General features: G+C 40.9%; 2 protein-coding genes and 1 pseudogene across 3 annotated transcripts in view; 2 read left to right on the forward strand and 1 right to left on the reverse strand.

Moving 5' to 3' along the window:
* The first annotated feature begins 14,257 nt into the window (after positions 1 to 14,257).
* Positions 14,258 to 37,966, forward strand: LOC127680048 (cytochrome P450 4A12B). Of its 2 annotated transcripts, none has more exons than XM_052175622.1 (12): positions 14,258 to 14,453; positions 15,793 to 15,934; positions 16,269 to 16,313; positions 16,746 to 16,873; positions 31,426 to 31,550; positions 31,866 to 32,020; positions 32,441 to 32,547; positions 32,642 to 32,832; positions 32,933 to 33,066; positions 33,937 to 34,001; positions 34,149 to 34,225; positions 37,473 to 37,966. In XM_052175622.1, the coding sequence occupies exons 1-12, from the start codon at positions 14,265 to 14,267 to the stop codon at positions 37,639 to 37,641; spliced, it is 1,527 nt and encodes a 508-aa protein (XP_052031582.1). In that variant the 5' UTR covers positions 14,258 to 14,264; the 3' UTR covers positions 37,642 to 37,966. The 2 variants fall into 2 exon arrangements, with proteins under 2 accessions (XP_052031582.1, XP_052031583.1); XM_052175623.1 differs by having other exon boundaries at positions 31,962 to 32,020.
* A 5,498-nt stretch (positions 37,967 to 43,464) lies between these two features.
* Positions 43,465 to 55,930, forward strand: LOC127680347 (cytochrome P450 4A11-like; annotated as a pseudogene).
* A 9,794-nt stretch (positions 55,931 to 65,724) lies between these two features.
* LOC127680049 (cytochrome P450 4A14) overlaps positions 65,725 to 72,089 on the reverse strand; it is a 10,052-nt gene continuing 3,687 nt past the window's right edge. The window contains exons 6-12 of the mRNA XM_052175624.1: positions 71,600 to 71,754; positions 71,080 to 71,186; positions 70,806 to 70,996; positions 70,588 to 70,721; positions 69,713 to 69,777; positions 69,519 to 69,595; positions 65,725 to 66,453 (exon numbers count right to left, since the gene is read on the reverse strand). Coding sequence (XP_052031584.1) covers positions 66,285 to 66,453; positions 69,519 to 69,595; positions 69,713 to 69,777; positions 70,588 to 70,721; positions 70,806 to 70,996; positions 71,080 to 71,186; positions 71,600 to 71,754 — 898 coding nt within the window. The 3' untranslated portion in view covers positions 65,725 to 66,284. The remainder of the gene's footprint in view (positions 66,454 to 69,518; positions 69,596 to 69,712; positions 69,778 to 70,587; positions 70,722 to 70,805; positions 70,997 to 71,079; positions 71,187 to 71,599; positions 71,755 to 72,089) is intronic.

Below are 72,089 nucleotides of genomic sequence, written 5' to 3' on the forward strand. Positions count from 1 at the left end.
TTCCAGCTATCTCCTGCCTGCTTGTGTGTCAACGTCCTCCTCATTTCTGACCACCTTTCTCCCCACCACCTGCCTACCCTACTCCCTTGTCTTTCTTTCTCTGTTGTTATGTGGATGTCCAGTTTGCTATTATGAGCTAACACCATTTTCATTGATTAAACATCACATACTTAGTCTTCCATATTTGCAGGTCTGTTGTCTGCATTAACTTTCCCTGAATAAAAAGTACATTTTTCTTCATGAGTTCTCAGGTTACATCACTTTCTCTCATCTTCTAGTTTCTAGAGCTTTGTGTTCAAGGCAAAGTAGATTAGGCCCACCAAGAATCATCTCTTGTAACTGAAGTCAACTAATTATAGCCATTATTCACAGCAGAACTAAACTAGTTTTTAATTGAATGGCTGGGTAATTCTCCACAGTCATGGTGAACTTAAAAGCCAACCATGACATTTCACGCTTATTAACTTGGTATGATTCATCCCTTTGAAACTACTTAATCTGCAAACATAGATTTGGTGGACATCCAACTACCCTGAGGTTATTTTTGACCATCAGAAATACAACAGACTGAGTAGTACTTGTTGAAATGCGTGCAAAAAAAAATAGAGTAAGCAACCATTATGTGTGAGAAACAGTCTCAAATGTCCTGGATATTTGAAAACAAGTTACTGCCCTTATCGTCTAGAATCTAGCAACTCTAATAAAGTTAGACCTTTATAAAATTTCATATACCAGAAATGAAAAAGATAGCAAGCTACATCAGAGCATCAGTAGAGGGCTACCTGACCTATAAGGAGGAGGCTATTTTCTGAACGGTCCTACCTGATATGCTAACCTGAAACCCATTCTTTCTGAAACCTTCCAGCCGTCATAAGTCAGTTGCCCATTGTATTCCTTAGCCATGTCCAAATGATCCCCCAACTTTTAATACTTACACAGTCATACCAGCTAGCAATTGCTCATAATAAATAAAGGCCTAGCAATGTACATGTATGCAATAAAAAAGGAAGAAATACAACAGACACACTTCTTCCAACTGTGTAAAAATACACTAACTTTACCCCCAAAATAGTGTAAAAGTCATGGCATGGTCCCTCTTCTCCTTGGTGTTCTGTGACTTTCATATTGTGACATGAGAGAACTTAACATATCTTAATTTATATACAAATGATGTTGGAAGGAAGAACAAATGTTAATATACATGACCATATTTTCAAGAATGTGAAATGACTGACCTTTACATACTTCTGTTTTCTCTATGGTCACAAGGTTACAGTAGTATATACAACCATTGACTTCACTATCTTCTTCACACTCCCTTTGCTTTTAGAAGGTCCCTTGATAGGTTGTCTTGTCTTTGCATAATGGAGCAACCCAACCCTTTATCCTCTGAAGTTCTGGGGTGCCAAAAATCCTGCTTGAATTGGGTTGTTGTCTTTTTCAACTTTCTTTAGTGAAAGTATGTTAAGGGTTAGAAGATGTTCAACGATAGTTCTGTGTTCCAGACACTTTTTCCCTTCCTTCTTTGATATGGACTATACCAAGGTCATTCTGAAAATCAAGATCAATTTTCAAACAATATAGTAGTTCTCTTTGACTCAGGGGCACAAGCACCCCAAATGCCAGGTACTGGTCTTAAGTTCAAGGTCAATAAATAAATGGTTGGATTTGAGTGGAAGTTTTTTTTCCCATTTGATCCTTTAGGTTATTTTTGTTCAGCCACTAAGGATAGCATGGAATATGTGCCATTATTATTTCTATTCCTTGATTTCTGGGCCCAGCATGCCTGGTTGTGGGGAAAATAGTGGCATCCTGGACATTGATATTTTATTTTTCATACAACTTCAGCTCCAAAGAACATTGTGCTCCAGCTAGTACTGCATATTAAAAGCTGTTCAAAAGTTGTTTCTCTGGTTCTGGGACTCACAGCTGAGAAGGATATACTCAATAATAAGCAAAGGAGAAAAGACTCAACATACTTTAAAGGATTAATATCAACAGTCATCGTCATTGAATCTGCCCCTACAGAGGAGAAGACTCATTTGAACTCAGTCCAAGTTCAAGCTTCATTACTTCCCAGTCAGTTTTCTCAGTTTAGTAGAGGACACCCTATGAGTTTAGGAGATGAATTGGTATTATAATTAAGATATAGGGGACAGGTGTTCTTGTCTCAGCACAGTACAGAAGGCAACAGTTGGTTTGCTGTGGTGGGAGAACTGGGTTCTGATGGTGCCAAGTGGCATTGGTTTCTGTTGCTTATGTTCTTACACATGCCTCTTGCCATATGGTTATCTCTGGTGTTAACTGGCTTTGCCATCTTTGACTGGAGCCTGCCCCTCCTGTGAGCCTGTGAGCCTGATTGTGACTGGCAGGGGGCGCGGGTGGTGTGGTTGTAACACAAGATCTGCCCTGGGGTTTAGTTGCAGACTGAAAGCTTATTTTAGGTTTTATACCCAAAGCTAAAGATCAGAGCCATTAGCAACAAACAAGAAAGAACATACTGGCTGGGTGTAGAGATGCCCACCTTTGATCGCAGCACTGAGGAGCCAGAGCCAGAAGGATCTCTTTGAGTCTGAGCCCAACCTGGTCTGCAGAGTGATTCCTAGGATACTCAGGGCTACACAGTGAGACCCAGTCTCAAACAAACAAACAAGCAAACAACAACAACAACACAACATGCACACCAAATAGTGTTCTTTCATTTCATTATGTAACTCTTTTCTTTAAAAATATCCATTTTAGCAAAAAGAATGGAACTAGGCAACCTTAGGAGGTAGGTGGTGGGGAACCCTCTAGAATGTACCAGAGACCTGGGAGGTGAGAGACTCTCAGGACTCAAGATGAGGGATCTTAGAGGAAGTGCTTTACACTGGGGAGGGGGAACTTATAGAGTCCATCTCCAGTAGAGGGACAGAACATCAAGCAGAGGGATGGTGTTGCCATCCCATAGTCAAAAGCTCTGACTCAGAACTGTTCCTGTCTGAAGGAACTTCAGGGACAGAATGGAGAAGAGCATGAGGAAAAGGAGGTCCAGTCCAGACAGGGGCAGGGTGGGGGGTACAACACCCTTTACAATAGTCACAAATAATGTAAAATACCTTAAGGTGTGACTCTAACTAAGCAAGTGAAAGATCTGTATGACAAGAACTTCCAGTCTCTGATGAAAGAAATTGAAAAAGATCTCAGAAGATGGAAAGATCTCCCATGCTCATGGATTAGTAGGATTAATACATTAAAAAAAAATGGCCATCTTGCTGAAAGCAATCTACAGATTCAATGCAATCCCCATAAAAATTCCAACTCGGGACTCGGGCGGCGGCGCCGGTGTTGGCAGTGCAGCAGTGGCTGGTCCAGCTGAAGGGCCATCAGCAGTGGAACCAAGGCGACACAGGGTCCAGTTAGGCCCTGCGCCCATGACCACTGACCTTCGCTGGCCAGCCGGGTTGCAAGCAGCTGCGGATTTGCGGTGCCTTTTGCTGCACGGAAGCCACTTCAGAATTCGGCCTCCCGCCAGTCAGGAGAGGCTCACCTCCATCTTGGTTTCGGACTCCAGAGAGATCGGACAGACTGAGGTACACAAACATAACCCGAGGCCAACATCGCAGGGGTCTGAGCCCGACGGGTGTTAGCCTGCACCCAGGCCCTGGGCTGTTCGGGGGGCCATCGGGGTGCCAACCCAGCCAGGAGGTTTTTTTCCCGGGCCGGCACGCATGCCGCCATTTTGCCTACAGGATGCCAGAGAGCTCTGGCGGGCAGAGCTGGCTAACAAGCATAGCCAGAGGCTAACAAAGCGGGGGTCTAGGCTCCAACAGGCCCTGGACTGACCCCAAGAACTGGGCGGCTTGGTGGGCCATCTGTGTGTCAACCCACCCAGGAGGTTGTTAGCCCAGCAGACTCTCCCGGCACTTTCGAGGAGCGCGAGCACGCCCACCTGCCATCCTGGTCACCTGGCAGACCCTGTTGACGGTCAAAGAGGGGAACTTTGCTCGGACCTTGGCCTCCCAGGCTTTTGCCTGGACCCAGGGCCCGGGCGGCCAGGCTAACCTTGTGTGCACCAGCCCGGTTGGGGGATCAGCTGCCCAGCAGAGTGATCAGCACGCAGGGAAGGTGCCAGCAGCATACACCGTCTGCGCTCCCTGGGGGTGTACACGGGCTCCATCTGGTTCACAGACACAATCTGGGGCAAAGCACACTAGAGCTGCAAGGGCACCCAAGAGGAGGACAGCACATCAGCAATCTGCTACAGGGGAAACCCAGCCATATAGTGTTGCAGTAATAGCCCCAGAGCCCCTCAGGAGACCCAAACACCAGCCAGGGACAAGACCAACTAACTCCAGAGAACAAGATGGCAAAGGGCAAACGCAGGAACGCTACTAACAGAAATCTAGGCAATATGGCAGCATCTGAACCAAACTCTCCAACATCAGCAAGTCCTGGTTATACCAACACACCAGAGAAACAAGATTTGGATTTAAAATCACTGATCATGATGCTGCTAGAAGAACACAAAAAGGACATAAATGAATCTCTTAAAGAAATACAGGGGAACATGAATAAGCTAGAAACCCATATAATGGAAACAGAAAAATCACTTAAAGAAATGCAGGAGAATAAGGCTCAAGAGATAGAAGCCAATAAAGAAGAAAGGCAAAAAAAAAAAAAAAAAAAAAAAAAAAAAAAAAAAAAAAAAACTTAAAGAAATGCAGGAGAACTTGAGTCAAGAGGCAGAAGTCATGAAAGAGGAAACACAAAAATCTCTTAAAGAATTACAGGAAAACACAAACAAACAAATGATGGAACTGAGCAAAACCATCCTGGATCTAAAAACAGAAGTAGAAACAACTAAGAAATCACAAAGGAAGACAACTTTGAAGATAGAAAACCTTGAGAAGAAATCAGGGGCCATAGATGCAAATATAAACAAGAGAATACAAGAGATGGAAGAGAGAGTTTCAGATGCCGAAGATACCATAGAAACCATTGACTCAACAGTCAAAGAAAATGCAAAATGCAAAAAGCTTGTATCCCAGAACATCCAGGAAATCCAGGATACAATGAGAAGACCAAACCTAAGGATTATAGGTATAGATGAGAGTGAAGATTTACAACTGAAAGGGCCAGCAAATATCTTTAACAAAATTATGGAAGAAAACTTTCCCAACTTAAAGAGAGAGAGATGCCTATGAATATACAAGAAGCCTACAGAACTCCAAACAGACTGGATCTGAGCAGAAATACCTCTTGCCACATAATAATTAAAACCCCAAATGCACTAAACAAAGAAAGAATATTAAAGGCAGTAAGAGAAAAAGGCCAAGTAACATATAAAGTAAGACCTATCAGAATCACACCAGACTTCTCACCAGAGACCATGAAAGCTAGAAGATCCTGGGCAGATCTCATGCAGACTCTAAGAGAACACAAATGTCAGCCAAGACTACTATACCCAGCAAAACTCTCAATCACAATAGATGGAGAAACCAAGACATTCCATGACAAAACCAAATTTATACAATATCTTTCCACAAGCCCAGCTCTACAAAGAATAATAGGAGGAAAACTCCAATACAAGGAGGGAAACTACACCCTGGAAAAAGTAAGATAGTAACCTTCCTTCATCAAACCCAAAAGAAGATAATCACTCAAATATAAAAATAACATCAAAAATGACAGGAAGTAATAATCTCTATTCCTTAATATCTCTTAACATCAACGGACTCAATTCCCCAATAAAAAGACATAGACTAACAGACTGGATAAGGAAACAGGACCCTACATTTTGCTGCATACAGGAAACACACCTAAATGTCAAAGACAAAAACTACCTTAGAGTAAAAGGCTGGAAGACAATTTTACAAGCCAATGGTCTCGGGAAACGAGCCGGAGTAGCCATTCTAATATCAGATAAAATTGACTTTCAACCTAAAGTCATCAAAAGAGATACTGAGGGACACTTTTTGCTGGTCAAAGGAAAAATCTACCAAGAAGAACTTTCAATTCTGAACATCTATGTGCCAAATGCAAGGGCACCCTCATTCGTAAAAGAAACTTTACTAAAGCTCAAAGCACACATTGCACACAATAATTGTGGGGGACTTCAACACTCCACGCTCCTCAATGGACCGATCAGGAAAACAGAAACTAAACAGGGACACAGTAAAACTAATTGAAGCTTTGGACCAATTGGATTTGACTGATATTTATAGAACATTTCACCCTAAAGCAAAAGAATATACCTTTTTCTCATCACCTCATGGTACCTTCTCCAAAATTGACCATATAATTGGTCACAAGACAGACCTCAACAAATACAAGAAGATCGAACTAATCCCATGCCTCCTATCAGATCACTATGGTGTAAGAGTGGTTTTCAATAGCAATAAAAACAACAGAAAGCCCACATACACATGGAGGCTGAACAATACTCTACTCAATGACACCTTGGCCAAAGAAGAAATAAAGAAAGAAATCAGAGACTTTTTAGAATTTAATGAAAATGAAGGCACAACATACCCAAATCTTTGGGACACAATGAAAGCAGTGCTAAGAGGAAAACTCATAACCCTGAGTGCCTCCAAAAAGAAAATGGAGAGAGCATATACCAGCAGCTTAATGACACACCTGAAAGCCCTGGAACAAAAAGAAGCTATTTCAACCAGGAGGAGTAGAAGACAGGAAATCATCAAACTCAGGGCTGAAATCAATCAAGTGGAAACAAAGAGAACCATACAAAGAATCAAGGAGTCCAGGAGCTGGTTCTTTGAGAAAATCAACAAGATAGATAAACCCTTAGCCAGACTGACCAAAGGGCACAGATAAAGTATCCAAATTAACAAAATTAGAAATGAAAAGGGAGATATTACAACAGAAACTGAGGAAATCCAAAAAATCATCAGATCCTACTACAAAAGCCTATACTCAACACAACTGGAGAATCTGGAGGAAATGGACAATTTCCTAGACAGATACCAAATACCAAAATTAAATCAGGACCAAATAGATCATCTAAACAGTCCCATAACCCCTAAAGAAATAGAAGGAGTCATAGAAAGTCTTCCAACCAAAAAAAGCACAGGACCAGATGGTTTCAGTGAAGAATTCTATCAGACCTTCAAAGAAGGCCTAACACCAATACTCTTCAAACTATTCCACAAAATAGAAACAGAAGGAACCCTACCCAATTCCTTCTACGAAGCCAAAATTACGCTGATACCAAAACCACACAAAGACCCAACAAAGAGCGAAAACTTCAGACCAATCTCCCTTATGAACATCGATGCAAAAATACTCAATAAAATTCTTGCCAACCAAATCCAAGAACACATCAAAACGATCATCCACCATGATCAAGTAGGCTTTATCCCAGGGATGCAGGGTTGGTTCAATATACGGAAATCCATCAATGCAATCCACTACATAAACAAACTCAAAGAAAAAAAACACATGGTCATTTCATTGGATGCTGAAAAAGTATTTGACAAAATTCAGCATCCTTTCATGCTTAAAGTCTTGGAAAGAACAGGAATTCAAGGCCCATACCTAAACATCGTTAAAGCAATATACAGCAAACCGGTAGCCAGCATCAAACTAAATGGAGAGAAACTTGAGGCAATCCCACTAAAATCAGGGACTAGACAGGGCTGCCCCCTTTCTCCTTATCTTTTCAATATTGTACTTGAGGTACTAGCTCGGGCAATTAGACAACATAAGGAGGTCAAAGGGATACAAATTGGAAAGGAAGAAGTCAAACTATCATTATTTGCAGATGACATGATAGTCTATCTAAGTGACCCAAAAAACTCCACTAGAGAACTCCTACAGCTGATAAACAACTTCAGCAAAGTAGCAGGTTATAAAATCAACTCAAGCAAATCAGTGGCCTTCCTATACTCAAAGGATAAGCAGGCTGAGAAAGAAATTAGTGAAATGACCCCCTTCACAATAGCCACAAACAGTATAAAGTACCTTGGGGTGACTCTTACCAAACATGTGAAAGATCTGTATGACAAGAACTTCAAGACTCTGAAGAAGGAAATGGAAGAAGACCTCAAAAAAATGGGAAAACCTCCCATGCTCATGGATCGGCAGGATCAATATAGCTAAAATGGCCATTTTGCCAAAAGCAATATACAGATTCAATGCAATACCCATCAAAATCCCAACTCAATTCTTCACAGAGTTAGAAAGAGCAATTCTCAAATTCATCTGGAATAACAAAAAACCTAGGATAGCTAAAACTATTCTCAGCAACAAAAGAAATTCTGGGGAAATCAGTATCCCTGACCTCAAGCAATACTACAGAGCAATAGTGTTAAAAAACTGCATGGTATTAGTACAGTGACCGGCAGGCAGATCATTGGAACAGGTTTGAAGATCCAGAAATGAACCCACACACCTATGGCCACTTGATCCTCGACAAAGGGGCTGAAAACATCCAATGGAAAAAAGATAGCCTTTTCAACAAATGTTGCTGGTTCAACTGGAGGTCAGCATGCAGAAGAATGGGAATTGATCCATCCTTGTCTCCTTGTACTAAGCTCAAATCCAAATGGATCAAGGACCTCCACATAAAGCCAGACACTCTGAAGCTAATAGAAAAGAAACTGGGGAAGACCCTTGAGGACATCGGTATAGGGAGAAAGTTTCTGAACAGAACACCAATAGCATATGCTCTAAGATCAAGAATTGACAAATGGGACCTCATAAAATTACAAAGTTTCTGTACGGCAAAGGACACCATCAAAAGGGCCAATCGGCAACCAACAAATTGGGAAAAGATCTTCACCAATCCTACATCAGATGGAGGGCTAATATCCAATATATATAAAGAACTCAAGAAGTTAGACTCCAGAAAACCAAACAACCCTATTAAAAAATGGGGTACAGAGTTAAACAAAGAATTCTCACCTGAAGAACTTCGGATGGCAGAGAAACACCTTAAAAAATGCTCAACTTCATTAGTCATTAGGGAAATGCAAATCAAAACAACCCTGAGATTTCACCTTACACCAGTCAGAATGGCTAAGATTAAAAATTCAGGAGACAGCAGGTGTTGGAGAGGATGTGGAGAAAGAGGAACACTCCTCCACTGCTGGTGGGGTTGCAAATTGGTACAACCACTCTGGAAATCAGTTTGGTGGTTCCTCCGAAAACTGGGCACCTCACTTCCAGAAGATCCTGCTATACCACTCCTGGGCATATACCCAAAAGATTCCCCATCATGTAATAAGGATACATGTTCCACTATGTTCATAGCAGCCCTACTTATAATTGCCAGAAGTTGGAAAGAACCCAGGTATCCCTCAACAGAAGAGTGGATGCAAAAAATGTAGTATATATACACAATGGAGTACTATTCATCCATTAGAAACAATGAATTCATGAAATTCTTAGGCAAATGAATGGAGCTGGAGAATATCATACTAAGTGAGGTAACCCAGACTCAAAAGATGAATCATGGTATGCACTCACTAATAAGTGGATATTAACCTAGAAAACTGGAATACCCAAAACATAATCCACACATCAAATGAGGTACAAGAAGAACGGAGGAGTGGCCACTTGTTCTGAAAAGACTCAGTGAAGCAGTATAGAGCACAATCAGAACAGGGAAGTGGGAAGGGTTGGGTGGGAAAACAGGGGGAGGGAAGGGGACTGATGGGACTTTCAGGGAGTGGGGGTCCAGAAAAGGGGAAATCATTTGAAATGTAAATAAATATATCAATAAATTAAAAAAAATAGAAAAAAAAGAAACAATGAATTCATGAAATTCTTAGGCAAATGGATGGAGCTGGAGAACATCATACTAAGTGAGGTAACCCAGACTCAAAAGATAAATCATGGTATGCACTCACTAATAAGTGGTTATTAACCTAGAAAACTGGAATACCCAAAACATAATCCACACATCAAATGAGGTACAAGAAAAACGGAGGAGTGGCCCCTTGTTCTGGAAAGACTAAGTGAAGAAGTATAGAACAAAATCAGAACAGGGAAGTGGGAAGGGTTGGGTGGGAAAACAGGGGGAGGGAAGGGGACTGATGGGACTTTCGGGGAGTGGGGGTCCAGAAAAGGGGAAATCATTTGAAATGTAAATAAATATATCAATAAATAAAAAAATTAAAATAATGGATTTCAATAAAAAAAATTCCAACTCAATTGTTCATAGAGTTAGAAAGAGCAATTTGCAAATTCATCTGAAATAACAAAAAACCAAGGATAGCTAAAACTATTCTCAACAATAAAAGAACTTCTGGGAAAATAACCATCCCTGACTTCAAGCTGTTGGATAGAGCAATCATGATAAAAACTCCATGGTGTTGGTACAGTGACAGGCAGGTAGATCAATGAAATAGAATTGAAGACCCAGATATAAACCCACACACCTATAGTCATTTGATGTATGACAAAGGGGCTAAAACCATCCAGTGGGGGGAAAAACAACATTTTCAACAAATGGTGCTGGCTCAACTGGTGGTTATCATGTAGAAGAATGAAAATCTATACATTCTTATCTCCTTGTATGAAACTTAAATCCAAGTGGATCAAGGACTTCCACATAAAACAGGTATGATCACTGTTGTGTCAATGTTTTCTATGGTACTTTCTCTCTTCTATCTCTTGTATTCTGTTGGTGATGCTTGCATCTATGCCTCCCGCCTTCTTTCCAAGGCTTTCTATCTCCAAAGTTATCTCCCTTTGTTATTTCATTATTGTTTCTACTTCCATTTTTAGATTCTGGATGGTTTTGTTCAATTCCTTCACCTGTTTGGTTATGTTTTCCTGTAATTCTTTAAGGGATTTTTGTGTTTACTCTTGAAGGGTTTCTACCTCTTTACCTGTGTTCTGTATTTCTTTAAGGGAGTTATTTATGTTCTTCTTGAAGTCCTCAATTGGCATCATGAGATGTGATTTTAAATCCAGATCTTGCTTTTCCGGTGTGTTGGGGGTATCCAACTTTTCCGATGTGGTGGGAAAACTGGTTTCTGATGATGCCATGTAGCCTTGGTTTCTGTTGGTAAGATTCTTGCACTTGTCTTTCACCGTTTGGTTATCTTTGGTGTTTGTTGGTCTTGCTGTCTCTGGCTGGAGCTTCTCTCTCCTATCAGCCTGCAAGCCTGTGTCAGCAATCCTGGGAGTCCAGCTCCCTCCTGGTGGGACCCATGCACAGGGGGCTATAGAACAACCTTAGCTCCCAAGTGCAGATGGTGCCCAGAAGATCCCTGTCCTAGCTGCTCCACTGCTCCTGCGCCCTGTGTGATCCTAGCTGATCCTGCCTTAGACAGTGACTGGAGAGAAAATGGTGATCTCACCTCCCAGCCCAGGAGTCAGAACACTCCTTGGAGACTAGTTCTCCCCTTAAAATGCCAAAATATTATTGTGCATAGATTTTTTCTTTAATTTGGCACATAAGCTGTTCAATTTCTTGTAGGCATTTCTGTTAATGCTATTAATACTTTCTCAGGTACTTAATTATATTAGGTTCACTGTCTATGTAGTTTCTACCTGTGACTTGTTCATTTTGGAATAACAAAAATCAAAACATAGCTAAAAATTTTAAAATAAAAGGTTAATCTGAGATATTTGGCTTTTGGAGAGACATAAATCCAAATGAGTAATATAAAATTGCACTGGGATCAAATTCAATTTTTCCAAACTCAAAAATAAAGAACACATTGATCCACCTACAGGAAAAAACCCTCAATTGCTGCCATGGGAACAGGCTGACCCTACCTTTGTCTTTGGCAAATAAAATAAATCAAGAAGCACATGTATTTCCTTTCAAACTGTAATATCTGAAACTGAACTCAGACATGTTCAGCCTTAAGCTTTATACATTTCATTTCCATCATTCTCCAAATTAGTCAGTATTTATTAGTCATCATAGAAGCCACAGACCTGACACCATTCTACAGAAAATATAAGGACATATGATATGTAGTTACAATTTTAACAATATGTATGTTCATAGTCTATACACAATTCTACATTCCACTTTAATTTTTTATTTTATGAGCATGAATATTTTGGCTGCATGTGTGTCTGTTCCAGAAGAGATCATCAAATCACTTAGAATTGAAGTTGCAGATGGTAATGGACTGCCATGGGAGTACTGAGAGTCAAACTCAGGTCCTCTGGCAGAGTAGTCAGTGCTCTTAACCATTGAGACATCTCTCCATCCCCTATACTCTGTTTTTATCATGTTGTTATAAGGTTCCCTAAAGTCCTCCAGGATACTCCATGAACATTGGCTTCACTGACTACATATATACAGCCATAAGGCTTGCCATATATCTTCTCATAGAAGCTTTTCTGGAGAGTGAAAGAGCAGCTTCTGTACCAATGTGTAGGGCATATAGTGTGCCATGTCTTCTTGCCACTTGAAACACCGAAAAAGTATAACTGACATAGAATGATCCGGTTAAAATCAGAGCTGCTAGGACAATTTCTCAGCCTAGTCCTTGTTTTTTACACATTAATGGCTAACATTAATTCCATTTTTTTTAACCCAGAATGCCTGGCTGCAAATCTTACTATCTGAATCATCCTAGGTTTTCTACTTCAGATTGAGATGTTTAATTTTTTTTAAAGGTTGTTTTGTAGGGTAGTTAAGAGAGAAAACAAGTGCTTATGGTTACTTTAAACAAAATATGTTCAGCTCACGTTAGCAATTATGAGACTGAATTTGAAGAACTCAAGATGAGAAATGATCTCAGAATCAGGGATATTGAGTGAATTAAGGTATGCATAACTGCATGGGTTCTGACAGAGTTCAGAATTCAGAGAAGAGAGAAAACAACTATCAGATGTAAGCAATGAGGAATGTGTGTTGGAAAACAGCATTTGGGAGGGTGACAAAGCAGGCAAATGACACCCTCAAGAGAGGTGGCTTGCGTAGGACTTTGCCTGAAGTGTCTTTTGCTTTGAATTTTCCTGTTTGACCTTAAAAAACCGTGTTAACAGTCTAGCATACGTTTTAGTTCTTCCCTGCTATGTTAGACACTCGTGGTGGTTTAAATAAGTGTTCTCCATAGGCTCAGAATTTTGAAAAAGCTGCTTGTGCTTGGTGGTACTGTTTGGGGAGGCAATGAAGCCTTTCTGGGGGAAATGCATCACTTACAGTGGGATTTGAGGATTCAGAGCTTCACCCCACTTCCAGTCTCTGTCTCTATCTCTGTCTCTGTCTGTCTGTCTCTCTCTCTCTCTTGATCTCTCTATTTAGAGAGAGCTAAATAACTCTCTCTCTGTCTCTCTCTCTCTCTCTGTCTCTCTCTCTGTCTCTGTGTGTGTGTGTGCATTATGCTTGTAGTTGAAGATATGAATTCTGAGATTCTTGCTCTAACCATCATGCTTCCCTGCCAATATAGACATGAATCTCTCTGGAACCATAAGTGCAAATGAATTCTCTTTCTATAAGCTGTCGTAGTCACTATATTTTATCACAGCAGCAGAAAATAACTAATACAACGTTTCATTCCTCCAACACAACCTTAGTAAATTTTATTGCACCACTACTGTTTTCTGCCATTGATGACAGGACTGTTAGTTCAATAAATATTCGTGGAATTTGTTTAGCAGTGGGAAAAAAAAACACAGAGTATCTTAGTAGATATTTAGAAAGGGATTAAGATTTTGAATTACAAAAGAAGGCACTGAGCTCAGGAAGTAAAGGTGCTGGCTGCATTTGTAGTGAAGCTGACCTCAGTTTTAACCTTCCTGAATCCAAGTTCAATGCACCTTCCACCAGCACAATCACTGTAAGTCATAATTGGACGGTGAATGCAACAAGACCAGGGAAGTATGTCAGAGGTCCTGGTAGAAACAGCTTGGACTTCCTGTAGGAAGTCCTACCACATGCTTTCAATGAGTTTTTTTTTCACCTAAACCTTCAATTTACTTGTTTGTCAAAATTTTCCATCCCTAAAATCCTACAAATAGTACAAAATTCACTGCTAACGAACTTTTGATAAACTAAACCATGAATTCCTTGAATTCATCTTCTGCCTGCTCTTTTTGTAGCTCTTTCACAAATGCTTGTGTGCTGTGTGAATAAAGTGACACTTACTACTGTTAACTGATATGCCTTTCATTTCAATGCTTCCCAAAGGAGGCTATTCAGGTTTATCAGCCCTGGTCTTGAAATTAAGCTCTGCACACACCCATCTCCCTCCCACAAGTAGGTGTGGCAATCTCCCTGGGGTTCGTAGACATGAGGGTGTTCAGTGAGAGTGAAGGACAGTTGGTGATCCAGAAGCTGTTGTATCATGAGTGGCTCTGCTCTGAGCTCTACCAGATTCCCAGGAAGCATCTATGAGTTCCTCCAAGTAGCCTCTGCACTCAGCCTGCTTCTGCTGCTCTTCAAGACAGCCCAGTTCTACCTGCACAGGCAATGGCTACTGAGAGCTACCCAGCAGTTTCCATCCCCACCTTCTCACTGGTTCTTTGGGCACAAGGTAGGAAGGAAAGAGAAGGGTGGGTGGGAGAGCAGGGAAGATGAGGTTCTCAGAGAATAAGTGTCAAACTTATAGAACAGAGCTTGTTATAAAACAAGCACAGGTTCTTCATGGGACAGCCGGTTCAGGGTGGGATACATCTCAGGCTAGGCTCATTCCAGCAACAGGGACTCACAGCTCAAAAGAGTCTGGTCTTGATATTGATAGCTTTGCTGCTTCTGTCATCTGTTCTAAGAGCCCCAGACTTGGGAGCTTGTGGTTGATCCTACCTGAGCCTCGCCTGTTCTAAATAAGCTGGGCTTCTCAGTGGTTGCCTGCCCCCATTTCTCTGTCAACCTTCCCCCCCCCCAGCACAGAGCTTGTCTGAGAACATGGCTACAAGTATGGAAGAATCTGTCCTGTGTGTATGGTAACAACAGGCAGGAATCACAGGAGGTGCCTGTTGTCCTAAAGGGACTCACTTTACTATTGGGTAAAGCGACTGACCCTACATGTTTACCTAAGACTGAAAAAAGCTGCCTCAGTAAATGATTTATAGGTTGAAATCCTGAGGGTCAGAGAGATATAAGGGTTCATTGCTAGAGATGCACTGTTATTCAAAGTCCGTTTATTTATGGACCTTCCTCCTACATACCCTGTAGTGTTTTCTCCATGTTGCTAAGAGCACTGTATACCTCAGTGCCCAACCAAGATCCTGAGACAATTGTTCAGTCTCCAGAAATGAGAGGAAAAAGCAGCCTAGGGGCTGGGGAGGGCTTAAACTGTCACCTTTGAGGGGATGAGACAGAACTAGGTCAAAGGCTGCAGGGAGAAGCATATGACAAGGGTTAAATATTGACCACATTTAAGAGGAGATAAGAGTATATGGAACTTGAGCCAGAGCTGAGGTTCTGGGGCCAGATTCTGGGGAATACAGCTTCATCTAACAGGACCATAGTGTCTGGCTCCTATCAGTTCCTAAAGGAGAGCAAAGGTCTGGATGACACCACAGATAGGCCATCAAGCTCTGCTCCAGTCCTAGGTTCTGTTAAGTCATCTTCACTATATCCCTGTGGTTGTTCTGCCCTTTATTTAGAACCAATAACTAGGACAAAAGATTTTTTCAAATTTTACTCTGGAGGTTTTGTTTGGTTGGTTTTTGTTTTGTTTTGTTTTGTTATGTGACAATGTCTTGCAAGGTAGCCCAGACTGACCTTGAACTCACTATGTAGCCTATATTGGCCTTGTACCATTAGAGATCTTCAGGCTTCGGCCTCCCAAGTGTTGTTAGAATTACAAACGTAAGTCACCACACGTGGCATGAAGTATAGTCAGTAATTCATTTTTCTACTGATATCAGATCCCAATGGACCAGCAACTTCAAGATATTCTAACACGGATAAAGAATTTCCCAAGTGCCTGTCCACATTGGCTCTGGGGGAGCAAGGTGCGCCTGCAAGTATATGACCCTGACTACATGAAGCTGATTCTGGGGAGATCAGGTGAGAGTGAAACTCCATCACCCACCGCTGTGGATCTTTAATTCTGGGTTTATGCCGGGGTCCATGAAGTTACAGGAAGAAGTGGTGGTTCAGTTACTAATGCCAAAACAGTGCCTTTCATTTTTCCTAGAATATGCCCAACAATATATACTCAATACTTGTTTGTACCTAGTACAAAAAAGAGTAGTATGGTAAGATGGATAGAAGGGAATGGAAGACAATGGGAGATAGCATGAGGCAAACTGCCAAGGGGCAGTGATCAAGGTTTCATCTCTCTCTCTCTGATGTTTCTGCAGCCATCTTTGTTTCTAATTAATGCCTCACTTTTTTTCAGACCCGAAAGCTAATGGTTCCTACAGATTTCTAGCTCCCTGGATTGGTATGTATGGCCATATAAGTGTCAATTGTGGTCACTCTCCACTTGAGTTTGTCAAGAATGTTGACAAACATTCTCATTGAACAATGAGAGATAAACCATAATCTTCAAGATGTAATGTTGAATTTAACCTAGTTTCTCTTCTAACCAGACATTAACCTCCTCCACGTGTTTCTGTATCTCCTACTTACAAACATTCTTAGCCTGACATGTACGTCCTTTTCTCACTATTTTGAATCTTTTTCCTGTAGCTCTCATGATCACATCCTATGTACCAGTTCAACTGGGGAAAACATATTGAAAAATACTTGTCTTTTTCCACCCTTATTTGTCTTCCTATTCCTTCAAGATCTCCAATGTTTGTCTCTCCAAACTTCCCCCAGTCTTCTAATCCCATTGTTCATACGCTCATTTCACACAGCCGTCTCTCTACAGGGTATGGTTTGCTTCTGCTGAATGGACAGACATGGTTCCAGCACCGACGAATGTTGACCCCAGCTTTCCACTATGACACTCTGAAGCCTTATGTGGGAACCATGGCAGACTCTGTTCGTGTAATGCTGGTGAGTCTTGTGTGTGTGTGTGTGTGTGTGTGTGTGTGTGTGTGTGTGTGTGTCCCTCTCTCTCCACCTATCTGTTTTCCAGTCTCATGCATTCAACCCACTCACAACACAAACTCAGATTCTCCTCTTTACAATAAAAACCATCAGATACAGTCACATGGAATAGCAATTCATAATGTGAAATAGGTTCCTCAAAACTCAATGCCACAGAGAAGACCAAGTATGGGGAGGGAGGGAAAGAGGGAAGGGCAGAGGAGAGGGAAGGGGAGGGGAAGGGAGGAGAGGGGAGGGAAGAGGAGAGGAGAGGAGAGAAATCATAGTGGGTACATGGCCAGGTCAAACAGCATGCTTGATGAATGGTGAATTCTGACAGACACCAATGTTAGCTGTCCCTCCTCCTGGTATGTCCTGGGTATGGCAGCTTCAGTGATCAGGGCTACTCCCCAAAATGTCACTTTGTCCTGGGGCCTAGAGCTTCTACATAGAAATAAAAGACACATACAGTGAAATGCACACCAGGGCCACATTCTCACAGCCAAATGGGATGTACCACCACACCCCTTATGACTTTAATTTCTGACTTTATAGTGTTCATTAAACTTTTGATGAATGAGAAAGAGTTAAAGACCAAAATTGTTCCCATTAGAAACACATGGGCAGTTTTCAGAGGAACTGCCAGACTGATTTCCAGAGTGGCTGTACCAATTTGCAACCCCACCAGCAGTGGAGGAGTGTTCCTCTTTCTCCACATCCTCACCAACATCTGCTGTCTCCTGAATTTTTAATCTTAGCCATTCTGACTGGTGTAAGGTGAAATCTCAGGGTTGTTTTGATTTGCATTTCCCTAATGACTAATGAAGTTGAGCATTTTTTAAGATGCTTCTCTGCCATCCGAAGTTCTTCAGGTGAAAATTCTTTGTTTAACTCTGTACTCCATTTTTTAATAGGGTTATTTGGTTTTCTGGAGTCTAACTTCTTGAGTTCTTTATATATATTGGATATTAGCCCTCTATCTGATGTAGGGTTGGTGAAAATCTTTTCCCAATTTGTTGGTTGCCGATTTACCCTTTTGATGGTGTCCTTTGCCGTACAGAAACTTTGTAATTTTATGAGGTCCCATTTGTCAATTCTTGATCTTAGAGCATAAGCTATTGGTGTTCTGTTCAGGAACTTTCCCCCGTACCGATGTCCTCAAGGGTCTTCGCCAGTTTCTTTTCTAGTAGCTTCAGAGTGTCTGGCTTTATGTGGAGGTCCTTGATCCATTTGGAGTTGAGCTTAGTACAAGGAGACAAGGATGCATCAATTCCCATTCTTCTGCATGCTGACCTCCAGTTGAACCAGCAACATTTGTTGAAAAGGCTATCTTGTTTGCATTGGATGTTTTCAGCCCCTTTGTCGAGGATCAAGTGGCCATAGGTGTGTGGGTTCATTTCTGGATCTTCAATCCTATTCCATTGATCCGCCTGCCTGTCACTGTACCAATACCATGCAGTTTTTAACACTATTGCTCTGTAGTATTGCTTGAGGTCGGGGATACTGATAGCCCCAGAATTTCTTTTATTGTTGAGAATAGTTTTAGCTATCCTGGGTTTTTTGTTATTCCAGATGAATTTGAGGATTGCTCTTTCTAACTCTGTGAAGAATTGAGTTAGGATTTTGATGGGTATTGCGTTGAATCTGTATATTGCTTTTAGCAAAATGGCCATTTTTTTATTCGATATAATTTATTTACATTTCAAATGATTTCCCCTTTTCTAGCTCCCGACTCCCCGAAAGTCCCGTAAGTCCCCTTCTCTTCCCCTGTCCTCCCACTTCCCCGTTCTGGTTTTGCTGAATACTGTTTCACTGAGTCTTTCCAGAACCAGGGGCCACTCCTCCTTTCTTCTTGTACCTCATTTGATGTGTGGATTATGTTTGGGGTATTCCAGTTTTCTAGGTTAATAACCACTTATTAGTGAGTGCATACCATGATTCACCTTTTGAGTCTGGGTTACCTCACTTAGTATGATGTTCTCTAGCTCCATCCATTTGCCTAAGAATTTCATGAATTCATTGTTTCTAATGGCTGAATAGTACTCCATTGTGTAGATATACCACATTTTTTGCATCCACTCTTCTGTTGAGGGATACCTGGGTTCTTTCCAGCATCTGGCAATTATAAATAGGGCTGCTATGAACATAGTAGAGCATGTATCCTTATTACATGGTGGGGAATCCTCTGGGTATATGCCCAGGAGTGGTATAGCAGGATCTTCTGGAAGTGAGGTGCCCAGTTTTCAGAGGAACTGCCAGACTGCTTTCCAGAGTGGTTGTACCAATTTGCAACCCCACCAGCAGTGGAGGAGTGTTCCTCTTTCTCCACATCCTCTCCAACACCTGCTGTCTCCTGAATTTTTAATCTTAGCCATTCTAACTGGTGTAAGATGAAATCTTAGGGTTGTTTTGATTTGCATTTCCCTAATGATTAATGAAGTTGAGCATTTTTTAAGATGCTTCTCTGCCATCCGAATTTCTTCAGGTGAGAATTCCTTGTTTAACTCTGTACCCCATTTTTTAATAGGGTTGTTCGGTTTTCTGGAGTCTAACTTTTTGAGTTCTTTATATATATTGGATATTAGCCCTCTATCTGATGTAGGATTGGTGAAGATCTTTTCCCAATTTGTTGGTTGCCGATTTGTCCTCTTGATGGTGTCCTTTGCCTTACAGAAACTTTGTAATTTTATGAGGTCCCATTTGTCAATTCTTGCTCTTAGAGCATAAGCTATTGGTGTTCTGTTCAGGAACTTTCTCCCTGTACCGATGTCCTCAAGGGTCTTCCCCAGTTTCTTTTCTAGTAGCTTCAGAGTGTCTGGCTTTATGTGGAGGTCCTTGATCCATTTGGATTTGAGCTTAGTACAAGGAGACAAGGATGGATCAATTCCCATTCTTCTGCATGCTGACCTCCAGTTGAACCAGCACCATTTGTTGAAAAGGCTATCTTTTTTCCATTGGATGTTTTCAGCCTCTTTGTCGAGGATCAAGTGGCCATAGGTGTGTGGGTTCATTTCTGGATCTTCAATCCTGTTCCATTGATCCTCCTGCCTGTCACTGTACCAATACCATGCAGTTTTTAATACTATTGCTCTGTAGTATTGCTTGAGGTCAGGGATACTGATTCCCCCAGATTTTCTTTTGCTGCTGAGAATAGTTTTAGCTATCCTGGGTTTTTTGTTGTTCCAGATGAATTTGATAATTGCTCTTTCTAACTCTGTGAAGAATTGAGTTGGGATTTTGATGGGTATTGCATTGAATCTGTATATTGCTTTTGGCAAAATGGCCATTTTCACTATATTGATTCTACTGATCCATGAGCATGGGAGGTTTTCCCATTTTTTGAGGTCTTCTTCCATTTCCTTCTTCAGAGTCTTGAAGTTCTTGTCATAAAGATCTTTCACATGTTTGGTAAGAGTCACCCCAAGATACTTTATACTGTTTGTGGCTATTGTGAAGGGGGTCATTTCCCTAATTTTTTCTCAGCCTGCTTATCCTTTGAGTATAGGAAGGCCACTGATTTGCTGGAGTTGATTTTATAACCTGCCACTTTGCTGAAGTTGTTTATCAGCTCTAGGAGCTCTCTAGTGGAGTTCTTTGGGTCACTTAGGTAGACGATCATGTCGTCTGCAAATAATGATAGTTTGACTTCTTCCTTTCCAATTTGTATCCCTTTGACCTCCTTATGTTGTCGAATTGCCCGAGCTAGTACCTCAAGTACAGTATTGAAAAGATAAGGAGAAAGGGGGCAGCCTTGTCTGGTCCCTGATTTCAGTGGGATTGCTTCAAGTTTCTCTCCATTTAGTTTGATGCTGGCTACCGGTTTGCTGTATATTGCTTTTACTATGTTTAGGTATGGGCCTTGAATTCCTGTTCTGTCCAAGACTTTAAGCATGAAAGGATGCTGAATTTTGTCAAATGCTTTTTCAGCATCCAATGAAATGACCATGTGGTTTTGTTCTTTGAGTTTGTTTATGTAGTGGATTGTATTGATGGATTTCCGTATATTGAACCAACCCTGCATTCCCGGGATAAAGCCTACTTGATCATGGTGGATGATCGTTTTGATGTGTTCTTGGATTCGGTTGGCAAGAATTTTATTGAGTATTTTTGCATCGATGTTCATAAGGGAAATTGGTCTGAAGTTCTCTTTCTTTGTTGGATCTTTGTGTGGCTTTGGTATCAGTGTAATTGTGGCTTCGTAGAAGGAATTGGGTAGTGTTCCTTCTGTTTCTATTTTGTGGAATAGTTTGAGGAGTATTGGTGTTAACTCTTCTTTGAAGGTCTGATAGAATTCTGCACTGAAACCATCTGGTCCTGTGCTTTTTTTGGTTGGAAGACTTTCTATGACTCCTTCTATTTCGTTAGGCATTATGGGACTGTTTAGATGGTCTAGTTGGTCCTGATTTAATTTTGGTATTTGGTATCTGTCAAGGAAATTGTCCATTTCCTCCAGATTCTCCAGTTGTGTTGTGTACAGTCTCTTGTAGTAGGATCTGATGATTTTTTGGATTTCCTCAGTTTCCGTTGTTATATCTCCCTTTTCATTTCTAAGTTTGTTAATATGGATACTTTCTCTGTGCCCTTTGATCAGTCTGGCTAAGGGTTTATCTATCTTGTTGATTTTCTCAAAGAACCAGCTCCTGGTTTTGTTGATTTTTTTGTATGGTTCTCTTTGTTTCTACTTGATTGATTTCGGCCCTGAGTTTGATGATTTCCTGCCTTCTACTCCTCCTGGGTGAAATAGTTTCTTTTTGTTCCAGGGCTTTCAGGTGTGTCATTAAGCTGGTAATGTATGCTCTCTCCATTTTCTTTTTGGAGGCACTCAGGGCTATGAGTTTTCCTCTTAGCACTGCTTTCATTGTGTCCCATAGATTTGGGTATGTTGTGTCTTCATTTTCATTGTGTTCTAAAAAGTCTTTAATTTCTTTCTTTATTTCTTCCTTGACCAAGGTATCATTGAGTAGAGTATTGTTCAGTTTCCACGTGTATGTGGGTTTTCTGTTGTTTCTGTTGCTATTGAAGACCACTTTTACTCCATAGTGATCAGATAGGAGGCATGGGTTTAGTTCGATCTTCTTATATTTGTTGAGGTCTGTCTTGTGACCAATTATATGGTCGATTTTGGAGAAGGTACCATGAGGTGCTAAGAAAAAGGTATATTCTTTTGTTTTAGGATAGAATGTTCTATATATATCTGTTAAATCTAATTGGTCCAAAGCTTCAATTAGTTTCATTGTGTCCCTGTTTAGTTTCTGTTTTCCTGATCGGTCCATTGAGGAAAGTGCAGTGTTGAAGTCACCCACAATTATTGTGTTAGGTGCAATGTGTGCTTTGAGCTTTAATAAAGTTTCTTTTACGAAAGAGGGTGCCCGTGCATTTGGGGCATAGATGTTCAGGATTGAGAGTTCTTTTTGTTGTATTTTTCCTTTGACCAGCAAGAAGTGTCCCTCAGAGTCTCTTTTGATGACTTTGGGTTGAAAGTCAATTTTATCTGATATCCAGCTTGTTTCCTGAGACCATTTGCTTGTAAAATTGTCTTCCAGCCTTTTACTCTAAGGTAGTGTTTGTCTTTGACCCTGAGGTGTGTTTCCTGTAAGCAGCAAAATGTAGGGTCCTGTTTACGTATCCAGTCAGTTAGTCTGTGTCTTTTTATTGGGGCATTAAGTCCATTGATGTTAAGAGATATTAAGGAATAGTGATTGTTACTTCCTATCATTTTTGACGTTATTTTTTTAAATTTGATGGCTTAACTTCTTTTGGGTTTGATGAAAGGTTACTATCTTGCTTTTTCCAGGGTGAAGTTTCCCTCCTTGTATTGGTGTTGTCCTCCTATTATCCTTTGTAGGGCTGGGTTTGTGGATAGATATTGGGTAAACTTGGTTTTGTCATGAAATATCTTAGGTTCTCCATCTATGGTGATTGAGAGTTTTGCTGGATATAGTAGTTTTGGTTGGCATTTGTGTTCTCTTAGAGTCTGCATGAGATCTGCCCAGGACCTTCTAGCCTTCATAGTCTCAGGTGAAAAGTCTGCTGTGATTCTGATAGGTCTTCCTTTATATGTTACTTGGCCTTTTTCTCTTACTGCCTTTAATATTCTTTCTTTGTTTAGAACATTTGGTGTTTTGATTATTATGTGACAGGAAGTATTTCTGTTCTGGTCCAGTCTGTTTGGAGTTCTGTAGGCTTCTTGTATATTCATGGGCATCTCTCTCTTTAGGTTAGGGAAGTTTTCTTCCATAATTTTATTGAAGATATTTGCTGGCCCTTTAAGTTGTAAATCTTCACTCTCATTTTTGCCTATAATCCTTAGGTTTGGTCTTCTCATTGTGTCCTGGATTTCCTGGATATTTTGGGTTACAAGCTTTTTGCATTTTGCATTTTCTTTAACTGTTGAGTCCATGGTTTCTATGGAATCTTCAGCATCTGAGATTCTTTCTTCTATCTCTTGTATTCTGTTGTTGATATTTGCATCTCTGTCCCCTGATTTCTTCCCAAGGCTTTCTATCTCCAAAGCTGTCTCCCTTTGAGTTTTCTTAGTTGTTTCTACTTCTGATTTTAGATCCTGGATGGTTTTGCTTAGCTCCTTCACTTGCTTGTTTGTGCTTTCCTGTAATTCTTTAAGAGATTTTTGTGTTTCCTCTTTCATGACCTCAGCCTGTTGACCAAAGTTCTCCTGTATTTCTTTAAGCTTTTTTTTGTGTTTCCTCATTGTTGGCTTTTGTATTCTCCTGGATTTCTTTCAATGATTTTTGTGGTTCCCTTGCAAGGGCTTCTAACTTTTGATCCATTTTCTCCTGAATTTCTTTAAGTATGTCCTTCATGTGTTCCTGTACCAGCATCATGACCAGTGATTTTAAATCCAAATCTTGTTTTACTGGTGTGTTGGGGTATCCAGGACATGCTGGTAGAGGAGAGTTGGGTTCAGATGTTGCCATATTGCCTTGATTTCTGTTAGTGACGTTCCTGCGTTTGCCTTTGGCCATCTAGTTCTCACTGGTGTTACTTGGTTTTGTCAGTGCTGGACTCACCAGTGCAAGCTGCCCCTTCCCAGTTGGCCTCTGGTGCACAGCTTACCCCCTGCACTGCCTGTAGACAGGGTGCTGCTGCCCAGGCTGTTCAAATCCCGAAGCAGGCACCTGAAGGCTCCCGCTGGGGCCCGCTGGATTCACTGGAGCACACTGACTTCTCCCAGCTGGCCGCCCGGACCTGGTGATGTGGTGCTGCTGCCCAGGCTGATCTCAGACTGTCCGATGTCACTGGATTTCGAAATCAAGATGGAGAGGCCGAGTTCTGAAGTGGCTTCCGTGCAGCGAAAGGCGCTGCAAAACCGCAGCTGTTTGCAGCCCGGCTGGTCAGTGAAGGTCAGTGGTCATGGGCGCAGGGCCTAACTGGACCCTGTGTCGCCTTGGATCCACTGCTGATGGCCCTTCAGCTGGACCAGCCACTGCTGTACTGCCGCCGCCGCCGCCGCCAACGCTCGCAAAATGGCCATTTTAACTATATTAATCCTGCCGATCCATGAGCATGGGAGGTTTTTCCATTTGGGCACCTCACTTCCAGAAGATCCTGCTATACCACTCCTGGGCATATACCCAGAAGATTCCCCAGTATGTAATAAGGATACATGTTCCGCTATGTTCATAGCAGCCCTATTTATAATTGCCAGAAGCTGGAAAGAACCCAGGTATTCCTCAACAGAAGAGTGGATGCAAAAAATGTGGTATATATACACAATGGAGTACTATTCAGCCATTAGAAACAATGAATTCATGAAATTCTTAGACAAATGGATGGAGCTGGAGAACATCATACTAAGTGAGGTAACCCAGACTCAAAAGATGAATCATGGTATGCACTCACTAATAAGTGGTTATTAACCTAGAAAACTGGAATACCCAAAACATAATCCACACATCAATGAGGTACAAGAAGAACGGAGGAGTGGCCCCTTGTTCTGGAAACACTCAGTGAAGCAGTATAGGGCAAAACCAGAACAGGGAAGTGGAAAGGGTTGGGTGGGAAAACGGGGAGAGAAGGGGGCTGATGGGACTTTCGGGGAGTGGGGATCTAGAAAAGGGGAAATAATTTGAAATGTAAATAAAAAACATCGAATAAAAAAAGACAAAAAATAAAAATAAAAATAAAAATAAAAATAAAAATAAAAGAAACACATGGGCAGGCCCATGGGCTTTCTATTTGGTTCTCATAGTTTTGTTTCCATTAGTTCCTTCAAGTTTCATTCATCTAGCAGAAATATGAAGAGTTCCATCATTTTGTCTTCATCAACTAAAAAGTTGTAACTGGTTTACAAAATTCAAAATAAAGATAAGTTTAATTTTAATTTTTTTCAGAGAAATGGGTATGAGATATTTATTTACACTTAATTTTCTAGAAGATGTCTATATTAGTCACTTCTGTTGTTGGTGTGATTTTAGACCTGAGAAGAAGTTCCAAAGGGAGGAAGGGTTTGTTTTGGCTCATAGTTCTGAGGAATACAGTCCATTGAGGTGGAGAAAGCATGAGATGAGCAATTGTTTCATGATCCCAACCAGGAAGAGAGAAAGAGGTAGCCCAACACTTCTTGACTTTTTCCTTTTCCCTTTCTATTTAGTCTAGAACTCTAGCTCATGGAGTTGTTGTGTTCCCATTCACAGAAGTTCTTACTCCCTAAGTTGATTCTACTAATGCCTACACAGAGACACTCAAAGGTGTGCCTCAGTAATGCCCTTGGTCAGTCTTTTCTTTCTTTCTTTCTTTCTTTCTTTCTTTCTTTCTTTCTTTCTTTCTTTCTTTCTTTCTTTCTTTCTTTCTTCTTTCTTGCTTGTTTGATTTGGGGGGAAGACAAAAGTGTATTTATTTATTATTATATTTTATTATTCAAAGCAATGTTTATTTGTTTTAGCATCTGATGAATTTATTCAGCAGAGGCATCGTTTTCACACTGCCACATACAGACACAAACACAGATATAACACAATATCCATATTTAGCCCAAGCACATTCCTTTTGAGGCTCATTATATATCTTTATATGCCATAGCACTTCATTTAAATAGTGGATATTTTCTTTTTTTTCCCACAGGGAAGTCCTTGTCCACTTTAGTCCCCTGGGCAGTGACAATGTCATTGTTGCTCAAAGAGTTCAACCTAGCATGCTCCTAAAAGGGTTTCCTAAAAGGGTGAGAGTTTGTTTTGTCTTGTTCTTTTCTTTTTCTTTATTGGATATTTTCTTCATTTACATTTCAAATATTATTCTCTTTCCAGTTTTTTCCCATCCCGGAAACCCACTATCCCATCTTTCCTACCCCTGCTTCTATGAGGGTGTTCCTCAACCCACCCCACTCCCTTACTCTGGGGCATCTATCAAGCCTTCAAGGGACCAAGGACCTCTCCTCCCATTGATGCCTGACAAAGCAATCCTCTGCTACATATGCAGCTGGAGCCATGTGTACTCTTTGGTTGATGGCTTGGTCCATGGGAGCTCTGGAAGGCGGGGATCTAGTTGGTAGATATTGTTGTTCCTCCTATGAGATTGCAAACCCCTTCAGCTCCTTCAATCCTTTCTCTAACTCCTCCACTGGGGACCCCGTGCTCAGTCCAATGGTTGGCTGCTAGCATCTGAGCATCTGCCTCTTTATTTGCCAGGTTTTGGCAGAGCCTCTCAGGAAACAGTCATGTCAGGCTCCTGTCAGCAAGCATCTAAAATAGTGTCTGGGTTTGTTGTCTGTCATGGGATGAATCCCCAGGTGGGGCAGTCTCTGGATGGCCTTTCCTTAAGTCTCTGCTCCACACTTTGTATTTCTTCCCATGAGTATTTTGTTCCCGCTTCTAAGAAGAACTGAAGCATCTTCAAATTGGTCTTCCTTCTTCTTGAGCTTCACGTGGTCTGTGAATTGTATCTTAGGTATTCAGAGCTTTTAGGCTAATATTCACTTATAGATGAGTGCATACCATGTGTATTCTCTTGTGATTGGGTTGCCTCACTCAGAATGATATTTTCTAGTTCCTTCCATTTGCCTAAGAATTTCATGAAGTCATCATTTTTAATAGCTGAGTAGTACTCCATTGTGTAAATATACCACATTTTCTGTATCCGTTCCTCTGTAGAAGGACATCTGGGTTCTTTCCAGCTTCTGGCTATTATAAAGAAGGCTGCTATGAACATGGTGGAACATGTGTCCTAATTACATTACATTTATATATCTTCATATGCCATAGCACTTCATTTAAATAATGGATATTTTCAATGCTAATTCCTTTGTTGACTTTCTCAAAATCTTCTGTAGATATCTTCAGGACTCCAATACATAAATCATGTTCCTTTCCTTCTGCCATGTTTACAACAATAGTATCTTCTGCAGCAGGGTAAAGCTTGTATCATGCAAGTCCTTCTTGGTTAGAGATACTTCAAGATATTTTTTATTATTTGAGGTCACAGTGTTGCTTCCAAGATTTCTTCCTCAGATTGTCTGTCACATGTATTCAGCAGGACTACTGATTTTTGTGAGTTGATTTTGTATCCTACTTCTTTACTAAAAGTGCTGTAGGAGTTTCTGGTGGAAGTTTTTGAGTCACTTATGAATACTATCTTAATAAAGATACTTTGACTTCTTCCCTTCCTATTTGAATCCCCTTGATATACTTTAGTTCTCTTATTGCCCTGGCTAAGACTTTAGGTACTATATTGATAATCATGAAGAGAGTGGACAACATGATCTTGATCCTAATTTAAGTGGAATTGTTTTGAGGTTCTCTCCACTTAAGTTGACATTGGCTATGGGTTTACTGTAAACTGCCTTTATTATGTTGAGGCATGTTCCTTGTATATCCCTAATCTCTTCAAGACTTTTATTATGAAGGGGTGTTGAATTTTGTCAATGGCCCGTTCTGTATCTAATTAGATGATTATGATCGTTGTGAAATCTTCTTCTTCTTCTTCTTCTTCTTCTTCTTCTTCTTCTTCTTCTTCTTCTTCTTCTTCTTCTTCTTCTTCTTCTTCTTCTTTTTTTTTTGTATATGCTTGGATTCAGTCAAACTTTATTGGGTATTTTTCACCTATAAGGGAAATTGGTCTGTAATTCCCTTTCCTTCTTGGGTCATTATGTGATTTGGGAATCAGAGAAAATAATTGTGGCCTCATAAAATGAATTCAACAAAAATTCCTTCTCTTTCTATTTTGTGGCATAATTTGAGGAATATTGGCATTAATTCTTCTTTGAAATTCTGATAGAATTCTGTGCTAAACCTAGCCCTGGGAATTTGTTTGTTTGTTTTTTAGGGAGATTTGTAATGACTTCTGTTTTAGTAAGGGTTGTAGTTCTTTTTAAATTGCTTATCTGGCCTTGATTTAACTTTGGTAAGTAGTAAGTACTGAGAAAGATATCCATTTCTTTTAGATTTTTCCAATCTGGTGGAACCCAGGTTTTTTTTTTTTTTAAAAAAAAGTATGTCCTTAGGATTCTCTGGGATTCCTTGATGTTTGTTGTTATGTCCACCTTTACATTGCTATTTTCAGTCATTTTCATTCTCTCTCTCTCTCTCTCTCTCTCTCTCTCTCTCTCTCTCTCTCTCTCTCTCTCTCTCTCTCTCTCTCTCTCTCTCTCTCTTCCTCTGCCTTCTTAGTTAATTTGGATAAAGATTTGTCAATCTTATTGATTTTCTCAAAGAACCAGCTCTTTTTTTTTTTGATCCTCTGTATCTTTTTGTTTGTTTGTTTCTACTTTATTGAATTCAGCTCTGAGTATATTTCTTACTGCCTACTGCTTTGGGTGTCATTTCTTCTTTTCGTCCTAAAATTTTCTAATGTGTTTTAAGTTGCCACTATGAGATCTTTCCAATTTTTTACTGTAAACTTACTCCCTTAGCACTGCTTTATTGTGTCCCATACATTTGGGTCTATTGGGTGTTCATTTTCCTTCAGCTCTAGATAGGCTTTGATTTCTTTCTTAATTTCTGTCATTTTTTGTCATCCAGTGGATTATCCGGTTTCTATGAGTTGGTAAGTTTTCTGTGTTTCTCCTGTTGCTGATATGCAGCTTTAGCCTGTGGTGATCAGACAGGATTCAGGGTATCATTTAAATTTTCTTATTATCTTTTGGGACTTGTTTTGTTTCTGAGCATGTGGCCAATTTTGAAGAAAGTTCTATGAGGTGTTAAGAGGAAGGTCTATTCTTTTGGCTTTAGACAAATGTTCTGTAACTATGTTAGGTCTGTTTGGTTTATAACATCAGTGCCACCATTTCTCTGTTTAGTTTTTGTGTGGATGATTGATGAAGGTAGAGTATTAAAGTCTTCCACTATCAGTGTGGTAGTATCAATATGTAATTTAAGCTGTAGTAATTTTTTCTTAAAAAAGTGAGCCCTCTTGTGCTTGGGGCATAGATGTTAAGAATTATAATGTCATCTTGATAGTTTCCTTTGATGAGTACATAGTATCCTTCCCTAGCTCTTCTAATTACCTTTTGTTTGATGCTTATTTTGTCAGATATAAAAATAGCCACACTGTCTTGTTTCTTAGGTGCATTGGGTAACTTTTTCCCAGCCATTTACCCTGAGATGATATTAATATTTGTTTCTTGGATACAGCAGAAGTATAGTTCCTGTTTCCACATTCACTCTCTCAGTCTTTTTATTTGGGAATTCAGATAGTTAATGTTGAGAAATATCAATGACCAATGATTTTTGATTCCTATAATTTTGTTGTTATTGCTTTTGCTGGTGGTAGTGTGGTGGTGGTGATGGTGGTGGTGGTGGTGGTGGTGGTGTGTGTGTGTGTGTGTGTGTGTGTATGTTTGTGTGTGTGTGTGTGTGTGTGTGTGAGAGAGAGAGAGAGAGAGAGAGAGAGAGAGAGAGAGAGAGAGAGAAAGAGAGAGAACATGTTTCCCCTTTTTAGACTTTGTTGGTTTGAGATTATTTATTCCCTGTATTTTTGTTCGATGTAGTTAACCTCTTAGTTTGGAGTTTACCTTCTGGTACCTTCTGTAGGACTGGATTTGTAGAAAGATATTATTTAAATTTGTTTTTACCATGGAATGTCTTACTTTTTTCATCTATGATCATTGAAATTTTTGCTGGGTATAGTAGTCTGGTCTGACATTTTTGGTCTTTTATAGTTCCCAAAACATTTATTCAGGCCCTTCTGGCTTTTAGAGTTTCCACTGAGAAATCAAGAGCAACTCTAACACTTCATATGTTACTTGGTCTTTCCCTCTTGTAGCTGTTAATATTTTTCTTTGTTCTGTACATTCAGTGTTTTGATATTGTACTGAGGGGACTTTCTTTTCTGGTTCAGTGTATTTGAGGTTTCTATATGCTTTTTATATTTTGATAGGCATCTTCATCTTTAGGTTAGAGAAGTTTTCTTCTATAGTTTTGTTGAAAATACTGTCTGATTTTGACCTGAGTTTTTTCGCCTACCTCTGTTCCTATTATTCTTAGATTTGGTCTGTTCATGGTATCATAGAATCCTTGGATGTTTTGTTCTGGGAATGTTTTAGATTTAACATTTTCTGTGACTGATGTATCCATTTCTTCTATTGTGTCTTTAGTGTCTGAGATTCTCTTTGCCATTTCTTGTATTCTGTTGGTGAGTCTTGCCTCCCTGTTTCCTGTTGGAATTCCTAAATTTTTTTATTTACAGATTTCCCTTAGTTTTCTTTATTAATTCTATTTTCACTTTCAGGACTTGAGTGTTTTTGTTCATTTTCTTCCACTTATTGCTGTGCTTTCATAGATTTCTTTAAGGGGTTTATTTGTTTCCTCTTTAAGGACCTCTATTGTATTCATAAAGTGTATTTTAAGGTCTTTTACTTGAACTTTAACTATATTGGAATACTCAGGACCAGCTTGGTAAAGTTGAAGAACATATTGTCCTGGCTGTTATTGTTGGTGGTTTTATGCTGGAAGCTAGGCATCTGACATTGGGAAGATTATAATTCTAGGTAATGGTAACTGGTCTTGTCTTTGTTTAAACAGGTATTTTGTTCTCCAGTTTCTGTTTCCTCTCTGGATTTTAGGAGAATGTTGTGGCTGTGTTTTGCCTATTAGAAAATCTTTTGGGGTCCTGATAGGTATGGAGACTGGGGGTTCCAGGTAAAACCTGTTTCTGAGTATTGGGACCTGAGACTTAGGAATAGAGATGGGCTTGAAGGGCTTTACAAGATGAAGGAAAGCAGGATGTTCCACCAGGATGTGGGCAGAAACAGAGTGGGAACAGTAGAATTCTGTAAGGATCTGGGCATGAGATTAGGGCATTAGACTTAGAGGAAAGGAAGAAGAACTGAAGATCTGCAGAGGAGAGTAAACATATGCAATTAGCCTACCTTCTTCCCTGGTCAGAACATCCTGTGTTCACAGGGAGTCCCTCTGGTGTTTCTTAATTTAACTAAGTTGACAATGAAAATCAGCCATCACAACATCTGATATAGGGAGTCATAAAATCATATCTAGATATGAAGGAAATGTTCTAGTTAGCAGCAGCCTTATGGGAGACTTGGAGTCAGTTCTCTACTTCTATTACAGGATAAATGGGAACAGATTATTGGCCAGGATTCCACCCTGGACATCTTCCAACACATAACCTTGATGACCTTGGACACCATCATGAAGTGTGCCTTCAGCCACGAGGGCAGTGTCCAGTTGGACAGGTGAGTAATATCCATGAACTACAGAGTCTTTGGTCTTGCCAACTAATATGGTCTCATATGAGAAGCAGATGAAACAGCTTATATACTAATATCAACCAAACACAAGATTCTCTACCCTGCCTCAGATACACCACAGATTTCCAGACAAGTGGAAGCCTGAGTGGCCATGCCATCTTCTAAAATCATGGTGATTACAGGGGTTATAAGACAGAAACAGCATACATCCTAGTATTATCCCTGCTCAAACTAAGGGAATTACCACTTGGTCTCTGGGTCATATCTCCTTATCAATGTTCTGTTCTGCTGTGTTCACAGAAAATACAAGCCCTACATTCAGGCAGTTGAGGACCTGAACAATCTCTTTTTTCTCCGTTTATTGAACATCTTTCACCAGAATGACATCATCTACAATGTGTCCTCTAATGGCCGCAGGGCCAACAGTGCCTGCCGACTTGCCCATGATCACACAGGTTCTGTCTGTTTCTTTTCTCTCCCCTCTTTTACCAGGGTCAGACTAAAGAGGCCAACCATAATCTCTGCAGAGCCAGGTCCTTTGGTCCTCTGAAGGATGTAAGATGAATTCATGTTGGGTACTTTCCTAGTACAAGGAAGTTAAGATGTAGGATACTGGATGATATGTAGTGGTTACCTGGGGCATCACATTGGTGGTATTAAATGAAATCATCCCAGCAGGATCCAAAACGATCTTCTCCAGTTGTTATCCCTAGGAGTAGCCTGATTTCTGTCAGGTATGCTGACCTCACATCTTACCCAACCCTTGACTATATGCATCCTGGCCTCTAGGGGGAGTAGAGGTTGGGAAAGAGAGCATATGGGCCTCTTAAGAGTTGTGCTTTCATCTCTACCTGGTAACTACTATCCTTGTACAGACCAAGTGATCAAATCAAGGAGGGCTCAACTTCAGGATGAGGGAGAGCTGGAAAAGGTTAAGAAGAAAAGGCGATTAGATTTCCTGGACATCCTGCTATTTTCCCAAGTGAGTGTATGAAACCAGATGAGAGACTTGAGAGTTGACCTAGAATCACAGAGTAAGAAACAAACATTACTCTCTCATTTGTGGCCTTATCCAGATCAAAAATGGAAGCAGTTTATCTGATAAGGACCTGCGTGCTGAAGTGGATACCTTCATGTTTGAGGGCCATGACACCACAGCTAGCGGTATCTCCTGGATCTTCTATGCTTTGGCCACAAATCCTGAACACCAACAGAGATGCAGGAAGGAGATCCAGAGTCTCCTAGGAGATGGAGCTTCTATCACTTGGTGAGTGAGAGCTCAAGATAGATGAGATTTCTGTCTTCTGGTATTGGGAAGGTCCTTTTTGTCCCAGGTCTGTGTGACTTTTAGATGGGTCTCATTTCAGGGACCACCTAGACAAGATGCCCTATACCACCATGTGCATCAAGGAGGCCCTGAGGATCTACCCACCTGTACCAGGTGTGAGCAGAGAGCTCAGCACGCCTGTCACTTTCCCAGATGGACGCTCTTTACCCAAAGGTATGGACTCCCCAGACCAACTCAGCATGAGCTAAGAAGAACAGGAATTCCACCGTTCTTCAGCAGTTTTGAACTCCTGAAACATCTAATGGATTTCCCATGCCTTATCAGTTGTGATGAAAGGATTTTTACTTTAAGTTAGAATGTAGTGTGCGAAGTGCTTTGTATACAGTTAGGCTTCAGAAAAATCTCAGGAAATAAATGCCAACTTCTATATTAAACTCCAGCCTTTAGGCATTAGTTGCTAAATTATTACTTGATGCAAAAAATAAGTGTTGGGAGATACATTTCTTTCTATGGGTGAAGGCAAATGAGAAAGTTCAGGGACTCCCATGTCATGGATGAAACACATTCCACTGTCTGAGGATCTCTCAAGTTGATGGGAGAGTTGAGCTGATGACCAGATCTTAGTTCCATATCATGGTTGAAAAAATACCCACATAATCATTCATCATTGGGCATGATTTCTCCTTGTGCCACAGCGAAGCTGTTAGAGCAAGAAAAGATAATCAGTCCTGCTGAGGCTCCAGAATCTCATCCAAAACTGGATATAAAATAGTTGCTTTTGGAAGCTGCCTGTGAATGCTGAATATGGCAAAGGCTCACAAAGGCATTAGATGAAAAAAAGAGTTATCATTTATTTAACATAATAGTGATTCTCAAATGCTTTCTTGTTCTCCTATTTGTGCTCATGATTTTAGGCAAGTAACTCACACTCAGTGCTTTACCAAGCTCACCCTACTTGTCTGTGATAAAAATGATGGTTCCAGCATGTACACCATTTATGTGTGCATATACTCTGCTGAATATGGGAGCTAGTGCCTTACCCAATGGCATAACCAGTCATTCTTTATACCATTCACCCCACAGGTATCCCAGTCATGCTCTCCTTTTATGGCCTTCATCACAACCCAACTGTGTGGCCAAATCCAGAGGTATGGTGGGCAATGGGAGAAAGTCAGGGGAAGATAGCTCAAGACCAACACTTCCTCCCACTCTCACCCCTGGAGCTTTGGTCCCTTCATGAGTGGGAAGCAGGAGTTTGACTCCCACCCGCCCTGAATCTGGTATTCACACTGCAGGTATTTGACCCTTCTCGATTTGCACCAGAGTCTCCCCGACACAGCCACTCTTTCCTGCCCTTCTCAGGAGGAGCCAGGTGAGGTGTCCATTGTGTGTAATGAACAGAGGAAAGGGTAGTCTCTGGGTACATATCTAGTATCTGTGATTCCCTAAGTTCCTATGTAACATCTTCAGATATTTATATGTGGGAGACATTTTCTGTGTCCCCCAAAAGAGTTGGTATTTAAGGGTGCAACTGGGGGGGGGGGGGGTTGGCAGACTATTCTTCCCAAAGGTCATGTAAGTTTGCATCAGTGTGTGTTTCCAACTTTAGGGTATGTTGACATTTTCATTCATTTCTAGAATATGAATCTTCATACTTAGGTTTTCTTATGTAAATTGGCTCTCAGGAACTTGTTTCCCTCATCTTAAAGGATGAATGTATGTCTCCATCACTCTCAACCCATCCTACCACTTCTGTTTAATTCATCAATCAGTCACAATGATGACTATAAAAACATTTTTGTGTTATTAGAATTGTGTCGAAGTCGTGTATGGAAAAGTTGAAAGCCCACTGTGGTAGGGTGGACACCAATGAGTCTTCTATACAGTTTTTATTTCTACCCCAACAAAATTTCTACTGCATATTAAGATGTCTAGTTTCCCAGAGAACAAAATAAGGAGAGAAGTTTACATTACAGAGCTGTGATCCACTTAACGGTTTTGAAAAATGAGGAGAGTACATTGGACATGAGCTATCTATAACATGTACTAGAATGTATACTAACAAACATTTCTAAGACAGCTGTTGATTTAGGATATTACAGTGCAGAGAGCTGCTATGGAATGTGTAAAGGCTGGAGGACTCAGTCATCATGTGCAATGTGAACTGCCAAGGAAGTAATGAAGAGAAAGAAGGCTTCCTCTGTCCACAATTCTGTACTTCTACCATGCCTAATCAATTATCACAGAACAGGCACTAAGCATATTGTTTATCTAGGATAGGTTTACCTAGGGGTGAACACTTTCTCTTAGGGCTCAGTTAGAACTCACGATGAGATCATTGGCAAACGAGAATCAGGTAGTTCAATCACCATAAAAATTTTACCCTCTGTGTACTTTAATGCATTTTTTAAAAATTAGTAAAATCCACACACAAAAGTATTTATTAAAGTTATTTTTTCTCTGGACCAAGTCTTATGCTGTGACAAAAGTGCAGAGACATAGGGTCCTGCCTCCAGTTCAGCAACAAGAACAGAAAGCTGGTCTACAGAATCAACCATACCTGTGTCAAACAGACATCACTTCTTTCTTCTTTGATACTTTCCTTTACTCACTGAGAAGTTAATAGAATGATAAACATTCCTGGCACTGTCTTAAGCCCTGGACTGAGCTGTGGCCTCCAATGAAGCACACCAATGGCAGACCTTGGCAGACTTGAGGACTAGTTGCTCATTATTCTGAGCCTTGAGCAAGTGGAGGAGGGAGACAGTGACAGAGAAACAGAGACAGAGAAAGGACAATGGGGGAGAGAGACAAAGATGGAAAGAGGGGCAGAGAGAGAGAGAGAGACAGAGAGAGAGAGAGAGAGGGTGGAGAGTTTCTCCTTGGCCTCAACATTTGCTGAGATAAGTAGAGGCTAGAAAGGTAGAAGGTGAGGAGGCAATAGCTTACAGGGGTGTGGCTGCAGCTAAACTATCAGACACTGTCCTATTAGTTTGGGAGAATAGGAGAGTCAATATGAAGAGAGGGAATTGGGGGAACCAGTAAAATCCAGACAGAAAACTGAGGGCAGCATACAGGGACGGTCCTGGAATAAAATTAAAAGCCTATGGGTGCTTGTGGATTGAGAAGGAACTGGAGTCTTGCCACTGAGTGGGAGGCAGATTGCAGAAGCTCGAGGATCCCCAACCCGGTATATTCTCCAGGAATTTCTCCATTGGCATCTGAGTCCTATGTTAGAACCATATTGATTTTGCTCCCCCTCCCCCGGAAGACATGGACTCCTAAGAGTGTGATCTATCCTTCTCCATGTTGCCCTGACCAATAAAATCCCAACTGGTGGATCAGAAACTCTTAATATGGAGAATCAACTAGCTTCAAAGACTGATACTAAGAGGGCTGGTCTTTTTTTTTTTTCCTTAATTTTTTTTTATTCGATATATTCTTTACTTACATTTCAAATGATTTCCCCTTTCCTGGATCCCCCCTCCCTGAAAGTCCCATAAGCCCTCTTCCCTCCCCCTGTTCCTCAATCTACCCCTTCCCACTTCCCTGTCCTGGTATTCACCTACACTGCTGCCCTGAGCCTTTCCAGGACCACAGGCCACTCCTTCCTTCTTCTTGGGCATCATTTGATATGTGAATTGTGTCTTGGGTATTCAAAGCTTCTAGGCTAATATCCACTTATCAGTGAGTAATAGGGCTGGTCTTAACTGGCTGATTCCTTGCCTCACAAAACAGGATTAGAGCCAGTTTCAGAAAAGAGGGGTATTTGTAAAGGATTAAGACAGCAAGAAAGGACAGTCATGACAGGAGCCTAACATGACTGTCCTCTGAGAGGTTCCACCCAGCAGCTTACTGAAACAGATGCAGAGACTCATAATCAAACACTGGGTGGAGCTTGATTGAGGGCTGCGAAGGCCATAGGGACTATAGGAGGATCTCTGTAAACTAACCTAGACCCCCAGGAGCTCTCAGAAACTGAACCACCAACCAAAAAGCATACATAGGCTGGAATCACACACACACACACACACACACACACACACACACACACACGAGGCAGATGTGCAGCTCTGTCTTCATGTGGGTCCCATAACAACTGAGCAGGGGCTATTCCTAAAGCTGTTGCCTGACTGTGAAATATGTTTCCCCTCATTGGGATACCTTGTCTGGCCTCAGTGGGAGAGGATATGCCTAATCCTAATCCTACAGAGACTTGTTTGGCCGGGGGGGGGGGGGGGGGGGGGGTACTAGGAGAGAGAGCTCAAACCTCTCAGAGGAGATGGGGAAGGGGGATGGAGAGAGGGACTGTGAGGGAACAGGGAGGGTTGCAGTGGGTTAGGTGGTTATATGAAAGAGTTTGGAGAGAGGATAGGGAAGGGAGAAAGGTTGTAATTATATTATAATCCCCAAAATAAAATTTACAAAGAAAAAACAAGACAGAAAGAATTATGCCCCAATGTAGAGGTCACATATGTGACTTGTAAGGAAAGGGGCAGGCTGAGTCCTACAAAAGAGTGCTCTAGGTGTCCAGTTCTATGCTAGGGCACAGAGGCAATGCCTACACAGCTCACAATAGAAACCAAGGCCATTTATTTTATTGTACCTTTCTAACCCAGGAACTGCATTGGGAAACAATTTGCCATGAACGAGATGAAGGTGGCTGTGGCCCTGACTCTGCTCCGCTTTGAGCTGCTGCCAGATCCCACCAGGATCCCGGTCCCCATACCAAGACTTGTGTTGAAGTCCAAGAATGGAATCCACTTGCATCTCAAAAAGCTCCAATAATCTTCACAGGACAAGTCAGCTCGAATGGAAGGCTGCCTGCTATCCTGTCTTTCTGTCACTCGCTTTTGTCCCCAGTCCATCTGCTCACAGCTTGTTCTTCTCACCTTCTTCACCTCCCCCACCTTCTGCTGTGCTTCCCATCTCCTTGTCAGACTTGATCAGTCCTGCTCAACTTCTTCTGGGGTCCCTACCTGCATGTTTGACCTTTGGCCTTAATGATCTCCCTAACTTGCACCCTGCCTTCTCTTCTGTGTATTTCCTTCTCTTCTACTGCTTGTCTGTCCTTAAATTGAGCTTTATACTGATGTCATAATTAATTACAAGAGAAGTATGTGCCCTTATGGTTCTAAATATCTGTTGGTTTTCATGATTTCACCCAAATGAAGCTGAGCTCATTGCAGTGCCGTTACTCCCAGGCTATCGCTACACCTCTTTTTACCTTTTCCATTACCTATAGCTGCATTCTTAGGTTTCAAGAGCCGTCGTAAGAGTTAAAATCCAACACCGTCATTTAGAATCTCTTCTTCTGTCTCCAGATCATTTCTCCATCTTTCCAATGTATATGCTTACTTTGTGCCTGAAGTGGTAATACTGGCCCTGCTCTTAGTTCTATCAAGATTAGGACATGCATATTTGGAAGAGCCTTTTTTCAACCAACCTAACACAGTCCTTCCCTGACTGTCACCTCAGCTATCCATATAAATCTCCTCTTCAAATTCTCTACCTACCAACTTATGTTTTAAGAGTCTTGCCATCTGCCCCACAATAAAGTTCATAAGGTGGCACATGGTTCCTCTACTCTTTGAAGGAGAGGGAGGGAATAGAGAGATACTAATGGGAAGAGAAACTTTAGGAGGCTAGGAACAAAAAGGACACGTGCTCTCTGTATTACAGATCACCTCCAGACAGACCATTGGATCTTACCTGCTCCAGGAGCCTCACGAATGTGACATTTGATAACTACACTCACACAACAGACTGTTAGACAATAGACTCTGGCCTTAGAGCTCAGAGAAAGAAATGCACTTCTTATGGAAAAATAATCAGGCCCCCAGGCTACTAAAGGATTAATATCACTCACATCTGATTCTTCAGAAGTGCATCAAGTCAGAGCCACTTTTGAGATGAACAAGAAAGGCTTCATGTTTGACCAGTCAGATGAGCCTCAGGAACCTTGCTCTTCACAATACTAAGGAGACCGTGTATCTTAGCCATGTCATGTGCTCACTGACCTCACAGTGGTGTTGACAGCCCTTCAGAAGGCTTGGTGAATGCAGATGCTCAGAAGGGCGGGCAATAGGCCTTTCTACTGGGAGATCCCAAGTAGATCCTCCTACACAGGACTCCCTGTTAACTCCCTGCCACACCTCTCTCTGACAACCTTGAAAGAGAGAGGACCTAATCAATCCTGCCTATAGCTAATTACCACCTGAATGTTGTGGCTCATGACCCTCAGGAGTGTTTCCTACACACATACCCATGCATTTGCAACAGGTTCCCTGGGATATTGTCTTTTCTTTTAACACCTTACTTAACTTTGAACTTGCTTCCCTTGTTTCTTGTAAACACAAATTTCTTGTTTTTCCAAATTACTTATAAGTCGGAACCCTGAATGCCATAGACAGAACTCTTGGAGGCCCTCTGCATGAAATATGATGTCATTTTCTGCTTTCCCAAGTGGGTTTCACCCACTTGTACTACCTTTAGGCAGGGCATTTCTCCAAGTTTTCAGTTATGTTCTGAGAAGGATAGAAAAGAGCAGGTTGGGCATTAGTCCTTGTCCTGAATATTGTGGCAGGAAAGTGAGTTGAGAATGGACAGAATATTGGCAGTTATTTCGGCATTATATAATGTTCACAGTGGCCATGCTCAGAGGACAGCAAAGGCGTCTCACCCTCATTATGACCTAGACCTGTGAGTGAAAAGAGGAGCTGAACCACACAAGAGCAAGTGTCAGTATTCAAACCTGGGTTGACCAGGACAGTAAGTGACCTGACATTGACCCAGGAAATGGAGACATTGAGCAAGAGAGAGAAAACAATGCTTACTTTGTATATGGTGGCCCTATGTTAGATACAGAGAACAACTAAAAGTAGGCTGGAGAGTTAAATAGCCCATATCAAGGCAGAGGATATGCTCATCACAAAAAATGAGGACATATAGAAAAGTCCTATGCTCAATAATAAAATCGTATAACCTATGCAGCATTGGCATGAAACTTTAGCAGAAGAAACTTCATCATATAAAGTGTGGCTATGACCAGAGCATATGCTGCACTGGATTTATGCATCAGGAAGTGAGAATCAAAAGTGCAGTAGATAATGTAGTGACAGTCATAATGTACTTGTGGAAAATAAAAAAATATTAGAATGTGGCTACGTTGAAGCTCTTTTTTGTAACAGGTAACGCTAAATTGGTACTGCCACTTGGAATCCAAGAGAGTAGTTTCTCTAAAATCTATAGTACATTTGGCAGTTAGTTAACTCCCATATAATTACTAAAAAGAACTAAAAACTGGTGCTAAAGACTTGAAAATTAATATTTGTTGCAGCATTATTTGCAATGGACATAAGGTAAAATTTAAAAGAAAATATTTATCAACAGGTAAATTGATGCCAATAATTGGAATATGTAATATATTATAACTTGTATAATATATTATATATTATATTTATTATATATAAAACACAGTGTACAATAATATATACCAATTATATACTATATATACCTATGTATACCAACTATAAATGATGATAATGCCTAGAGAGATATTAGAGAGAGCTAGCTGCTTTACTTGCATAAATTTTAAAACTTTGTAAGAAATCATTTCAGCCTAAGTACTCTTTTACCTTTCTGTTCTTATATGAAAGTAGTTACTAAGGCCTGCTGCATGCTGTAACAGGAAACCATAAGAGTTGTATCCAGCTACCCATGAAGAACAGGCTGTTAACCTACAAAGAAATGTACTTTTGCTTTGTGTTTAGTTTCTGTTTTAAGGAAACAGAGGTTGGAACTAATGATCCAGGATTTGTAGAATTTACATAAATTTTAAAACTTCTAAAAATATTATCAATAATGATAGAATCCCCGACGGTGAACCTTTAGTCAATAAACGACTGGGTTCGGGCTCTCTGGTTGAGAGTGGAGAAGGGAAAAGAATGAGAAGGAAGAAGGAAGGAGAATAAGGAAGCATGATGAGACTCTTCAGGGCATGGAAAGAGTGCCTGAACTGACAGCTTGCATCTACTGCTGACGCCTACTCATTATTGAGTCAGTTCCCATACCTGCCTCCTCCTGATGAGCCTGACCTGGCCACTTGTTCATTCCCCCTCATCCCTGTCATCCTCCCTCTCTTCCCTCACGTTCATTTTCCCATTCCTCCTACCTTCTCCTCACTTGAGCCTTACGGCCCACAGTATTCTCCCTGGTTACTTTTATTTTACTTATGTTTGGTTATCCCTGCTCCCTGAACAAATCCCCCAATTCTCCCTGCCTACTTTCCTGGCTTCCAAAAAATACCCTTCATTAAGCAAGTGAGACCTAAAGAGGTGCTGCTACAATCTACACATGAAAGTCCAGAGACATTTGTTCTTCTGGGCCTTGTTTACTCCTCAGTACAGCTACTTTTAAGTACTAACATTTCTTGCAAATTTCATTTTTCTTCACAACTGAATAAGATTTCATTATGTGTGCATCACATTTTATTACCCATTTGTCAATAGAAAACAACCACAGAGCAGGGGAGAGATTGGAGGTCCAGACTGTAAACAGCTACATATTCTTTCTGTTCTTGGTTTTGTCAGAACTCAGGATTCAGAGAAGAAAGAAAAAGGGGGGTTATATGATGATTAACCTATCACAGCTGCAGTAGACAGTGAAGAAGGAGGATGCTGGAGATAATACTGAGATGTGGGAGACTCAGGTTAGGAGTGGAGGAACTAGCTTCCTTCTGAAGAATTCTTCCTCAAATGTGTTTTATGTCTTCCTGTCTGAAAATTAGAAATTCTCTGGAGGAAAACAGCCTCTCTTTTTGTAAAGTAGAGGTAAGGATCCCAGGGACAAATCCATCCTCACCTCTTATCTTCTTAGGTATGATTCCCATAAACTGCTGGGACCCATCTTAGCACCGGCTGGTTGGTGAACCAGTGACCTTTCAGTAACTTGTTTTTTCTTTACTCATCCTGACTGGACAGTTAATTCTTCCAAGACATCCTTAACAGGCATCATTTTCAAAATGTACCAACTTTGAGCTCAAGAAGTACTTTTGGGATTAATTAATGACTGAGCTCATGATGGACTTTTGGGAAATGTACAGTTAAAGATCTCTCCCAGTTAAAGAAGTCACTGAGGCATAGAGAGGGTAAATTGATAACTAATGTATACTGAGGCTCACCTGGACCTTGAACCTTCTGAGTTGACTCACCTATTCTCCAGAAGCCATGGGTCATGGTAGAAAGTAGTTGGCATCAGACCCAGGGAAAATATTATATACATATACATATACGTATACGTATACGTATACATATACATATACATATACATATACATATACATATACATATATATATATATAACATACATACATACATACATACATACATACATACATACATACATATGAGTCCAATGAAAACTCAGGCTCTCATCTGGACATACCAACTTACTCATTTTCACCCCTGAAGTCATTGCAACAAACAAACGACTACATCTATTAGGCATTAGTAAAATTAGCATATGAATCTTCTGGAGGCTAGGAACATCAGAGAGCTTTGGCTCTTTTTCTTTTATTATCTACTTTTATTATCTGCCTGAGGCTGATTATGTAACAGGAACTGTTGATCTCAGCCTCGTTCCCACACCTCATTGGTTTTTTTTTTTCCATAAATTCTTTTTTAAAAGTTCCCTGAGATTACAGCTTGATGATAACCCTCCTTCTATATGGAAGCTGCTATTTCTCTCTTTGTCTCTCTGTCTCTCCTCTATCTCTGTCTCTCTCCCTTCCTCTCCTTTAAACTCAGTAAAAATGAAAAAAATAATTAAATATCTTACAAAAGCTCTAAAGTTCATCCTCTATGGCCTATACATTTTATTCCTCAAATCTGAGAGACAAGAACCATTGGTTTTGTAGTTAAGAGTCTTACTGCTCTTACAGAGGACTCATAACTCTAGCACCAGAGGATCTGACATTGTTGACCTCCCTGGGTATCAGCACTCACATGAGCATGCCTACTCATACACATACTCATGATTATACATATAACTGATAAATAAATAAGTAAATAAAGAAATAAGCAATAAAGTATGTTGAGAGGAAGAAGAAAAGCAAATCTTGAACTGCGGGGTGGTAAGGAACGAACCTGGTTACTGTGGGACTTAAAAGATACAGAGAGATGTGGACACAGCCACTTTAGAGTATACTGATTGGGCAGCATACGCACCTTAGCAGAAATCCCCACCTTAACTATGAGGACCAAGCTAACATGGTTGAAAAGAGATGTCTCATCACTGGAAGTTGATCATTTCTGAAGCCCAGAAACTCAGAGAGAGAACTCACAGATACACAGATAGGTACTGCAAGGTACCTGCTCATAACCATGACACTGTAGGAAAATATGGTCTGATGAGCCCCGTGATCAAATCTAATGGCTTTGAATTCACTATCTGCCAAAGTAGACCTTTCTGCTTAATCACTCACCTCTGAACCCTGAGGCAAATTCTTCTTCCCCCGCCCCTCCCACAGGGAGGTAAAACAAACTATGTAGTACTTAAATGTGGGTGTTCAAGGAATTCAGCAACAGTCAGTGATCTGCAGGCCATTTTATTATGGGTATCTTTGAGCTCAGCCATAACACAAATGTGTTTGGTATCTCTGGACTCCTCCAAGTGATCTCTTTGCTTGGCCTACTGCTGCTGCTGTTCAAAGCAACCCAATACTACCTGCACAGACAATGGCTCATCAAGTCCCTCCAGCAGTTCCCATACCCACCCTCTCACTGGCTGTTTTGGAACACCCTAAAGGTAAGAAGACACAACCTGTTATATGATGACCATGTGATCTATGAGGACTATACAGCTTACCCCCTCGGAGATTAGTGCACAGTTTCTTGCTGGGGGCTTATCTCTTGCCAATACACAGATCTCAAATATGCTAGGGCATATGGAGGGATGATGTCAGGTACAGGACACAGATGGATATATTTTCTGAAGTCTAAGATGAGCTCTAGAAGTGATGACTTGAAGGGACAGTTCAACATACCAGTGAGAGGGAGGGCCTTCATGGGGGGACCCTATCAACCAGGATCGATTTAATGCTGTGCTTTGTGTATGCCCAGTACCATAAGCTCCTAGCATGTTCCCTTTACTCCAGGGACAGCACAGAGCCTGGCATCTACATATGGAATTATGAAAAACGGTCACAAGGAGCTCCCCAAAGGGTGGGGTTGGGTGTCGCCGTCGCCTTGCCTCTCTAGCTCTGATAGACAATGCTGTTTGCTAAGTGTCTGTATGGAGAGGCACCAGCAAGATTTGTGCACTGACCAGACTTAAGAATAAAAAGAGTATGTGGAGATCTCAGCAAGGGATGAAGCTCTTACTCCAATTATCTCCTCTGAGGAGGAGAGCTCTGTCCAAGGCTATAGCATCAAATGAAGACAATTCCCAGACACAGCAAGGGTCCGGGTGATAAGGCAACTAGGTCATCAAGCTGGCCCAAACCATGTCTTCTTCTGAAAAATTCAAAATTGTCCCTGTGTAGGTCCTCCCTTTCTCCTTCCATACAAAGTAATAGCTGCATGGTTATTTTATTTTTATGTATTTATTTTTTTAATTCCAGTTTATTGTTGGATATTGGTTCACACATACATCAAATAGGCAAAATAAAAACAAACAAACAGCAACTTCATAGACAAAAAAAAGGAAAAAAATTAACTTTGGCCTTTTTAACCAACTACTTATAGTACAGCTAGGTACATACAGGGGAAAAAGTTACTGGAATGCTCAGAATAAGATTGTTTTCTTCTTGTTGTTTTTGTTTTTATTTTTTACAAGTTTTTTTCTCCTTTGAGATTATAATGAACATGGTCACACCACAAGTGAAGTCTGAAGTAGGACAGAAAACGCTCTGAAGGCTGGTGTGGTCACCGGTTATCGTTTAAAATGGCTGACCCCTAACAATATGTACAAAAATATAAAATGTAAATTAAAATACAAACTAATTTTCCTTTTGAAGTATTTTTAAGAAAAAAAACCCAGGGCCTGGGAAGTTCTGGTTCTTTTTCCCTCCCGTGTTGCCAATTCATGTTGTGGTTTTTGTGGGTCGGTGGAGAGTGCACGTCATGTCATCTGTGGGTGACACTGCCCACTGTGGGCGGGTGGGTGGAGCCTGCTTCTCTACTCGAAGAGGACCATGTTTAAATTCTGAGACAGGAAGTAGAGGGTGAAGAGGTCACGGTGGGTAAGGTTAGCTTTTCCTTCTGCTGTCTAGTCATCCTCGTCAGTCTTCTGCTTCTTGGTGTCAACATCATCATCCTTGTCATCCTCAGCTACCCGCGTGCCCGTAGGAGCCTTAGCTTCCTCATCTTCATCTCCAGCCTCTTCCTCACCGTCACATTCTTCCTCCTCCTCCTCTTCCTCCCCACCTTCCTCCTCTTCATCTATATCATTGCCATCTCCTGCTCCCCATTTTCCTCATTTTGAGCGTTCCCATTGGCTGGTGCATCTCTTTCCATTCTCTGCCTCAGGCGAGAAAGCTGCAGTGAATTCTGTGTTGGCGGAGGCGGTGGGCGGCGAAGGTGGCTGCAGTGAGGGCAGAGCACGACCCGGGAACAATGCAAAGATGGCTTTTCGGAGCACCCAGTGGGGCAGCGTGATTATTTTAAACAGTACTTCTCTTTTTGTGTCTGTTCCCAAAGGACCGGGACCTCCAGCAGACACGTTTATGGGTAGAAAAATTCCCAACCTCCTGTGTAAGGTGGCTCTGGGCAAACCATGAACATGTGGTGATCTATGACCCTGACTACATAAAGGTGGCACTGGGGCGATCAGGTAAGAGTTTGACAACATTGTAGTTCAGTACAGAGGTTTCACAACCAGAGTACCTAACCTGGGCCTGTGACATTCTAGAAAGCAATAGCACTTCATCCATCTATTTTTAAGCACTATTACTCATTCTCCTTGGTATAAGACACATGCGCACAATGACTTAGCTGTTAAAGCCACAACTGTTGATTTTCTGGGGTCCTAGAATTATGAAGCCACAACTAACTACAGAAGAACCATAAAGGCTTTCTTACTCTTTGGCTTTGAACACATGACTTGTGTTTCTTCGTGAACATCACAGTGATCAAAACACTCAGCAGCTGGTACAATGGAGCCTGTCTTTTAAGCCCAACTGTGAGAACTGTAATAGAAAAGGAAGAGAGGCAGGGGTATAAAATGGCCACTGAAAGTCATCAAGTGTTTATGACAGGCCACAGTCTGGAAAACAGCTTATTTGGGTTATTTTACTTGATCTCCAGGAAGCTGTTCACACATTTCTTCTTTTACAGTTTTCTTTGCTCTCTGGATTGGTATGTATGCTTAAACTGGGACTAAGAACACTACCCACTTAGCTTTCCCAACTGTTGCCTCTGAATCATAGGGTACCAGGCACTTGTGGCCTGTGCTATGACCTCTCCTTAAATCAGGCCTTATCTCCCTTCTTCCAGGCCGACTCTCTCCTACCCAGTGCTGAGCCTGCCTGAACCTCAGCTGTTGGCATGTATTCCTCTGAACTTCCAAATGGAACTTCTGCTCTTCACGTCTTTTCCTTCAACCCTCATCCCACAGCTGTTGTAACCACAGCAATCATACCAGCCCAGCTGGAAGTTCTCCATTTCTGAGATGCACTGTGTTATTTATGCCATTGTCTAAGAAACTCTGCCTTCCTCAGAGCTGCTTTGCATATTTCATACCATAGTTCCTTCCAAATTGTCCAAAGGGTCTCTGGGTCTCTCTTTCTTCAATAAATATGTATTCATTCAATCTCTGGCCCAGGCTATGGTTTGCTCCTGTTGAATGGGAAAAAGTGGTTCCAGCACCCATGAATGTTAACTCCAGCCTTTTACTATTACATCCTTAAGCCTTATGTGGGAATCATGGTGGATTCTGTCCATGTGATGCTAGTGAGTATCTCTCTATCTGTCGATCCACTTATCACCTATCTGTCTGTCTGTCTGTCTATCTATCCATCCATCCATCCATCCACCCATCTATCATCTAGCTAGATAGCTATCACCTCCTCCATTCCTCACCATTTCATCTTCTATTCATCTCTTCCTCCCTCAAGGTGTGTACGACTCAACACTCATTGTCCCAACCAAACCTATTATGTGCTGTCGCATGGAATAGCACCCATGCAGCTACTGCATTAGTGAGTTTCCCCAAGCTGGATAAACAGACAGACCACCATAAGCAGGATCAAGCCATACTGGACTCATTTTCCAAGGCAGAGAGCACCACAGTTATTATAAGCAAAAGTTTCCATCACAGTGGAGTCCCAGCAGACAGCATGGCTATAAGTTCCATGGTGACCTGAGCAATGTTAGCTTCATTGTAAGAAGGGACATCTAAGGATGCCACAAAATCATGCTTTGTACTGGCTATCGTGAGTGAGTCATGCACCATCCCCCTCCACTGGACTCTGATTTGTGACTTCACAGTGCTCAGTACAGTTTTGACAAGTGAGGAAAAAATTAAAGTCTGTGGTAGTCCTGACAAAGCATGTTCATGGAGGCCAGCAGTCTTCCTTCCATTTTCACATATTTTCATGCGTGTGTTTCTTCTGAGTCTATGAGTCTAGTGGACCTATCAGAAAACTAAGGGGTCACCCAGGTCTTTTTCATCGACCGAAAAGTCATAATTATTTCCAAAAAAAGTGAAAAACATGATCTGACACAATGAAAACACATATTCGATTTTCTTAAATTTTTTGTGATAAACAGATAACAGATTATAAAATTTTGCTTCATGCTCTTTTTTTTTCCTGATCTCCAAGGTAGGAGACTCTGGTCACATCATCAGCAGTGTCAGAGAAAGATCGCACTCTTTACCACAGAAGAAAATCAGGTAATTCTCTGTTCTTACTACAGGACAAATAGGAGCAGCTTGTGGGCCAGGACTGCCCTCTAGAGATCTATCAAGACATCTCCTTGATGACCATGGACACAATCATGAAGTGTGCCTTCAGTTACCAGGGTAGTGTCCAGTTGGAGGAATGAGTAACAATTATTGAGTTGCAGCATTCTTGATGTCACCAATCGTGAACTTACTTGAAGGCAAGGTATGGAGCAGGCCAGATGCTTATAGCCACCAAAAAGCAAGGTTCTGGCCAAGCTCTGACCTTAGTATACTACAAACCAGATGCAGTCCAGACTAAGAACCCATGAGAGCCACAGCAAGTGCAGAAGCCTGGCTGGTCACCCATCTTTAAAAGCTTAAGGATCAAAATTGCTCTAAGACAGAAGTGTGGTGTACCTCAGTTATGTACCTCAGTTGGAACATGAGGGAATATCTACAGATAATTTGCTATGTCTGTATATCATTGTCACCAATATTTTTAGCTGCAGAAATTCCAAATCCTACATCAAGGCTGTTGAAGATCTGACTCGTCTGATCTACTTGAGAGTGAGGAACAGCTTTCAGCAGAATAACGTCATCTACAGTCTGTCCTCCAATGGCTGCTCATTCAGCTGTGCCTGTCAGAGTGCTCATCAACACACAGGGTCTGTCCTGCCACGCCTCTAGTCTCTCTTCCTTTATCGTGCTCATCCCAAATATATGATCATGTCTCTTAGGCTCAGTCCACCAGGCTCCTCTGTAGGACCTGCTACTTTTGTATAATTTAGTGAGCTATTGGATTAGCATGAAGTGCTTTACAGGGATTACCCATGTCATTACACTGGTAATTCTGTGTGAGACCCATGGGACCATGTTAACCGTGCTTTCTGTGGGCTGTGAATCTGCATAGAAACATGGCCTACATAATATGGCATGAGGCTTTTAATCCTGATCCTAATACTCACATGTTTCTGTTGCTCTCAGCCTTACTATATCTCTCTCACTTCTTGGTATGTTGGATCTTTCCTTTGAAGTTAGAATAATGCTATAAACTTCCTGATACTAATAATACTTTTTTTTAGCAATGTTTTGAGAATAAATGCTACCCTCTAGTTAAATCTCATTCTCAGCCCCGAATTTTCCATGACTTAAAAAGTAAAAATAGTGAGTTGAAAAGAACTGAGACTGTACCAATACCATGCAGTTTTTAACACTATTGCTCTATAGTATTGCTTGAGGTCAGGGATACTGATTCCCCCAGAATTTCTTTTGTTGCTGAGAATAGTTTTAGCTATCCTGGGTTTTTTGTTATTCCAGATGAATTTGAGAATTGCTCTTTCTAACTCTATGAAGAACTGAGTTGGGATTTTGATGGGTATTGCGTTGAATCTGCATATTGCTTTTGGCAAAATGGTCATTTTAACTATATTAATCCTGCCAATCTATGAGCATGGGAGATTTTTCCATTTTCTGAGGTCTTCTTCCATTTCTTTCTTCAGAAACTTGAAGTTCTTGTCATACAGATCTTTCACTTGTTTGGTCAGAGTCACACCAAGGAACTTTATATTGTTTGTGGCTATTGTGAAGGGTGTCATTTCCCTAATTTCGTTCTCAGCCTGCTTATCCTTTGAGTATAGGAAGGCTACTGGTTTGCTTGAGTTAATTTTATAACCTGCCACTTTGCTGAAGTTGTTTATCAGCTGTAGGAGTTCTCTGGTGGAGTTTTTTGGGTCACATAGGTAGACTATCATATCATCTGCAAATAGTGATAGTTTGACTTCTTCCTTTCCAATTTGTATCCCTTTGACCTCCTTATGTTGTCTAATTGCCTTAGCTAGTACTTCGAGTACAATATTGAAAAGATAAGGAGAGAGGGGGCAGCCTTGTCTAGTCCCTGATTTTAGTGGGATTGCTTCAAGTTTCTCTCCATTTAGTTTGATGCTGGCAACCGGTTTGCTGTATATTGCTTTTACTATGTTTAGGTATGGGCCTTGAATTCCTGTTCTTGAAGGTCCAGAAATGAACCCACACACCTATGGCCACTTGATCCTCAACAAAGGGGCTGAAAACATCCAGTGAAAAAAAGATAGCCTTTTCAATAAATGGTGCTGGTTCAACTGGAGGTCAGCATGCAGAAGAATTCGAATTGATCCATCCTTATCTCCTTGTACTAAGCTCAACTCCAAATGGATCAAGGACCTCCACATAAAGCCAGACACTCTGAAGCTAATAGAAAAAACTGGGGAAGACCCTTGAGGACATCGGCACAGGGGGAAAGTTCCTGAACAGAACACCAATAGCTTATGCTCTAAGATCAAAAATTGACAAATGGGACCTCATAAAATTACAAAGTTTCTGTAAGGCAAAGGACACCATCAAAAGGACAATCGGCAACCAACAAATTGGGAAAAGATCTTCACCAACCCTACATCTGACAGAGGGCTAATATCCAATATATACAAAAAACTCAAGAAGTTAGACCCCAGAAAACCAAATAACCCTATTAAAAATGGGGAACAGAGCTAAACAAAGAATTTTCACCTGAAGAACTTCGGATGGCTGAGAAGCATCTTTAAAAATGCTCAACATCATTAGCCATTAGGGAAATGCAAATCAAAACAACCCTGAGATTTCACCTTACACCAGTCAGAATGGCTAAGATTAAAAACTATAAAGTATCTTGGGGTGACTCTTACCAAACATGTGAAAGAACTGTATGACAAGAACTTCAAGACTCTGAAGAAGGAAATGGAAGAAGACCTCAAAAAATGGGAAAACTTCCCATGCTCATGGATCGGTAGAATCAATATAGTTAAAATGGCCATTTTGCCAAAAGCAATATACAGATTCAATGCAATACCCATCAAAATCCCAACTCAATTCTTCACAGAGTTAGAAAGAGCAATTATCAAATTCATCTGGAACAACAAAAAACCCAGAATAGCTAAAACTATTCTCAGCAACAAAAGAAAATCTGGGGGAATCAGTATCCCTGACCTCAAGCAATACTACAGAGCAATAGTGTTAAAAACTGCATGGTATTGGTACAGTGACAGGCAGGAGGATCAATGGAACAGGATTGAAGATCCAGAAATGAACCCACACACCTATGGCCACTTGATCCTCGACAAAGAGGCTGAAAACATCCAATGGAAAAAAGATAGCCTTTTCAACAAATGGTGCTGGTTCAACTGGAGGTCAGCATGCAGAAGAATGCGAATTGATCCATCCTTGTCTCCTTGTACTAAGCTCAAATCCAAATGGATCAAGGACCTCCACATAAAGCCAGACACTCTGAAGCTACTAGAAAAGAAACTGGGGAAGACCCTTGAGGACATCGGTACAGGGAGAAAGTTTCTGAACAGAACACCAATAGCGTATGCTCTAAGAGCAAGAATTGATAAATGGGACCTCATAAGGTTACAGAGTTTCTGTAAGGCAAAGGACACCATCAAGAGGACAGATCGGCAACCAACAAATTGGGAAAAGATCTTCACCAATCCTACATCAGATAGAGGGCTAATATCCAATATATATAAAGAACTCAAGAAGTTAGAATCCAGAAAACCAAACAACCCTATTAAAAAATGGGGTACAGAGTTAAACAAAGAATTCTCACCTGAAGAACTTCGGATGGCGGAGAAGTATCTTAAAAAATGCTCAACTTCATTAGTCATTAGGGAAATGCAAATCAAAACAACCCTAAGATTTCATCTTACACCAGTCAGAATGGCTAAGATTAAAAATTCAGGAGACAGCAGGTGTTGGAGAGGGTGTGGAGAAAGAGGAACACTCCTCCACTGCTGGTGGGGTTGCAAATTGGTACAACCACTCTGGAAAGCAGTCTGGCGGTTCCTCCGAAAACTGGGCACCTCACTTCCAGAAGATCCTGCTATACCACTCCTGGGCATATATCCAGAGGATTCCCCACCATGTAATAAGGATACATGCTCTACTATGTTCATAGCAGCCCTATTTATAATTGCCAGATGCTGGAAAGAACCCAGGTATCCCTCAACAGAAGAGTGGATGCAAAAAATGTGGTATATCTACACAATGGAGTACTATTCAGCCATTAGAAACAATGAATTCATGAAATTCTTAGGCAAATGGATGGAGCTAGAGAACATCATACTAAGTGAGGTAACCCAGACTCAAAAGGTGAATCATGGTATGCACTCACTAATAAGTGGTTATTAACCTAGAAAACTGGAATACCCAAAACATAATCCACACATCAAATGAGATACAAGAAGAAAGGAGGAGTGGCCCCTGGTTCTGGAAAGACTCAGTGAAACAGTATTCGGCAAAACCAGAAGGGGAAGTGGGAAGGGGTGGGAGGGAGGACAGGGGAAGAGAAGGGGGCTTACGGGACTTTTGGGGAGTGGGGGGGCTAGAAAAGGGGAAATCATTTGAAATGTAAATAAATTATATCGAATAAAAAAAGTTTAAAAAAAAAACACAGGAGACAGCAGGCGTTGGCGAGGATGTGGAGAAAGAAGAACACTCCTCCACTGCTGGTGGGATTGCAAGATGGTACAACCACTCTGGAAATCAGTCTGGTGGTTCCTCAGAAAACTGGGCACATCACGTCTGGTGGATCTTGCTATACCACTCCTGGGCATATACCCAGAGGATTCCCTGGCATGTAATAAGGATATATGCTCCACTATGTTCATAGCAGCCCTATTTATAATAGCCAGAAGCTGGAAAGAACCCAGGTGTCCCTCAATGGAGGAATGGATACAAAAAAAGTGGTATATATGCACAATGGAGTACTATTCAGCCATTAGAAACAATGAATTCATGAAATTCTTAGACAATTGGATGGAGCTGGAGAATATCATACTAAGTGAGGTAACCCAGTCTCAAAAGATCAATCATGGTATGCACTCACTAATAAGTGGATATTAGCCTGGAAAACTGGAATACTCAAAACATAATCCATACATCAAATAATGTCCAAGAAGAATAGAGGAGTGGCCCCTGGTTATGGAAAGACTCAGTGTAGCAGTATAGGGGGATACCAGAACAGGGAAGTGGGAAGGGGTGGATGAGGGAATAGGGGGAGGGAAGAGGGCTTATGGGACTTTCCAGAAGTCAGAAGCCAGAAAAGGGGAAATCATTTGAAATGTAAATAAAAATATATCAAATAAAAAAAATAAGACAGAAAAAAAAAAGAAAGGACTGAGATAAACCCTCGCGGAGATGAAGTTTCTGTCTGTGAGTGAATGCAAATAAGGGAGGTAAGAGAATGCCATGCTATGTGCTAAGCATATCCCAGTCCCTCCAAAACCTCTAATATGATGGAGGAAGAGAGCTAGGAATGGTAAGATCTGAGTTTCCTGTTATGGAAGTGAAACACAAATTAACTAATTCACTGCTAGGTATGATCTTACCTCTGACATATTCAAGCTGTGTGAACATAAGAAAGATAACTAGCTTCATTGAGACTCTGAAAATGAATATAAAATAGTGTCTTCCTTGTCTGAGTGTTATGTGAGCTAACATATAGTCACAAAAAGTGATGGAAGATTGAAGATGGATTTTCGTTTATAAGCTTATCATAAGCAAGACACTCTCGATTCATAATTGATGTGTCATTGCCATTTCTAATGGATTCTTTACTCAGCTCTCCATCCCCAATGAGATCAATTTGCTCAGTGATGACTCAAGTATGCAAACCATTTGTGTATGTGTCTCCCTCATGTCCCTACATCTTTGACATAATTACCCTCCTATTTATGTCCTTTCTTCCCCCACAGGTTTCTTGGTTACTCTTTCTTTTTATGGCCTTCACCATAACCCAAGAGTGTGGCCAAACCCAGAGGTATGAAAACCTTAAGAAGAGAAAAGATCTCCCACTTTTTTGTTTTTTTATTAGATATTTGCTTTATTTACATTTCAAATGTTATCCCCTTTCCTTATTTCCCCTCCAAAACCCCCCTATCCCATCCTCTCTCCCCCACTCACCAACCCACCCACTCCCACTTTCCTGACCTGGCATTCCCCTACACGGAGGCATCGAGCTTTCACAGGACCAAGGGCCTCTCATTGATGTCTGAAAAGGCCATCCTCTGAAAAGGCCATATGTAGCTGCAGCCATGGGCCCCTCCATTTTTCTCTTTGATTAGTAGTTTAGTCACTGGGAGCTCTGGGGGTATTAGGTGGTTCATATTGTTGTTCCATGGAGGAGCTAGAGAAAGGAACCAGGGAACTGAAGGGGTTTGCAGTCCCATAAGAGGTCTCCCACTTTCTAATCTAGGAATTCTACCCCTTTATGTATTGGAAACAGGTTTGACTCATTCATCCTGGTCCTCCTTCTCCTCTCTCTGCAGGTGTTTGACCCTTCTAGATTTGCACCAGACGCCCCCACTCCCCCGGCATACCCATGCCTTCCTATCCTTCTCAGCAGGAGCAAGGTAAAGAGACTGGGTTAGGGGACATGACTGGCATCTGTCAGTATTTGATATTTCTGATCACTTGGGGCTCTCTGATGCCTATTTACATGACCGTTGACTTTTGTGTTTACATGGAGTATGCCTGTTTGTTCCAGGCATTTTAATACGCAGCTCAGAGATTTTGACCCACTTCTCAGTGGCCACTGAAAAATCTGTGTCAAAAATTAGTATATTTTCTTATTTCCCCAATTATTAAATATTACATTTTCAGAATTTCACATGAATTAACCCTGAAGCATTCTTTTTAATTGTCAGAAATCTTGATTGGAAGCACTCCTTTCCCCAAATTCTCATTATAGCCCACCATATCTTTTCAATTAATTTAACAACTACATACTACAATGAACTTATGAGTGCGTATATATATATATATACATATGTATATATATATATGTATTTAATATTGCAATGTGATATGTTAGGTAATATGCTGTATTTTAATATATTGAAAATCCATATACTTTGCTGGTCCTTCTGCTAAAGTCATATCAGTGAAAGTTCACAGATCATTGTAGGTTGGACAGCAGGGACAATCATCTCTCATATTTGTGACTTTTAGCTTCATCAAAATTTCATTGAGTATGAAAATTTTGGGAATTTGTGTACAATTTTCCTGTTTGAAAAATGATGTATGAGGGAAGAGACTTAGCAAACAACTGCTCCTGAAGAAGTCCCTCTGCATGGAGCAAGCAGGTACAGTGGCAAACTGCTGAGTGACCCAAGGCCTGCTGTGAAAATTCACAGACTATAGGACTCATCCTGGCCAAAACCTCACAATTAATGAGTACAAAGTGTGTTCTTCCAATACAGCAATTCAGAAGCAGAATCAGCTTCCATAGAGTAGGTTGATGCATGGCATTTCACTGGAAGGAGTACTTTTAGGATAACGTTTATCCAGGGCTAAGAATTTCATCTTAACCAGCTTTAAAAAAAAATAAAATTATTACATTAAAAAACATAGGGCAGCAACAGGATGGTGGAAGACTACCTTTCTGGAGTGGTGTTACACGGCTGTAGATGCTGCTAGTTTAAAAGACTGGAGGGAAGTCCTTGCCATTCTCTGAATGAAGAACACCAAGATGATGTTTGTACCTCTTCACTAATATTTAACTTTCATCCTTAAATCATTTGTATTTTTTATAGAGAGAGAATAATTCCCAGGAATGTGACCCACCCCTACTTAAATTGTCTGGAATGGGGGAATCCAGGCTGGAGATCCAGAAATGGTTAGTGGAAGAAATTGGCTAGCCACTAAGTCATTAAAAGATTCCTGTTCTCTATGCCCCACAGTGCTGACACTATGCAAATGACATCCCATGTGTCTGAGAGCAGAGCTAGGGTCAGAGCTAGTCCTGGAAGAGTGAATAGCTTTGTCAAAAATCAGGAATTCATGAACCAAGACAAAGGATCAGTGTGAGCATGAGACCTATTAGGAAAATGATTAGGCTGGGACCATGAAGCAAGACCCTCTGCCCCACTCTGGATGGGGCTTGTTGGCCAATGCCTGATGAACTAAGAGTGGGTCTGAGGCCAAACCTCACTTTGCTGTGTCTGCCTGTCCTAGAAACTGTATCAGGAAACAGTTCGCCATGAATGAGCTGAAGGTGGCCATGGCCCTGACCCTACTCCGATTTGAGCTGCTGCCACATCCCACCAGGGTCCCAGTCCTTGTGTCAAGAACTGTGCTAAAGTCTAAGAACGGGATCTACCTGCACCTCAAGAAGCTAAACTAACACTGGTGGACAAATGGACAGCTCCAGAAGCCTGCTGCCTGAAGTGAAGTACTTTCTGCTTGCCACCTGCTTTTGTTCCTGACTTGTCTAAGCTTATTTTGCTTTCTCTCTGACCCCTGTCCCGCTTCTCTTACGCTGTCTGTAATAACCTCCTGCCCCTTCTCTTTTGTTCTTCTTTCTCTAACTCTCCTCCAGATTCCTTCCCAGCTTGTATGTGTGTTCCTGTGTTCCATCGGGCTATCTCTGGCCATATAACCCCTGAACCTAATGCCTGTCCTCCAGGATGTTTGTCTTTTATAACCATTGCCCCATGGATGCATAGATACTAGAGGGAGACACCTGCAGCCCTCCTTGTGATTTTCAGACTATTGAATCAGTGGGCCCAAAGGAGTTAAAATGTTCCTGGAAATCCTACACCGGTAGTAAAACAAGGCTAATATTCTTAGTGCCAGCCAGAAGAAGAACTTGACTCATGAGAGGTGATTTCACAAAGTAAGGATAACTTATTTTGTGGTTAAATTGACATATGCAGATTTACCGGAGTTTGCTTCAATTTTTTTCTATGAAATTTCCCTTGGGGGAAAAAGATGGAGGGAAACCAGTAGCATTTATCTTGTTTTGACCTAACTCTAAATAAATTCATTTTCCATTACCATTTTTCTTTCCACTTTTAAAACAGAAGCATTTTATGGTTTTATTGTATTTTTCTAGCTGATATTAGAAAATACAACTCATCTTATAAGGTGCTAGTACATCTAAAGCTTACTAAAGTTTCATTTTAGCTCCAGTAGCTTTCTCTGAATTCTGTTGTAATTTCTTTGCTTGTGATTCTTTCATCTCCAAATCATAACTGAGGGGCACTGGCATTGCACCGCAGTAACTGGCAGTTCTGGCAGATGTGCAAGAAGACAGCAATCCACCCTCCCTCCCCACTCACGGACCACAAGCTGCTCACCATTGTGAAGCAGAAGTTTTCTATTGAAATTAGAGAGCCAGTGAACACCTATCTGAAAAAGATCCTCCGAGATTTTTTTTTCCTTTTCTACTTACTTTTTCTCTTACTTAGCTTAGGTTATATTTTAGCATTTGAAATAAATTTTATCAGCTCTTTGATAATTCCATACAACGTTTGTCTCCACCTCCTCCATCAAGTCCTCCCAATTCATCCCAAATTCATCCAACCTTCTCTACCCAGTCAATTTATGGCTTCTTGCTCTTTAGCCCTCAAGTTCAGTTTGCACTATCTGTATATTCTGGGTGTGTGGTCTGTCAATGGAGCATGGTCAACTTACTTATTCCTCCCTATGTCCTCTGCTTTTCCCTGTCCTCCCATTGCACTGAAATTAACCCTTCTTGCCCCACTAACCCCTCTTTAACCCTTTACACCACTACTTTCTCCCTTTCCTTGAAAATCTCCCAAGGCACCTTCCTAACTTCCTTATCTGTATGGGTATTATGTATTTCTTAGTTTCTGTTAAGATACAGGAAGCTCCAAAAACAGTCTTGTTAAGCCAGCTATTGGGTAAACTTGTCACATCAGGAAACTACCCACAATTTGATGCAAGAAAATGCCCAGCTGCCTGGAGCTATTCCCTACTTCTCTGACCCTTGCGTGTTGGGTGGTGGACTGGTGAAGTAAAAGGGTGTTTCAGAGCTTAACCTAGTATTATTAGTTTTGAATGTTTTAGTGGTTAAGTTTTATGATTTAGACTTTGGATGGAGGGTCACAAAGGTTCTGGGTTGGACCTGGGAGGGATTGAAAGTGAATTTGATCAGGTGAATTATGTGAAATATCCACATAAATCAATAAAAATTATATGTTATAAAAAGGTAGAATACAGAAGATATAAAAAATAACACAGAGGATAAGATTGGTAATAAAGATGAATTGCTATATTTCATTAGCAAAATAAATATTTTTAAAGAAGCAATTTCCAATTCTTTTTTTAAATTTATTGATATATTTATTTACATTTCAAATGATCCCCCCTTTTCTGAACCTCCACTCCCTGAAAGTCCCATCAGTCCCCTTCCCTCCCCCTGTTTTCCCACCCAACCCTTCCCACTTCCCTGTTCTGATTTTGCTCTATACTGCTGCTTCACTGAGTCTTTCCAGAACAAGGGGCCACTCCTCCGTTCTTCGTGTACCTCATTTGATGTGTGGATTATGTTTTGGGTATTCCAGTTTTCTAGGTTAATATCCACTCATTAGTGAGTGCATACCATGATTCATCTTTTGAGTCTGGGTTACCTCACTTAGTATGATGTTCTCCAGCTCCATCCATTTGCCTAAGAATTTCATGCAATTTCCAATTCTTAAAAGTTTCACTAGACAGAAGTTCACACAGAAATTACTATATTTCCCCCATCTAAACTAGCATAATGATTTTCAAGCCAAATGATTACAATTATGAACCAATTACATAGCAATAAATACAAATACATTTTAAGCATATTTAAATGTGTAATATGATGTAAGAGGGAAACCACTTCATTATCCTTCTGGTCCAAGTGTTCAATAAAAAGAATGCTCGAGAGCAGCAATATATATCACACAGATTATCTACCACTAATAATTTACAAGGTGAATAATGTATTTTGGAAATAAAGTATTTTAAGGTTGGAATGATGGCTATTTTTGTAGACTCAAAATTTTCCAACATGCTGCTCACTAGCTGAGCTATTTGAGTTAGGAGACTTGGGTGTGTCTCCAACACTGATCAGCCACTAGGGGGCACTTATATCTTTAAGATAGCCAGACCCAGGAAAGTGCATGTGAATTGACAGCAAGCAGTCTTGGAAAAGAACAAATTCCTAGGACCCAAATGATAGGATGCCAGTTGCCAGACTAGATGTGTCCAGTGAGGACAGTTGTGACGGCTGAGATGGGATCAGCGTGCTTGGGTGGAGGGTGGAGATTGTTGCAGGTTCCATGGGCCTTGATGCTTGTTTTTGTTCTATCTAAATTTTCAGGCCTCTTCTCTCTAAGATAAAATGCACGCGCACACACACAAACACACAGCAAGATTTCTTTGCTCCACACTTTTCTGTTTTTCATTTTGCTCCCTGGATGCTCTTAATTTTGTTGCTATTGTTGTTTGGTTTTATTGCTGGACTTTCCCGGAGCCACTTAGCACAGAGGCTCTTGTATATTTTTAAAGCTTAAGCTTTAACTTGGGCTACCCCCACCCCCAGCTGGTCTAACCTCACTAATTCTGCCAACATCCCACCAAGTGATCCCATCTACCTTTCTGCTCATGTTCATCCCCATCCACCTCTGTGTCTGCTGGCTCAATCCTCCTGTGGCTGATTCTTCCCACTGAGCCTATTTCTTCTCCTGCCTAAGCCATTGGTCATCAGATATTTATTAAAGCAATAAGAAGGTGATGGACATATCTATTTACAAAGTACCGAGGCAGGTGATGATTCATTAAAAATAACAATACCAAAGTCTGGACAGTATTCAGCTCTCTTCCAGAATAGCAAATAAACATTTGAATAATACAAAGACAACCTTTACACAGTGCACAAAGAGATCCCCCACATCTTTTTACTTCATGGTTACTATAACATAGACAGGCTAAAGAAAAAGAGCATTCCAAGGCCATCTCCCTCAAACTTTGTTTTCTTTTTGTTTTTGTGTTTACTAATGTCTAGATTGCACAGATTAAACTATAAGTTATATGTGGCAAATTACAAAAGGCTCTCCTACTCCATGTGTTTCAACTGGATGAAACTAAGCAGGTTAGAAAGAGGACAAATGTTACGGGTCCAGCCTATCATCATGGGACTCAACACAAACCTATCGAGCATACACCACTGGGTTCCTTCTTGTCTCCTCTGATTCTTTAGATAAAATAACTATTTGATATCTTCCTCCATATCACAGAGGAGCAAATACCTTCTGCAGATACATTATGTTGATGAACTGTCACATACTGTTTGAATTCACCAAGAAATTAACTCTGGAGAGGGGGATTAAGCCTTCCTACTTCAAGTCCATCTGTGTTTGTCTCAAAGCATCCTCAAAAGCCTGTCAGAACTAGATGAAAAGTCCTTATTGCTGCAAACACGGCGCTTTGGCCACGGAATATGGAAAACTAAGGCTGGGACTGAGCTCTCTTCTGGCTGATTTTCATAGTGTTGGAATGAGTCAGAGGATGCTAGGAAAGAAGTGTTGCCACACTGACATCTGGCACTTTGAGAAGAATGAAGTCCCAACAGAGGAGGCCACTGCTGTTATTTTGCTCCTGTCAAATTGTCTTCTAATATTTGCACCTATCCTCATAGGTTACTGCTATTGTCAGATTCCACATAGGGTAACTGTTTTTCCTGTAATAGGAAGTATAGCCTCAAGGACCTGAGACTAAATGTTGCAACAGCAATGTGGCTTAATAATCAGCCATAAGTGAGAAAGAAGGAATTAAGTATCTATATTATACACTCTTAGGCTCAGAAAATATTGAGCAAGAATTAATGGAAAAAATTTAAGAGCCAGAGGAAAGAGTAGCATATTGGATAATTATTTCTCCTGAATGGAAATACTTCATTGTGGTGGTTGGGATATACTTGGCCCAGGGAGTGGCACTATTAGGAGGTATGGTCTTGTTCAGTAGGGGTGACCTTGTTAGAGGAGGTGTCACTGTGGGAGTGGGCTTTGAGACTCTCCTCCTTGCCACTTGGGAGCCAATCTGCTCCTGGTTTCATATGGATGAAGATGTAGAACTCTCAGCTTCTTCTCCTGCCTGCCTGGATGCTGCCTTCCTGCTATGATAATAATGGACTGAACCTCTAAACCTGTAAGACAGCCCCAACTAAATGTTATCCCTTATAAGAGTTGCCTTGGTCATGGTGTCTTTTCACAGCAATGGAAACCCTAACTAAGACATTCTTTATAGCAAAAAATAAACACAACATAGAAGTTACAGGAAGATCCTGAAATTTGCAGTGGTTCACAAGGGCCTTCCCCAAGACTGTACAAGCTGGAACAAGATGTTTAAGTATGGCACCCATAGACTCATGTGTTAGGACAAGCCTATGAAGGCCAGGGAGTGGAATGTGGTGATTTGAATATGCTTGGCTCGGGTAGTGGTAATGTTAGGAGGAGGAAGAAACAGACCAACTGACCTGCTTAAAAGTTAAGTTCCAAAGCTACAGCTTTCATTAGTCATCACCCAATCAGAGTGGACTTTTTGGTGATGCAACTAACTTTGGCTCACCCATGCCCAGTAAATCATCCCTTGTTATATTTTTGTAAACTCACTGCTTTGCTTGGCTGAACTTGACTGGAATCCTTTCTAACTGTTGTCAGTGTCCTATCCAGTGTGAATAGGTGTTTGTTCAAGTCATCACCAGAAAACACAGACAATAATCACACAGTCAAACTATTTGGCAAATGGCTTAATTGAGCCTTCAAAACACTCCTTCCCCTCCTCCTCATTTTCCTCTTCCTCCCCTTCATCTTCTCTGTTTCCATCTTTCTCCTCTTCTCCATGTTCCTTCTTTATTTTATTAAAAATAGTTTTTTTCATACAATACATTCTGATTATGCTTTCTTTTCCTCTAAACCTCTGAGGTCCTCTCCATCTCCTCTCCCAACAAAATCCACACTCCTTCTGTCTCTCATTAGAAAACAAACAGGCATCTAAAGAATAAAAATCAAATAACATAATCAAAAACAAACAAACTGGATTAGGATGAAACAAACAAGAAAAAGAGTCAAAGGAAAAGCATGAGAAACACATATAAATACAGAAACACACACCCTCATACACGTAGGAATCCCATAAAAACACAGAACCAGAAGCCATATTATGGTAATAGCTGTAAGATGAAAAGAAATGTCCCAACAAACATTATGAGACAAAGAACTTCCAAAGATGCCATTGAGTTTGTTTTCTGTTAGCCAGCTACTGCTGGGTTGGGGCTTGCCCATAAGCATGGTTTGTATCTCCGGTAAGACTCTATTGAAGAGAACTAATTTTGTGAGAAGTTTTCAATTGCAGATAGCTTCTGGGTTAGGAATGGGGCTGTGCCCACTTCCCCTCTCATCTCTTGGACTCCATCTGAGGCAGAATGTGCATGCTGCCACAGTCTCTGTGAGTTCACATGTATGTCAGTCCTGCTTTGTTTAGGGTATCTTGTTTCTTGGTGTTCAATATCTCCCTTTGGATTTTATGATCTTTCCATCTTCTCTTCTTCAGGACTTCAAGAGCCCTGAGGGGAAGGATTTGATGAAGACATCATTTAAAAGTAAGTGCTCCAAGGTCTAACACTCTGCACACTGTCTAGCTGGGGGTCTCTGTATTTTTCCCACTATAAAAGGAAGCCTCTCTGATGATATCTGAGCAAGGCCCCAATTTATGAGTCTAGAAGAATGTCAGCAGGAGTTGTTTTATGGCCATATCCCTGTAATAGAACAGTAATATTTTGTTTTCCCCTGGGTCCATCTTGTCTTAGGTTCTTGGCTACCTGAGAATTGTTGGAAATGTGTTATATCTCATGATATAGGCCTTAAATCCAATCAGATATTGGTTAATTACTGCCACAAGCTTTGTACTACTATCACACTCGAATATCTTGCAAGCAGGTCATCTTTGTAACGTGACGAGTTTGAAAGTAGGTTGGTGTTTACCTTTCTCCTTCAGTAGAGCACAGAATACCTACCTTCCAGTACCATGAACATTAATCCAAAGGAGAAAAGTCTCTAGATAGGCATGAGCTCAACTTTGTTATGTTAAATAAATTGTATAGACTTTGTCTTCAGCAGTAGGGCCTGACTATGTATTTGCAGAGATCAGTAGATTTGTCAATAGCCTGAGTTGTTTGGGGTTTCTCATGGAGCAACTTTGGCCAACAACTCAATTATATGCAATCCATTCCTGGCACTGGAGGCATCATTTGGTGTTAGGAGTTGTTTGCCACTTCACTGAAGCAGAGAAGAAAAGAGGAAAAAAAGTCTGATGACAGGCAGAGTCAAGGCAGGTCAGGGTCTGTTGACAAATTTCCTGGCCTGCTGACATGTGGAACAATAAAAGGAGGTGTACATGAGACTCAAGGCAAGGAGCTAAAGATTCTATTGACCTTGGTGGAAGTAATAGGGAATCTTTTGGGTGAGAACAAATGTGCATATTTTAGCAAAATTGTTTCCGTTAGCTTGTAGCTTTGTGCGTCATGGTACTGTATAGTATAAGAAGGCTTTGACAGATACTTGCAAGGCTGGTGTGGTCTAGTTTTGCAGCCCTTCCATTGTCTGTCTCTTGCATCTATTTTCTCTCTTTCCTATAATCATCCTCACATCTCCTTCAGAGGACTGTTCATATGGCCGGTCAGTACAATTTGGTAATGAAAGATATCCAGTTGGATCTCTGTCTCTCATTATTTGACAATTGTGTTCAGATTGCATTCATACATGTATATGTTTTAGGAAAGTTCTACTGTGTTAGTCTTTCCCCATATTCATTCTCTCTCTCTCTCTCTCTCTCTCTCTCTCTCTCTCTCTCTCTCTCTCTCAAACAAGTAGGGATACCCCAACTTGTTTGATTCTCCAGTTCCTTTCCCCATCTATCCATTCATAACTATTTTATTTCCCCTTTGGTTGGTTTTGTTTTGATGTGTGTGTGGGGGGGGGTGCTTCCAAATGAGACTGATTACTGTCCTTCCGAGCAATGTAAAGAATTGTGTTGGAATTTTGATGAGGATTGCATTGAATCTATAAATTACTTTTGGTAGGATGACCATTTTTACTATTCTAGTCCTAACCACATCCATGGGAGATCTTTTCATCTTCTGATATTTCCTTCAAAATATTGAGTGTCTTAAAGTTTTATCATAACTTCCATGGTTATAGTTACCACGAGGTATTTTATGATTTTTGAGACTATAGTTAAAGTTGGTATTTCCCAGTTTTTTTTTCTCACTCCTATGTGTATAGGGAGGTCACTGATTTTTGTGAGTTAGTTTTATAGCCTACTACTTTTCTGAAAGTGTTTATCAGCTGGACAAGTTGCCCAGTGAAATATTTAAGGTCACTAACAGATTATCATGTCATCTGCAAATAAAAATATTTTGACCTTTTCAATTGTGTCCCTTTGATCTCCTTCAGTCATCATATTGCTTGACTTTAAGTACGTTTTTTGAATAAGTTTGGAGAAAGTGGACAACCTTGCCTTGTTTTGAATGAAAGTACTCTGAGTTTCCTCTTTTCTACTTAATTTGTTTGTTTTTGATTTAACTTTGGGAAGTATTATATATCGAGAAATTTATCAATTTCTTTTACATTTTCCAATCTGGTAGAATATAGGGTTTAAAAAAAGATTTATTTATTTATTTTATGTAAGTACACTGTAGCTGTCTTCAGACACCCTTATAATGAATCAGATCTCATTATGAATGGTTGTGAGCCACCATGTGGTTGCTGGGATTTGAACTCAGGACCTTCGGAAGAGCAGTCAGTGCTCTTAACCACTGAGCATCTCTCCAGCCCAGAATATAGATTTTTAAAGTATGTTTTAATGGTTTTCCTGATTTCCTCAGTATCTGTAGTTGTGTCTCCCTTTCTTATCTCTAACTTTGCTCATTTGTATCATCCCCTCACCCCTCCATTTAGTTAATTTGAGTATCGATTTTCTCAGAGAACCAACTATTTGGGGGGTTTGTTGTTGTTGTTTGTTTGTTTGGTTTTTGCATTTTATTTCAGCCCTGTGTTTGATTATTTCTTGCCATCTATTCTTTTGGGGCATTATTTTTCTTTTTGTTTTAGTGCTTTTATGTGTGCTGTTAAGTGACTAATATCAGATCTTACCAATGTTTTAATGTAGGTACTTAGTGGTATAAATTGGCCTCTTATAACTGCCTTCATTATAATCCATTGTATTTTTATTTTCAATCAATTAAAAAAAGTTTTTATATTTCTTCTTGATTCTGTCTTGACCCATTTTTCATTCAGTAGTGTGTTGTTCAGCTTCCATGAGTTTTTAGGCTTTCTAGTTATGTTTATTTGTTTCTATTGTTGATATCCACCTTTAACACATGGTTATCAGATAGAACAGAAAGTATAATTTTAACTTTATTTTATCTGTTGAGACATACTGTGTGTCTGAGTGTGTGATTAATTTGGAGAACGTTCCATGAGGTTCTGAGATAAAGATATTCTTTTCATATTTGAGTAAAATGTTCTCAAAATATCTCTTAAATATGTTTGGTTTATGATATCATTAGGTCCAGAATTTTAGTTTAGTTTTTGTCTGCATAACATGTCTACTGGTAAGAGTGGTGTATTGAAGTCATTTACTATCACTATGTGAGGGTCAATATGGCTTTTAGCTGTAGTAGTTATATAGAAACTTGGGTGCCCTTGTGTTTTGTACATGGATGGCAAACACCCTTCTTTATAGTTCATGCCATTGTCACAAAAGAATCCATATCATGAGAGTTTAACAGGAATTCTCCAAATCAATAAACTGAATAATCAGAGTACTCTAAACAAATAAGACCAGGTTAAAATCATAAAACTTCTTAGCTTCACAAAATCACCGACCTACATTTATATACAACCAGCCCAGGAGTCAAAAAGCAAAGAACAACCTCTCAGGAGCTGAGAATTCTACCACATTCTAACAGTGGGGACCAGATAGCAACATGCTTCCCTGGCTTCCCAAAACTGCTTCAGGGAGCTTAGCTTCATGCTGAGTAGTTTTCCTGTATCTTAAATGAAAATAGGAAGCAGAAATTGATGAAGTAAAATGGATTTATTAAAGTTTAGCCCAAAGTAGCAAAAAGTATTCATTTCTCTCTACCTTTCTGTATCAGTATTACTTCTTCATAGAAAAGATGAGGCATAGAACAAAAATCTGTAAACATTAATCTCACCATGAGACAAACAGAAATATCTAAAAATCTCTTGAGTTGAGTTTTGTCCTTTGGCCGGTGTGAGATTTTAGTGCTAATTTTCTCCCAGCATGTGATTTCTAAGAACATTTTAATTCATGATGTCTATTGTTCCAAGAGTCTAATAACTGAAGGGAGAGAAGTGTACAAGGGTCTCCCTCGAAAATAGATCTTCTGTCGGTGCAATGCTTATGAGGGGTGAACAGGCTGGAGAACAGGCTGATGCCTGCAGGTTCAGTGGCTGGTCAGAGATAAAGACAGATGGAAAACAGGCACATGTACAAGCTGGGAAGGAATCTGGAGGAAAAGCTACAGAAGTGAGGGCAGAAAGATGAGATGATGGGACACACTGCAGAAATCAGAAGGACGGGAATCAACGAGAAAGCAAAGTGAGTGCAGATGAGCCAGGGACAAAAGCAGGTATTGCAGGCAGCAGACCTCTGGAGCTGTCCTGACTCCACCAGAATCATCCTAGCTTCTTGAGGCGCAAGTGGATCCCATTCTTGGACTTCAACACAAGTCTTGCCATGGGGACCGGGATCCTGGTGGGATCTGGCAGCAGCTCAAAGCGGAGCAGGGTCAGGGCCACGGCCACCTTCATCTCGTTCATAGCAAACTGTTTCCCAATGCAGTTCCTGAACCAAGGAACAACACATGAAGTCAGCTGTGGCCTGAGACCTGTTCTGGGCACAGGGAGTATTGTTCCTTTAGCCTCAGTCCTGAAGGGCACCAAGGTTCCACATCATGGTATCAGCCTCATCATTTTCTTTATAGGCCACACAACTAAATCATTCCCTTGCTTTGAGATCACTTTCCTTATAGGTCACATGGCCACCTCAATCCCTTGTCTTTATGCATAGGCTCCTGACCTATGATAAATTCTCACACCCCTCTAGGACTCTCTCTCTCTCTCTCTCTCTCTCTCTCTCTCTCTCTCTCTCTCTCTCTCACACACACACACACACACACACACACACACACTGTGCTTGAGTGTACAGAATGTCACTTGAACAGTGCCACCTCTGTGGTCACAGTCCAAGCGCATGAGTTATTTAATGATGTAATCACTAGTTTGCCAATTCTCTCCCCTATCAGTTTCTGGATCTCCACTGTGAATACAGGACAATATGAGGAGGGGTAGGTCACCATCCTGGGGATTATCATCTATGTATAAAAATGTATTGATCCTAGAATGAGAGTCAAACCTTGGTGGTAGAAGCTTGTGGTGAATGCATTTGATTGGGGATCCTCAAGCTGTTCCTCCATCTTCCTCCTTCTCAACTTTCAGGCTCCAATCCCTCATCCCTCCATCCCCCAACTACCATCATCTGTACCCATCTAATCATATTACAGAAAAGTCCTTATTTGCATTTTCAATTTTTCATTTGGTCTTACACGGCCATTCTCTCCACATTCTTCCTCCTGTGCACATCAGGTAGGAATAGCTCCAGATGCCCCAAATATAAACATTCTTAGTGTAGGCTTGTTGTGTCATCACTTTTTATCTGTATAGCTTCCTATTTCAGCTCATGCTGCTGAAGTTACCAATATTGCTTCTCTTCACCCTCACTACCACACCCAAAGGAATAAGCTAAGACTACCATCTCTCTGTCCTGTGCCGGTGTTCTTCTCCTCCTGGACTCTTAGGTAGCATGGGTGCTTTACTCAAGGTCCCACCACACTTCAGGTTATAGGACAGCAAGGGATGTGTAACTTTTCATAAGCTGTCGGTGAGGGACACGTAAGTGTAAGGCAGAAAGAAGGGATGGAGGCTGCATCAAGAATAGAAACAATGAATTCATGAAATTCTTAGGCAAATGGATGGAGCTGGAGAACATCATACTAAGTGAGGTAACCCAGTCTCAAAAGATCAATCATGGTATGCACTCACTAATAAGTGGATATTAGCCTGGAAAACTGGAATACCCAAAACATAATCCACACATCAAATGAGGTACAAGAAGAACGGAGGAGTGGCCCCTGGTTCTGGAAAGACTCAGTGTAGCAGTATAAGGCAAAACCAGAAGAGGGAAGTGGAAAGGGGTGGGTGGGAGAACAGGGGGAGGGAAGGGAGCTTATGGGACTTTCAGGGAGTGAGGGACCAGAAAAGGGGAAATCATTTGAAATGTAAATAAAAAATATATCGAATAAAATAAAAATACATCGAAAAAAGATATTTAAATATTAAAAAAATAGGTGTCTCACTTCATTCTCTTCTGGTCTTGTTGCTAAACTGGGGTGGGTCAGAATTCTACACTTCTGCATTCCTGTCTCAGCAAGGAACATGGCAGAAAAAATACATTTTTCAAATATTTTTTTCATTTGAATTAAGTGAGTTGAATTCTAAAAATAAAACACTATGCATAGAGGATAAAGATATTTAAGCTAGGAACTTAGCTACCTGCAACGATCCTCTCCTCCAGTGGCTGCAGAATGCTTTTACCTAGTTAAGATGAAATTCTTAATTATAAGATAAAATTTATCATATGTTTTCTAGTGAAATGCCACATAGAAAGCCTGTCCTGTGGGAGCTGATTAAGTGCTTTAAGTTTCATAGAACTGGTAAATCAGAAGAAACTTAATTTTCTCCCCTATGTGATCCCAAGAGACAGGTTAACTCTGATGACTATTGTATCCAAACCTTAAGAAGTTTTAGTGGGGGGCTGGAGAGATGGCTCAGTGGTTAAGAGCACTGAATGCTCTTCCAAAGGTCCTGAGTGCAAATCCCAGCAACCACATGGTGGCTCACAACCATCTGTAATGAGATCTGACACCCTCTTCTGGTGTCTGAAGACAGCTACAGTGTGTTATATATAATAAATAAATAAATCTTAAAAAAAAAAAGAAGAAGTTTTAGTGGGAATGTGTGATCTACAGGACTCACCCTGTGGACTCTGTGGATTTTTACAGCAGCCTTTCAGCTGCTTGTACCGCTCAGCTGTCTGTCATTGCATGTGCGAGCAATGGCGGACATCAACACTAAACAGAGGGCTTTCCTCAGAAGTTGTTTAAGGTTTACATTCCTGGTTTTGGCACCACAGAATAGGTAGTCCAGGCCTGTTCACTGAAGTCCCTTCCTGCATGCATAGCTTTACAAAATGGGAAAGTATATACAAGGTATAAGTATTTGTCTATGCAGAAAAATTGTTGTGAGGCCAGAAGTCAAACCTACAGCAAGCTGTGAACTCTTACATACATGACTTTAACAGGGGAGCCCACACAGTTTTTAGATTTTGAAATATATACCATTATAATACTTAATATGTGTTTATTACATGTATATTTATAGACACACATATTTTAAAGATTTATAGAAGCATCCAATTGTTGAATAAATAAAAAAACCTATGAGGATATAATGAGAATTTTAAGAAAGAAAAATTCATCCTTTAAGACTTTTGAAAACTAAAATTTCTCAATTTAATATTTTCATAGGAATATAATTCTGAAATATGAAGTTCAGAATTTGTTAAAATACCAAAAATATACTTATTTTTATACAGCTGTTTCAGTAGCCACAGGACAGTGGGTTAAAAAAAAATCTGTGTTCTACTGATTTGCTGCCATCTTTCCTTTTGGCATAAATGCATGTACATGACACAATCTACCCACATAGACCGACAAAAATACATACAAGTAGACCACATAGGGGCATAAATAAATATAAATAAATTTCCCTCTGATCCTTTCCCATCATCACCTTGCTCCTCCTGAGAATGGCAGATAAGCATGGCTGTGCCGAGGAGAATCTGGTGCAAATCTAGAGGGGTCAAAAACCTGCAGAGAGAACACAGGGCCAGGTCAATGGAGTCAAGCCCACTTCCAACGCAAAAGGATACAGAATGTTGAAAGTTGCAAGTGAGTGACTCTCCTCTCTTCTCCGGGATTTCATACCTTTGGATTTGGCCAGAAACTTGGGTTATGATGAAGACCATAAATGGAAATTGTGGTTGTGATACCTGTGGAGGGAGGAGAGAAGACATGGAGTGAAACATTAAGCTAAAGAAATGGGGCTCTAGACCCATACCCAATGGCATATACATACAGCCTGTATATAAAGAGTCATCATGTAGAGCTAATGATCCTTTGGGGGATAGGGAGTTTAGTGACGCATACATTAGAAAGCCATAAACCTGGCGATGACAGACATCAATGAAGTTTTGGGAGTATTCTGCTTCTAATAAGTACAATGACAACACATATTCATCAAATGTCTTACACCCACCATTGAAGAACATACACTAGGTAACAAGACACAATTCTCCCTCCAACACCCTCCAAAGGCACTATTTTATGCCCATTTTTCACATGAAATACTAAATTATCAATGAAGCTCATCTTCCTTATGTTTACACTGATTGGGTGTGGCAAAGGCAGTGTCATATCCAAGGATGGGTTCACTAACATGTGTTTTTCTATGATGACAAGGAAGTCAGAACTTAGCAACTCTCCTATTTCACCACCTCAAAGATTCCCGAGAAACTGGAAGACCTTGTGCCCACACATACGATTCCTGTATCCTTTTCATTTGCATTTCTCATAATCAAAATGCTATTGCTGCAAGACTGGTGTCATTCTTTTTCAACCATAAGTATTTTAAGTGACTGCAATTTCAAGGCTAAGAATGACATTTAACTAGAATGTGGAATTTCTTGCAGGAGACTTTCTCAGTCTCAAGTTTGTACCCTCATCTCAACTTCAATGTAAGGATCCAGTTTGCTGGGACAACGGAAATGCTTGTGAGCATGTAGGTGAGTGGATTTTGTTACCTTTGGGTAAGGAGCGTCCATCTGGGAAGGTGACGGGTGAGCTGAGCTCTCGACTCACAGATGGTACAGGTGGGTAGATCCTCAAGGCCTCTTTGATGCACATGGTGGTGTAGGGCATCTGGTCCAGGTGCTCCCTGAAATGAAGCCCATTCTGACGGGTCACATAAAGCTGGGAAAACCAGGTCTCTTCTATAAGAAGACAGGTGAGTTGTTCTCACCATATGACAGAGGTTCCATCACCCAAGATGCTCTGCACCTCCTCTCTACATCTCTGTTGGTGCTCAGGGTGGGTGGCCAGAGCATAGAAAATCCAGGAGATTCCACTGGCTGTAGTGTCATGGCCCTCAAACATGAATGTGTCCACCTCTGCACGCAGGTCCTCATCAGACAAGCTGTTCCCATTCTCCATCTAAATTAATACACAGGTGAGAGAACAGAGTTTGTATCTCATCTATGCTTCTGAGACAAATCTCAACCTTGTACCCCACTCACTTTGGAAAACAAGAGGATGTCCAAGAAATCCAAGCGCCTCTTCTTTCTGGCCTTCTGCAGCTCTTCCTCATTCATCAGCTGAGCCTTCCTCCTCTTGATCACTCCATCTATTCCATGACAGCACTAGTCAGACAGAACCCAGAACTACTGTAATGCACTCGGTCCCTGAACCTAATCTGCGTGTCCCGTGGAGCCCCAGATGGATGTGCAGGTGCGAATTTAGACATGACTTGAAGTCTACACAATCTCATATACTTCAAGCCTTCACTCAGGATCATGGACCACAAAGCCATGTTGAAGGCTGTTGGATATATCACCAATGTAGTAAAGCTGGTGGTAATTCTTATGATGTGCTTTGTATGCTAACATTCTAGCTCCCAAAACTTATATCTTAGTAATGGACGTGAGTGCCTTGAGCCCTGCAGAGGCTTCTGGTAAACTCACTATGTCTGAGATATATGATCATGTCTTTGGGATGAGCCTAATAGAGGAAGGAAGGCAGGAGTGGAGAAGACAGAACCTGTGTGTTCATGAGCAATCTGGCAGGCACGGTGGGACAAACGGCCCTCAGAGGACATATTGTAGATGAAGTTGTTCTCATAAAATGCACTCCTCACACGAAAAAACGTCAGGTTGTTTAGCTCCTCCACAGCCTTAGTGTAGGACTTGGATTTTCTGAGGACAGGAGATACAATGTATTGGTGATTAGAGTGTGTGACCCAATAATAAAGTGGGCTCTCTAGAGTCATTCTTTCGACCATGGGGCACACAATACCAAGGCATATACATCTTCAAGATCTTTTGACCGTGGAACTTTAGATAATGGATGATCAACTGAGTTTCTACACTTTCCAGAGTTCCACAGTGTTGGTGCTGGTTTGAAATTAGAGCTTGGCCTGGGGCTGGGTGAGAAGCTTACATTTTGTGGAAGGAACTGTCTTAGCTGCCCGACATTCTTCTTACTAAACTCTAACTGACTGAACTTGAATCCTAACTTACTAAATAGACTG

Source organism: Apodemus sylvaticus, chromosome 3 (genome assembly GCF_947179515.1).
Source record: "Apodemus sylvaticus chromosome 3, mApoSyl1.1, whole genome shotgun sequence".
NCBI lineage: Eukaryota > Metazoa > Chordata > Mammalia > Rodentia > Muridae > Apodemus > Apodemus sylvaticus.

Excerpts from the sequence above, each read along its gene's own strand:
- LOC127680048 (XM_052175622.1), top strand. The coding sequence starts at position 14,265 with ATGAGTGGCTCTGCTCTGAGCTCTACCAGATTCCCAGGAAGCATCTAT. Across the intron at positions 32,833-32,932 it reads GATGGAGCTTCTATCACTTG|GGACCACCTAGACAAGATGC; the intron begins GTGAGTGAGAGC and ends GTCTCATTTCAG. Across the intron at positions 34,002-34,148 it reads CTGTGTGGCCAAATCCAGAG|GTATTTGACCCTTCTCGATT; the intron begins GTATGGTGGGCA and ends TTCACACTGCAG.